This window comes from Oncorhynchus keta, chromosome 11 (assembly GCF_023373465.1).
Source record: "Oncorhynchus keta strain PuntledgeMale-10-30-2019 chromosome 11, Oket_V2, whole genome shotgun sequence".
NCBI classification, from domain to species: Eukaryota; Metazoa; Chordata; class Actinopteri; order Salmoniformes; family Salmonidae; genus Oncorhynchus; species Oncorhynchus keta.
Window position 1 is genome coordinate 34,920,911 of NC_068431.1, and position 72,089 is coordinate 34,992,999.

The following is a 72,089-nucleotide window of genomic DNA, read 5'->3' on the forward strand; positions in this document are numbered from 1 at the left end:
GGACTGTAGCCTGGGCTGCAGAGGGGAGAGGGGGGAGAGGGGAGCACCCTGTGGGGGCGTGGGGCGCCTCTCCATCTACAAGGTGGAGGAACAGCTCCCAGGACAGAGGAAATGTGAGTACACGGAACCTGGTATAGAGCACTGGCTGACTGAGCGGCTGTAATGTGCTTGACTAATCTCTGAACCCAGAAGCACTTCACATGTGTCCTGGCCAAAAGTGTCACGAGAGACCAGTGCTATACTAATGCATACACTATATGAGCCGTAGCCACTATGCAGTTTAGTCATTTCCCATCTAGGGTAAGTAAATAATAGGTCGATTTCTATGGGCAACATTTGATTTAAGCTTGGCAGTGTAAGACTAATATGTTTGCATTGATCAACATTGCAGCTCATAAAGAGAAAATACATGGAATATATTTAGTTATGTTTATATGCTGTGGCCTGATGTCTGCATACCTCTGTTCTACAGTCAGAAACGTCCGCTACAGTGGCTGCTTCAAGTTGCCCAAAAACATCACCATCGTCTTCCCTGTCTACACCCTCCAGTCAAACTCCACGTCACAGTCCTGCATCGAGACCTGCACAGATAAGGTTTGATTCTGTTCCCAGCAAGAAACCCTGAAAACCACTGAAGCATTTATTTAATCTTCACCACCAGCCCAGACCATAGTCTTCCTCACACAGACCCAGGGGTGAGGTATCATGGATCATGCGCTGTCTCTGCTCTCCTCAGATGGTAGATTAGAATGGCTCTGTGTGATGAATTTACTGGAACACCATTTGACTGTTTAAGGTTAAATGTCCCTCTAATGAGAAATAGATGTGCGCTGTAATCAGGCCTTCACACAGTCAGTAGGGTCCTCTGCTCTACTTTACTCTGCTCTGCTCTACACACAATTGGCTGGGAGGTAATATTGAATTTGATTTAGCCTATTCACTGTGTGTGTGTGTGTGTGTGTGTGTGTGTGTGTGTGTGTGTGTGTGTACACTTTTGTGCTTTGTGTGTTTTCACATTTGTGTAACTCCCAGTGTCAATAAACAAAGAGCACTGTCAGCCTCCATAGAAATTGTAACTCCATATAGTGTGGGGTGGTGGGGGCTATACTATGTTGAATAGAAAAACTAGGACAACTTGTGCAAAAAATATCTGAACTTGAGAAAAAAAAGGAATCAAAGGAAATAGGACAGGGGTGGTTCAGACATCTTATATAACCCACCCATCACGTTACCCAAGGGTGAAATCACATCCAATCCACCAGAGGGGGAATGAGTGCCCAGTCATATTCCTTGAACTGTAAATTACTGCTTGAAGTTATGCCTGTGATGTTTTTATTGATCCTGGTTCGGTATTGCAGGAGCTCCCACTGGCTGTGTTGAGGAACCCACACTGTTACTGTGCCTGGGCCTCATCTCTGTTTAGACTGAACCAACGTCTGCCACCAGACCAGCCATGTCTGGAGACCAACGGCACAGCACACACTGTTGCCTCCACATCCTGGGCGGACCCATACTACTACCAGGTCTACCAGACACCTGTGCTTGGTGAGAGTCTTGAATAACCTTCAGTTTCACTTATACTACAGTCCAAGATTTAAACCATAAAAATAATATACTGCCAAATATTCAGGCTTTATACTTTACTGTAATTTAATCTCTTAGCAACAGAATGCTTCAATACAGTAGCTCAAAGATAGATCAATGGCCTGTGTCTATGGCGATGTTCAACCCTGATGTTTCTGCCTCATTCAGACTCCAGGTGCAAAGAGAGGATGTTTCTACCTGAGAGGTCCACCTCCCTGGTGGCTCTCTCCAGCTTCCCCGGAGCTGGCAACACCTGGGTACGCCACCTGATTGAGCTCGTGACGGGCTACTACACTGGCAGCTTCTACTTTGATGGCACACTTTACAACAGAGGTGAGGCTGAACACAGCTCAGGTGTTGTGATGGATAATAATAACATATACCAGGAATGATTGATGTTTCTCTCCTGGAATATATCATTGTATCATTTTCAAGCACACGCTACCATTTTCTAAACCGTGGGCTCTCATAGAATTTCTCTAATGTATGTACTTGTACAGTACTTTCAAATATCTATGACAGTGATCTTCTTGTGTATCTGGGGTTTTCTACCAGGTTTCAAAGGGGAGAAGGACTACTGGAAGAGTGGGCGTAGCATCTGTGTGAAGACCCATGAGAGTGGGCAGAGAGAGATCCAGATGTTTGACTCTGCCATCCTGCTGATCCGGAACCCCTACCGTTCCCTCATGGCAGAGTTCAACAGGAAGTGTGCCGGACACCTTGGCTATGCCACAGACAAACAGTGGAGGAGCAAAGGTAACACAACAATCACAGCTCAGTGGTTTGGGAAATGGACTGGGGGTTATGTGCAAACTAAGGCATGCACAAACCATTAAGGCATGCAAAACACATAAACCAACACATAAACAGATTTTGGTCAACTATTGGTCAAAAGTCTGTTTCAAACAGATGTTCATAAATGTTGACAAATATTCAGCTGCCATATCGCTGCATAAACTGAATGGGAGATGTCAGCCATGTCCGTGCACAGCACACACTGATCAGATACCTCGGTTTCTTCTCTCCTCTGTTTACCTCAGAGTGGCCAGAGTTTGTTGACAGCTATGCCCCCTGGTGGGCGTCCCACGCTCTGAGCTGGCTACAATTTGGCCGTCGCCTGTTGGTGGTGCACTACGAGGACCTGCAGAGGGCGCTCTTTCCCCAACTCCGCCTCCTCACCTCCTTCCTCAACGCCACCATAACGGAGGAGAGGCTGATGTGTGCCCAGAGCAACCAGGACGGTCACTTCAAACGCTCTGGTAGGGCCCAGCGGCCCTCCTTCGACCCCTTTACAGCAGAGTTGAGGAGCACCATTGACTCCTACATCCACACAGTGGACCAGGCCCTGAGGGACAGGAACTACAGCGGCCTACCGCACGACTACATACCCAGGTGATCCTCCTCAGCTGATCCAAACTGGAGTCCAAAAGGACACGTCAACAAATAAAGGGGAGGGGGAAGGTGTCATCTCTGCCACCACTCCAAAGGTAGTAGTCCAGTCTAGTCATTAGCATGGTTGGGTGAAAGGTTTTTACATGTGTTGGAGAATTCTGTCAGCTACAGAACATTTTCAGAAGAGTGACTCAGAGGGAAAGTGACTGTATGAACACACCAATGGATAATTGTTTGACACACTTGACATGTCCAACCCACTGTGAGTGGCTGCTGAGTGTGTAGTAACATGGAGTTAAACGCCAGTGTAAACTGTCAGTGTCACTGGGATGAAAACATGGCTGAACATTACAGCTCCTGCTGAAAGGTCTCAGTGCAAGAGCCAGACTCTCTCTATTGGAAGAAAAGGGAAACATCCCCCTTTTCACTGCAGGCGTTGGGAGTATGGAGCAAGTGCCTGTCTGCAAAAACAATTCAATCAAGCATTGTAGGCTCTGAGGCTTTTAGCTTTAAATGGAATCTTTAGGTTATTTCTATTTGTTTGGGATTTTTGTCATGTTTAATATCAGTTTTACTGGTAGAGGGCAGTTAAACAGAAAATGTGCCATTCAACAATGTCAATCGGATCGTTGTAATGGACTTATGCCAATTAAATCTCCATATGTTTAGCTCTATTGTCAGCTTTTTCATTACTGCTGGTGTTCGGTCATATACAGGCAATTCTACAAATGTATTCCTGGTGGTTTGTATGTTTGTAAGTGCGTTCCATCTCTTCTGAGAGACCTAAAGTGACATGACATTGTGAACAGGCCTTTTGCATCACGTTCTGTACCATATCTTGTTCAAATTGTGGATGTGAATCTTGGTCAAATAGGTTTCTAATGTTTATCAGGGAGAGTGTAGGCTACCTCGTGAGAATAGAATACTTACACTTGAATGCACTTTCCCACATTATCATTTTAATTGCATTCCTTATTGTTCAGTCTGTGACGGCAAACAACAAGTCAACACATTGGAAAGATAATGTCCAAATTGTCTGTTTATCTTAAAAAATGCCTAACAAAAAATGTGTCATATTAATAAATCTAAAAGCTGGATCCATGCACAGACAAACGACAGCAGTGGCATAGTGGTGGAACAAAACAAACACAGATTCATTAGAAAATAAATAAGGTGTGACTCTCTCTGGTTGTCTGCCATTGAATTTCACACAAAGACAACATAACAAATAAAATCATTGGACCCTATAGTTTAAATGAGATGATTAACTATTTACATAGTGATGTGAGCCCTAAGCCACTGAGAAGAGCCACTCCCTATCAAAACCCTCAATAATACCATTAACCCATCTGTCAAAAGGCTGAGTCTGTAACTCATTGTCATTATTCATCGTCTCTTACCCTGGCACAAGGGTGACGACTATAGCGTAACTAGCTCATTGAAATATAGTCAATGCATTGCTCTCAATGTTTTTTCAAATGTATTTTTCAGAGGTGTAGTTTATTTGTTTCATCCAAAATAAACAAAAACTATTGGACTATAAAATCAAGTCAACAGTTAAGAGCACTGCCGACTAGAAAGTCAACGGTTTTGGATTAATGATACTCTAAAACTTTCAGAAAAGCATTTGAAGGAAAGTTGCTCAGGGTAAGTCTAATAAATTATGCATCTTTTGAAAAGAGCAAAGTATGAGAACCATTTCTCAGGGGGATGTTCATTAGAGGTGCAGAGTGAAGAACTGTAATGAATGATATCCAAACGGTCATTTCCTGATAAAACTCTGACGGCTCTTAATTGCTGCGTCCAGAGTGACAAGTGTGAAGTCGGCCCATCATGTTGATTGCCTTAGCTACTAGAACAGGTCTGTCATATCACTGTTCTCTCTCTCTCTCTCTCTCTCTCTCTCTCTCAATATGTTCTCTCAGCAACACTTTATAGTGTGAATACTAGGGTTCAAACGAAAGCTGAAATAGTGAAGCAGAGGCATATGGGACCCCTGTGTGGTAGCCTGCCAAATAGTTTTTTTTGTACTGACAGCGTGTCTGTGTTGAATTGACGCACCAAACAGGCGACTCCATCTGCCAAATAACATGTGACAGTAAAACCCACAGAAACAGTCAGCATGGTGACAATGCTTCCCAATCCCTTTCTCCACAGCCAGAGAGAGCATTTCCTTCTGTTTCCCACATTGAGGATAAAGAAGTTCACATTTCATGGCAAATTGATGTTGTTTTATTCTGCTTCCTGACCTCTCTCCACGGCTTTTCACAATACATGCTTTTCCATTAAAGTGTTCAGTCTCACTCAGTATTAATTCTGATATCTTTACTTACACAGCTTGCTGGAGTTGCTAGTGAATATGGTGTACTAGTTGTATCAGTATGCACACTCCATTCATCATTAGTAACTCAGTGGGTCTACAGTACAGCATTTACATTCACTTCCACAATGCCCATTATTTCAGCACCAAGGTAGAAAAATCAGAAAACTGAGCTTGGGGGAACCTACTAAGTGTCAGCCCACTCAGCAAACAAAAAACGTTAGCAGCCAGTTGGTATCAATTCTAACTCAACCGTATCCGTTCACACACAGTAACTCAGACACGGCTAATTCTCATCATGTAGTCATACAACCCTCTTTTGGCTCAACAGGCCCTTTTTCAAATCATAAACATTCTCCTGGGTGAAATGCAGAGCAGCAAAGTTACAATAGGTTGGTTACAACTGTCCTGAGGCAAATGAGACACAGACTGTTGTGTTGTCTATGGATTGCCAATATTCCAGTGGAATCCCACCTTTGTCCTTTATCGTCTATCTCCTCTCCCTCTTCCTCTCCCCAGAAAGATAAATCAGTATGTTTGCAGCACAAAGATAACCCACAAATATGGACAAAATAATAAAACTGTCTAACGTGTTCTGAATCTTTGTTGCTTCAGAACACGTAAGACAGTTTTATTATTTAGTCTATATTTGTGGGTTATCTTTGTGCTGCAAACATACTGATTTATCTTTCTGGGAAGAGGGAGAGGAGATAGACGATAAAGGACACACAGACTGAGTATCACCATCCAGATACAGTAGATTGTTGATCAACTACTTTCATGATAATAAATCTGGATGAGCAGCTTTCATTGAGAGAATACAGCACAGTGCATTCAAACAATCTTTCGCTATTCAAATGAAAACATTTGAAATTCTTACTTACTGCATAAGCAACTCATGCTGAAAGCAGGTTGACTGTATAGGACATTTGTCATCTTTGAATGGGGTGGGGGGCTGTCATTTTACAGTGCTTATCAAAAAGTGCAATCGTTGCTGCCATGGGGGCCCTGATGATGACAGGCTCAACATCTATTATGACTGTCATTAAATCACTCAAAGTTTAAATCTCAGGACAAGGTGTCCAATAACGCTTATATTACTCCCCACACATGTCATAAGAAGAGAGAGGGAGGATTGATCAATAATCACAACCTCATCACCAACATTTGGGCTCCGTTCAACTCTTTGTTCTGGACCTGACACTATGCAAAAGAACCGGTCAATACCACGGTAACAGAATGATGTTGAGATTCAGATTTTTCACTTTAAAAATGTATGTCAAACAAACACCAATGATTGCAAATTCAAACAAACCATAGAACTATGTACAAGGAAGAACTACTGTTAACAAATTCTACTGAACACTACAAAAACACGTTTACTTGAAGAGCAGTGGAGATGCAAAGTTTGGCAACAGAATGACAAACAGAATGCTGTTTTTGCCGTCATTCTGTTACCAAACTTTGCATCTGAAATGTTCTTCAGGTAAATGTGCTTTTGTAAAACGTTCAGTGGAAATTGTTAAAAGTCGTCCTTGTGCATAGAGTTGTATGGTTTGTTTAACTTTTCAATCAGCGTTTTTTGGTTTGACAGACCTTTTAAAGTGAAAAATAGGTGTCTCAGCATCATTCTGTTATGTTGCAATTGCCCAACCCAAACATATTTCACTGTTAATGAGGTATAAGTACAAGTCACACTAGTCTAAGAACATTCAAGCCAGATCTCTATGGGTAAGAAACAATTATTTTCCTGATATGAACAAAAACTGAAATCCCAATGATGACAACAGAACCAGGCAGAAGTAAGAGAATCCTTTTTTCCTCAGAGGTGAGCTTCACTGAAAGCCTCTATTCACACCTGTCACAGTTGTTATTACTCCTAGAAATGTATATTGCCACCATGCTTTTCCTTGCCTTTAGTACCTCCGCTAAATTGACTTCATCTGCTAATGGCGCATGAGTGAACGAATGTTCCCGTTTTACTGCCCACGTCTGGAAAAGATAAACCAGAGGTGAGGTTTTTCTGTGACCTATGAAAACGAGTGAGTTATGAGAGCATTCAAATCAAAGTTAGAATTACACCTGCCTTCTAATAGTCATTTTACATTAACATCACCATAGAATCAAAACAGAATTTTTATCTACTCCACCATCTCCAGCCATTAACGACAGCCAGAGTGCTTCCTGTAAGATATTCAGACTTTGTGTTCTCTCAAAGCTGTATATTAATCCTTCTGAATTATAGCCTCTCTTTATTCAAGCCCCTTTATGTAGAAAGGAAAAGTTAACAGATGAAGGCCCTGTGCTAAAATGAGCTGTGCCGAAACATGTTGCCGTTTTGATTGAATGTCTGCATTTAAACATTTTTCTTTAGAAATGTCAAGATAAAAGGCTCTTCAAACTCAAACTTGCTGCCTTCTAGTTTGCCTTTAATTTTTTAACATCCTGATGAACACCCCGAATCTACTGAATATTTTTTACAAAGTGGTTGGTAGATTTTTATATGCACAGTTATAGTTTCCTTGGAAAAGGTTACTTTTTGTCACGTTTTAACAAAGTGCATGAAAGAAAGAGTAAAGAGTTGAATCCTAACTAATAGTGACCTTGACCTTTCCAGAACACATTGGCAACCATTCTGTTTAGTCACCACATTCTGTGGCTATGAAAAGGTGTTTCATTCGATTGAACCAGCCAATCATTCCATTACATTGACAACCATGAAAAGGTCCTAGCCAGAGGGGAAAACCAGTGGCGCCGTGGACTACAGTGGAAAGCAAGAGGATATCAGACATCCTAACTGGAATAGAATGCACTGACTGTTAATTACTTCATTTAGATTCTCATCTCAATAGACAGATGGATGACAACAAAATGTATCACTTTTACAACAAAATAAAATGAGCATGGCATTTGTAAACCATAGCGATGGAAACTACAATTCCCATTCAAATCCCTTTTCCCTAATGCTTTATTGGCCATGAAAAAGTATAAGCGGCCAGAAAACATGAGAATAGGCAATCAAGCTTGACGAGTACAACTAGATAGTGGAGTGGATGACATCCATCCCAGACAGAGTAATTGTGTGTGCTGAACCCAGTAGACCTTTTTTCCCCTCTGTGTGCACTGTGAGGCATCTGAGATGTTTCATCTAAATTAACTGAGACTGGCTCTGTAGCCTACCAGGGAAAGTAACAGAACATTTTGGCTCAAACACAATGGGCCTCTGCTCTCCAGAATGGATCCTCAGTCTCTTTATTAGGGGATGTACTTGGCTGATGGAACAGGCTGTCTGACCCATCACACCTACTGTATATGGTTTACGGTGCATTTGGAAAGTATTCAGACCCCTTCACTTTTTCCACATTTTGTTACGTTACAATTTTATATTAAAATGTATTAAATGACATTTTTCATCATCGATCTTCACACAATACCTCATAACGACAAAGCAAAAACAGGTTTATATACATTTTTCTAAATTTATGAAACCAAAAAACAGAAATACCTTATTTACATAAGTTTTCAAACCCTTTGCTATTGAGCTCAGGTGCATCCTGTTTCCTTTGATCATCCTTGAGATGTTTCTATATCTTGATTGGAGTCCACCTGTGGTAAAGTCAATTGATTGGACATGATTTGGAAAGGCACACACCTGTCCAAATAAGGTCCCACAGTTGACAGTGCATGGGCTTACCACGGATCATTTAGCAATTTGACTTTTAATTTGAGGACCCCTGTAGGTATATATATATGAATGATTTACAAATTATTTGATAAAATATTGAATTTGGCCTGCTATAGCCCATAGAAATGCATTGAATACACACAAAAAATGGCAAAACAGATCTTTAAAAACAAAATGGAATAAGGCTGAAGTGTCTGTCCTATATCTAGGAGATATAAGAATGCTCAGAAATCAACAGGCGTTCTACAGCTGAACTCGGAAATTTACACACACTTAGGTTGGAATCATTAAAACTCGTTTTTCAACCACTCCACAAATGTCTTGTTAACAAACTATAGTTTTGGCAAGTCGTTAAGGACATCTACTTTATGCATGACAAGTCATTTTTCCAACAATTGTTTACACGCAGATTATGTCACTGTATCACAATTCCAGTGGGTCAGAAGTTTACATGCACTAAGTTGACTGCGCCTTTAAACAGCTTGGAAAATTCCAGAAAATTATGTCATGGCTTTAGAAGCTTCTGATAGGCTAACTGACATCATTTGAGTCTCCCCTTACGTTGGCAAGGGTAGAAATGTCACCATGGACAATTTCCTCAATTCACAGTCCTTGGGGAACACATTGCTTGCAACAAGAACAAGTCTGGCAGGCATCATGAACAAAGTGAGACAGGAGCTCCCTCCTTTTGCACAAAATAAGGCACCTGCACAGCTTTTCCACAACGGTACTGAAGAATGATAAGACAATGGGACAAAATAAAGAGAATACCAACAGGACAAAGAGAAAATCAGAGGCTATTACATTTTACAACCAAACAACCAAACAAAGTTATGTCAAAGGGTTTTAAGCAAGTGAAAGTTGTGAAAATTGTGTCAACTGTTAGGACAAGAGAACAGCTAAATGAAATCCAGCTGATGCCATTGCCTGAAGACTCAAACACAAGCTGACAATAATTGACTATTTTTTATTGCTGTCATATCACCATATTCATTATAATGTCATTCTTGCATTTCTGCTGAGTTTCACTATTTAGCAATGCCACTTGGCACTTATAATGATGGTTAGGCTTCATAGGCTGAAACACCTGCATTTTGGAGCTGCCTTACAATCATGGTCTCTTTTTTGCTTTTTTGGGTATGTGGATTTATTAACTTTTTTTTTTTAAACATTTTTTTTTTAACATTGTTTGCAAACTGATGTGACACATAATACCAAAATAACATGCAAAACAGGCATCGCATTTTATATATATATATATATATATATATATATATATATATATATATAATTATTTTTGCTAAACAGGTCCCCCACCTGCCTTGAATGATGGGTTGCCACTGAAAGGCTGGCCACCTTAAACCCAGATGATAATGGAGATCCACAAAGCCCAGTAACAGATGACCAGGCTAGATATACAAACCACACATTTCAGCCGATCAGCATCCAGGACCCAAACTTCAAATTACATCTTGTAAAAGTTGCTTGTCATTTATGGACCATAGGTTTTATGAACAGTTGATGAGCACTGTGGTCTATGGGTTGAAGAGGGTGCTGCATTGCTACCACCTGCTGGTATAATTAAGCAATAAGTCTTGAGGAGGTGTGGTTAGGGGCAGCAGGTAGCCTTGTGGTTAGAGCATTGGGCCAGTAACTGAAAGATTGTTGGATTGAATCCCCGAGATGACATGGTAAAAATCTATTGTTCTGCACCTGAACAAAGCAGTTAAACCACTGTTCCCCGGTAGGCTGTCATTCTAAATAAGAATTTGTTCTTATCTGACTTACCTAGTTAAATAAAGTCCAAATAAACATATGGCCACGCTAAGGAATGTTCTTATACAAGACGAAACGCAGGGTGCCTGGATACAGCCCTTAGCCATGGTATATTGGCCATATACCACAAACCACCAATGTTGCTATTATAAACTGGTTAACAACATAATTAGACCAGTAAATAGTATTTTTGTGTCATACCCATGGTAAATGGTCTGAAATACCACGACTTTCAGCCCATCAGCATTCAGGCCTCAAACCACCTGGTTAATGAAGTTCTACATCTATTTGTACAGCTAGGCTAAGTTGAATCTGGGTACAAGACCGTTTACCTTCTTCAGTTGCTTACCTCTGACATGACTTTGGGTCGGCCAGCTCCAGCGTTCGGTCGTTCAGTTCTTGTGATACCATTACATGCAATACTTTAAAAGGTATATCAAAGGGACTTGTGTCCCAGATCAGTCCATACAGTCCAAACGTCCATCTCTTTCTCCAACATGTGTCATCTGGAAGATCCGAACCAGAGGGTGGGCTAGCCAAAAGGAGTAGCCTTGGAAGTGTAGCTACCATCCATGAAATTGAGGGTCCTTGTACAGGTGGATTGATTACTTTCTAGAAGGGGCAAGAACTGACTGGACAAGGATAACTATTAGTATGTAACTACTTATTTTACGTCTTAAAAGGTCAAACCACATAGAACACAATTAGACAAACGTCCTGTATCAATACGGTATGAAAGTCCTGTTTACTTCCTGGATCATGTCTCACACTGTTTTTGAATGGCCTTCAATATTATAATCAAATGAATGAAAAGTCATTTATAATATGTCAAATTATATTTGTGGATTAATTTCCTTCTACCCAGTGGTGATTTAGGCATGTAAATCTTGGTGGGGCAAACTAAACATTTTTTTTTAGATGCATGCCACCAAAGCCTCTACACAACACTAAACAATACATTAATTGCACTATAACAGTGACAATCGGTGCCCACAAACTGTTAGGTCCTACATAAAGCTGTCCCAACAGCATAGCTTTCTTTTCAGCACCACGGAGTGAATCCTTACCACTGTTACACCTGGCCATCAGCGGAGCCTTGTCTGGCAGCGAAATAGTTCATTCAGCTTCATTTACTGCCTTAAAAAAAACATAGCTGACATGGCTGACTTGCGTGGTTTCTACTGACAATTGAGATGTACAAACTATGGCATAAGGGGACGACGAGCGGATTAGAGGCGAACCGTAATTTAGATTAAGACATTAATGAGCGAGCTAGAACGGATATAGTCAATATAACTATTTGTTCAGCACTTCTGAAATGTACAGTAACATATTTCAGAACATGAGCCATTCTCACAGTGTTCTGAAATATTACATTTACATAAGTATTAAGTATTTACTTGGTACTTTGTTGAAGCAACTTTGGCAGCGATTACAGCCTCAAGTCTTCTTGGTTATGACGCTACAAGCTTGGCACAACTGTATTGGGGGAGTTTCTCCCATTCTTCTCTGCAGATCCTCTCAAGCTCTGTCAGGTTGGACGGGGAGCGTTTCTGCACAGCTATTTTAGGGTCTCTCCAGAGATGTTTTATCGGGTTCAAATCCGGGCTTTGACTGAGGCAAACAAGGACATTCAGAGACTTGTCCTAAAGCCACTCCTGCGTTGTCTTGGCAGTGTGCTTATTGTTGTTGTCTTGTTGGGAGGTGAACCTTTGCCCCTGTCTGAGGTCCTGAGCGCTCTGGTGCAGGTTTCATCAAGGATCTCTCTGTACTTTGCTCCGTTCACATTTGCGTCGATCCTGACTAGTCTCCCAGTCCCTGCTGCTGAAAACATCCCCACAACATGATGCGGCCACCACCATGCTTCACTGTAGGAATGGTGCCAGGTTTTCTCCAGACGTGACTTTTGTCATTCAGGCCATCAAACCAGAGAATCTTGTTTCTCATGGTCTGAGAGTCTTTAGGTGCCTTTTGGCAAACTCCTAGTGGGCTGTCATGTGCCTTTTACTGAGGAGTGGCTTCAGTCTGGCCACTACCATAGAGGCCTAATTGGTGGAGTGCTGCAGAGATGGTTGTCCTTCTAGAAGGTTTGAGTTTATTTTATTTTTACAGGGACAGTGCACATTATTCGACGTTTCAGTAAAAGTGCCGGTTTTAGCCAGCCAGCTGATTTTCAACTGCAGTCTCTGGAGTTGAAAATAGCTACATAGGACAAGCAAGACATAGCATACAGACAGAGCAACATAGGACAAGCAAGACATAGCATACAGACAGAGCAACATAGGACAAGCAAGACATAGCATACAGACAGAGCAACATAGGACAAGCAAGACGTAGCATACAGACAGCAACATAGAACAAAAAGCAGCAAGACAAAATTCATAAAAGCAACAAAGTGTTTCCACACCTCACAAGCTACAGACACCAGACATGGAAAGCGGCAAAACACAAAGCTAGGGACCATGTTCACAAATCTGATTGACCTTTAGCCATGTCTTCAAGCATTTTGTGAAAGTGTGATATGTGGTGCAGTTATGTGTCTGATGGCAATGTGTTCCAGACATGGGAAACTCTCACAGAGGAACTCTCATCTCCACAGAGGAAGTCTAGAGCTCTGCCACAGAGACCATTGGGTTCTTGGTCACCTCCCTGACCAAGGCCCTTCTCCCCCGTTTGCTTAGTTTGTCCGGGTGGCCAGCTCTAGGAAGTCTTGGCGGTTCCAAAGATTTTATTTGACATGTAACTTTTATTTCACAAGGCAAGTCAGTTAAGAACAAATTCTTATTTACACTGATGGCCTACCTGTAAAAGAATGCTCGAGGCCACTGTGTTCTTGGGGACCGTCAATGGTGAAGAATTGTTTTGGTACCCTTCCCCAGATCTGCCCCTCGACACAATCCAGTCTCAGAGCTCTATGGACAATTCCTTAGACCTCATGCCTTGGTTTTTCCTCTGACATGCACTGTCAACTGTGGGACCTTATATAGATAGGCGTGTGCCTTTCCAAATCATGTCCAATCATTTGAATTTACCACAGGTGGACTCGAATCAAGATATAGAAACATCTCAAGGATAATCAAAGGAAACAGGAGGCACCTGAGCTCAATAGCAAAGGGTCTGAATACTTATGTAAATAAGGTATTTGATTGCGTTTTCTTTAAATTATGCTGCATTCATATCCATGTGGAAAGGTATAATTTCCAGTTGTGAAGTAGTATAAATGAGTTGGATGTATTCACATGCTTTTGAGAAATGTTGAATTGCTATTGCCAAACAAGCTTCATCAACCATAAACTAAAACTATTGCAATCAGGCTTGCAAACAAATTATAGTGTTCAATAAAAATATTAATAGATTGCTTTGTATAAATGTTTTATTGTTGCATTTAACTGCTGAAAAAAATGCTGTTATTGATGTAATTTCGATGGCAGTTAATGTCAGAGGTCACCGTGTGGGAGAATTCGGAGCCCAGGGATGATAGACGAGTTTCCCCACCAGTAATTAATTACCAGTTCGAGGGGCGTGCGATTGAATTTTTCACAAACATATGTGGTAAATACCACATTCCCACTTGGTTATGAATGCATGGTTAATCCACAAAGTAGTCGGGAATTGTACCATACAATTAAAGTGCTGGCCAATCAGATATAATTATATAATTAGTTACCAGGTAAATAACAAAATAGCAGATTCCATGGTAGAGATGTGCATAAACTATAGAGTTAGATAGAGGACTGTAGGTGGATATAAACCGTTTTAGCATCGACATTGAGGGCTTCCACCATTTTAAAGTAGTTAACTGGGTTGGGATTCCTAAGGGTCGGGAGCGATCAGTTTATTATCAGAGCATTGTCTTATTCAAATTTGGTTGCCTATGGTTAGTAAATGGCTTTAAGCTAGATCACTGCCATCTAGTGGCCACAATAAATAAACATCTATTTATTTCAGGACTCCAGCACTGCAGTTGGAGGTACATCACCAATATGACTTGACTTGAATATTATGCATTTTTAAAACACAAACTAAGAAGAAAATGTACTACTGTCACAGACTCCATAATGGCACAGGTGCAAAGACCTAAGATCCTCTATCTGTGACATAAATGTATCATGAAATAGCAAAACTCTTGTAAAAGAATTGTACAATGTCTAAACAAAATAATCCAAACTGCCCTTTCCTAACACTGTAGGCATATACTTCTCAATGAGATTAGCCTGTATAAATAAAGGTTAAATTAATTAATGCTCGTCTTATATATTTGGGGTTATATACAATTTGTAAAAAATATTTAAAAAAGATTACAAAAAGAACATTGATCAGGTAATTGTGTCCATTGTGTGGTATTCAAATGCCAATAGTTGGTCAAAACAGAGTGCAGTGTACTTAATTTGTAGAAGATGGCGCCAGAGCTCTTTTTAAGAGGGAACATTCTACATAGCGCACTGCACCAAAACACTACTGTATTGATCACTACAAATTTGGAAGATCCCAACTTTCTAATTTCCGAAGTTATTAGCCTGATATATTTTCAACAGTGAATTAACCCTCTGTCCACTAACCCATTTCCCTGCTATTTATACCCCCTTATCCATTAATGCATCTATCACCATAGGTTGTCTTTAAGGGAATTAGGCTTGGGCCTTTTGTTCAGAACATGAACCATGATGTGTCAAGGCATCACCAAAAAGCACTTCAATGCATCGTCATATATATCAATCTACATCCAGTCTCTCCAGCACAAGCGCTTGGTATAACAAAACACTGCTATAGCCTACAGTAAGCATCTGCTCTGAACCCTACAGTATGTCTCTGTCTGATATTGTGTGTACAGTACTGCTGTTGTGTCTTGTCTCCAGTAGCACAGACTGGGTGTACAGTAGAACTTGTGAGCCTGTGAAGGACGGAGACATCTGTATATCCAACTATTCTGCTCCTACAAGCTGCTGCTCACAGTGCATGGCAAGAGTACATCAAATACACTCACACATATACAAGCCTGGCTGTGGTGCGTGGCAAGCCTTGTTATGTGAGCTGAGTTGCAGTTTCTTTTCTTCTGCAAAATAACAATGAATCTAAAGGCTCTGTGTCTATGGCTTTGGTGCAAATGAGGCACATGAAGGTCTTTGTTTGATAAAGCCTATTTCTCCAATTGTGTGTGTTTATAGCTCTTTAAATAGTAATTGTCTTTAGTTGATGATCCCAGGGACCAAATATGTGGGGCGCAGTAGTCCTGGGGGTTTAAAATATAGTTTCAATATGAATTGTCAACATGAACTCCATTGAATTATGATATGCAAAGTCAAAGGTAAAATGTTCATACAACATTGCAGTTGAAGTCTATGAATAGACCAGGTGTTGGTACTGTTAACGTACTTCGAATGTGTTTGCTTGTGAGCACGCACGCACACACACACACACTTATCCCTCTGACAGTTGTTTGCTTTGGTTGAGTAAAATGTCTTTTTCAAGTGTAATTTGCCCCCCGCACCTCTCTGATTCAGAGGGGTTGGGTTAAATGCGGAAGACACATTTCAGTTGAAGGCATTCAGTTGTACAACTGGCTAGGCATCCCCCTTTCCTAACAGTGAGAAGCTTGTGTTTGGCCATATGCGGTTGATGTCTTGTTTTTTTATGTGAGATCCCTTGGGGGCAAAACTATAAGAGAACAGTCAGCAGATTCTGATAACATGTACAAGCAGGGTGTTTGTTTTACTCATCAGAAATCAAAGTGGCCTTTGTGTGGAGCAGGATTTTATTCCCCAGCCTGCTAGTTCAGGAGGGTCTTTTGAGTTCAGAACAACATTTCAGAGCTGTGGTTCAACTGATTTTCCAGCGATAGAAAAACAGACTGCAGAAGTGCTCTGTTAACTCTCTCTCACCCACCACGAGCAAAGGAATTAAAGAGTCCACCATCCTCAGTGGAGAGCCAGGGAGGAGAATTCAAATGGAAAATGTTTATCAAAGAAATTAAACAATTATTCATAAAAATGTATCAACAGCCTGAAGAACAAGAACTGTATAATGTCATTAATGTTACACGCATACTTTGTGAGGTAGATGAATTATAACAAACTGCTTCAGAACTTTTACAGTAGGATACATTTTGAGATTTCATGTTATTCATGAATGATTTGATTAATTGGTTACCTCACGATGTGACATGTTCATGACACATTGAAGTGTGTAGCCTATAAATGTAAACATAGGTTTGTCTTGTAATACATAGAAGGCCCTTGTCTTGCATGTATAGGAATACTATACCAAGGCAAATTAACTGTACAACTTTGTATAAAGAGGGCCCTAAATTGCTGAATAGCGTCTTATGAGTATCTTTGAACATCTGGACTATATGCATGTTATTAACAATTGGAAGTTTATTACTTATGCAATACAGTATAATAATTATCCATCTAAAGAACGTTTATGACCATGGCTTCACATGTTTACTGATTTTAAAATTCTTATCTTTCACCTCAGTAACAACACAATTCTCATTGAGTGTGTGATCTAAGACATTGTTAAATATGAGGAGTAATAGAGATGACGCTAGCAGCAGGCTCTGGTGGACTGGCTAAGCTCTGTGCTTTGTTCCCAGATTGCAGGGTTAACGATTTTCCGTCCTGGGTGGCGGGGGAGGAGCGTAGAGAGTGAGTGTTCCGAGCGATCCGAGTTGGAGAATTAGGATGCAGCTCCCGTCGTCAATGCCGAGGAGCTGTCTGCTGCCTTACCAGCAGCCCCTGGGCCAATGATGGATGATATATGCAGTATGGCCCCAGTGCTCCCCAAGCACAGTCTGGCTATATATATATATATATATATATATATATGAACCTAGGATATTTGTTGCTAATTCACCTCCACCAACCAATGCCTACTCAACCAATACATGAGTAGGGAATAAAAACTTTACTAGAGAAGTGGAAATCAAATTGTTACAACACTATGTGGGGTTTCTTATATATCACCTGGGTTTAACTTATCCTGTAGGCTGTAGGGATCCCTAGAAATAAAAGACAGACGTGTAATATTCATCAGTTTATTTTCACATTTTTTAAAATTTGTAATGACATTTTACACTATTTGCATTCCATCATTTGCTTTCCTTACAAATATATTCAAATATATTTTTAAAGATTCATGTTTTATGGAATAACATAATAAAATACTAATATTTGAGGAAATCATATGCACGCATCTCAAGAAACATTACATTATCACTATATAGTCATAAAAGCTCTTGCAAAAAAAACCATTAGCCTAACTGATATGTTATTGTTTTTTGGATACATGATGTGCACTTAAACATAATGGTATCTGGTCGGGAGTTTAAGCATTAATATGTGTGTGTGTATGTGTGTGGGCCTGGACAGTGTACGGAGTGTGAGGGGTCAGGCGGTGCCTCACCCCCAAAGCCCCTTGGGACATCTAGCTTCCCTTCCGCCTTTCTCTTGTCCTCCTCCCTCCCTCTCTCTGCCTGTTCTCATTACCCTTACCTGCTGTCTTGCTCTCCTCTCATTTACTTTGTAGACCTGACTCTCCTGCAGTCAGTTTAGCCCCAACCCAGTGGCCCTGTCGCCTGGGGAACAGTCACTGCATACCAATGATGAGGGGAGACGAGAAGAGAGCGCTCTGCGTCGTCTGAGGAACAGCCTCCCTTCTGCCACCCCCTCCCCTACACCTCCGCTACCTCCTCCTCTTCGGTCTGGGGAAAGCGAGAGGGAGGCAGAGAGAGAAAAAGAGAGTGAGAGGGAAATAGAGGCAGATGGAAAAAGAGAAATGAGAAAAAATAGAAAGAGGGAGAGAGACAAAAAGGGGGAGGGACATACACCAGTGTTTTAAGTGACTACAGTGGGACAGGACAGACTGAAAGGTTGTATGGTGTCTCCCTCTGCACAGTGGGAATCTAGATCTGCAGAGCAGTGCTACCAGCTTGCCCCAAACGACTCTGGCTAATTACCCAGCTCCAGGCTATCTGTCTGTCAGTTAGAGAAGCAGCCAGCACGCCTGACATTTCTACTGACTCATGGCGAGCCAATACGCCATGTGTACCAAAACAGGAAAAACTTAAATGAAAACACAGAGATTCATTTCTCCAAATGTAACAGATTTGGAGATGGCAAATGGCAGACCCCAGTGTTACAGTGACTGTGATTTGGTCTTACCTGTGTGTGAGCAGACACATAGAGAGAAGGGGTGGGGTTGGGGGTAATTAGTGAGAGCATAAAATTACAAGGGAAAAAGGATGTTAATCATGTTAACAATGATTAGAGGAGAAACATTACAGGACCATTCTGGGAATGCATATATCTGAGTCACAACGTCCAGGCATAGTAATTCACATCATAACCACTCAGTGTGAAATATGACTACACAGATTGGGTCCATGTGACCACCTATGCATTGGTTGGGCAGTGCAGTGCACTCGAGGACACACAAAGAATTTCCTCTGTCATGATCGCTTTCAGCAGTGACACAAGGGAGCCAGTATGCAGTATTTGAGTGTGTGTGTAAATGTGTTTGTGCAGGTCTGTGTGCAGTCTCTGTGACTAGGTCTACAGTCTCTGACTGGGCATGTCCTTGCCAGGTAAAAGATACATTCATTAATTGGTCCAAGTAGCTGTTGGCCAACCAACCAATGGGTTAAAAGCATTTGCCTGTGGCGACACAGCCAGGCCAGCTGTAGGTCACATTCAAGTCCCAGCCAGTTGAAACCCAACCTGCAAGACAGATCCTAATTATCCCAGGCAGTTGCGGTTCAATAACTCCAGCAAGCTGGCAGCAAGATACCACGTTTCCGTGGCAACGACTACGAATAAGTGATTTGCAGATCAGAGTGAGACGGGAGGTAACCGTGGATGTGGGGAGGAGGGAGGGAGGAATGGGGGAATGGAGAGGGGGTGGAAGAGGGAGGGAGTAGTACTCAGCTAGAACACCATCATAGGCCGTTAGAATGCACGTACACAGATAGAATGCACATGACACGCACATAGACATGCACTCACACATGCAGTACACATACAAACACACACACATACTTAGGCACACACAAAGTGCATACCAGTGGACATGCTAATGGTCATGCACTGTCCAGACATCAGTGTCTCTATACTCCATCCCCATACCTATGGTTGAAACGATGTCTCAGGTCAGGAAGAGGTAGATACTGTCCTTCCACTGTTCAACTTACTGCAGTGAAGTGTATCCCTGGGCATTGCTGCCCGGAGCATGAAAGGGAAAACTTGGTCCTGTATATTTTGGTGCCATGGTTGTATTGCAACATTTAGTTTTTTTGCCCCAGGACTAAGATTGATAATGAGTTATTTGAATAATCTGTGTAGTGCTAGGGAAAATTCCAATATGTGCACCTCTTGGAGGTCCGAGGTATGAGTATGGGAAACACTGGTGTAAAGTGCTGCACGTATATTGTCTAAATCAGGGTTTCCGAACCATCTCCTTATTTTTTGTTTTAACCCTAAACTGGCAAACCTGATTCAATTAGTCAAAGGATTAATGATTAGTTGAATAATTGAATCACGTTGTGCCAGTTAAGTGTTAAAACCAAAATGTGAAACGTCTGGGAGGCAGGAGAGGGTTGGGAAGCCCTGGTCTAAAGCACTACATTCCCCAAAATTAGATTAAAATATAAAATGACATTTGAATTTGAATGGCTTTTTCGGGGAACGAAAGTTGCCATTTGTGTGTTTTCAGGTGACTGTCTGGCCTTCTGCCGCAGTGTCTGGAAACACAGACATAGTCAGCCCCCCACGATCTCTCACACACCTGCTGCTCCCCCATCTACCTGAGATAAGAGATCTGCTGAGCTGCAACGCACAAGGCACAACAATGCCTGACAATCAATGGTAGAAAACAAAACTAAAAAATCCCTTTAAATCCATCAAATTTCTGTGTCAACTCTGTCCATTTGAAATGTGCGAGCCGGCCTTTAATCTGCCCTTATTACATTTTATCACACACAAATGGGAAGCGCTGAGCATCACACACACACACACACACGGACAAATCTGCCCTGGCATTTCAGCCACACCAGCCCACATCACCGTGACTTACACACAAAGGCAGTAATGCTACTGACACATAACATAGCTAACTATAGTACAGCATCTCAACTTTTACTGTACCAGTGACCCATGAAACATGTTCCTCCTTTTTTAACCAGCTCATGTTTAAGACAAATACAATGTTCTAAGACGAGCATCACTGGGACCAGAAGACCCGGGGACCACACTGCCTGTGCTGGGCCGAGCAACATCCTAGGTTAACACTCTATTTTAAGTGTCCATAATAAACTCATTTACAAGGTATTTCTAAGGCATTTTACAAACCATTTGCTCACCATTTATTAATCTTTACTACCACATTGCTAAATGTTAGTAAGCTAGTTATTCACACATGTATATATATTTCCAGAAACATCTTATGTTGGTTGTGTGCTTGTTCTTTTTACCAGGTGCATCAGGAATGTCCAATGGCATGCTCATATTTTTGTGAGAAATTACACTGGTCACTCAAAACATTTATAAAGTACAAAGCTAACATACGGAATGATTTTAAGATGGTCATACCATGGATCATCTAGCTATTTGATTTAGAATTTAGGACCACTTTAGCTATAAAAGTAAAAAATAAAAAACATTGTTTGATTAAATATTGAATTTGGCCTTTACTACAATAGCCCATAGAAACACACTGAATAACACGTTCATAAATTGAAAAAAAGAGTCAAAAAATAAATAATAAAATAAGGAATAAGGTTTTGAAGTGGCTGTCCTATATCTAGGATATGCCGTATATATATATATATATATATATATATATATATATATATATATATATATATATATATATTGGACACATTTAACCCCTTATTTTAGATTACACAAAACTACCTCCATATTTCAATTTGTTTGTATGGGTTTCCTTCAGACGAGTTACATGACACTTGTGGGGGTCGTACAGGAAAAGGGAGAACACCATCGTGTTCCATAGAGTGGTCATAATAGTTTGTAGGCCTAACCATTCGGATGCTACAGACATTTTCGTGAAAACACCGATTTTCGGGACGTCTCAAGGTCTGACAAATACAACTGTAGCTCGGCCACCTTCCACCGCAGATGCGGAAAGCTGCCATAAGCGAATGTGGTGGATTGAGACGCAGCCCTGATAATCCCTAGTTTAAATTAACGAGGTTTGATGGAGATTTTTTATTATCATGCTACTTAGATCGAGGTTAAGGAACTTAAGTTGAGGAACTGGCAGTCTCTCTCGCCCTCTGTTTTCTTCTATTGAATTCAAAATACAACCTTCCGTATTTTTTCAAAGAATGATGCCGGGACAAGTTTAAGTGGCTGCGAATATATTTACGTCAAGAAGTGACAGGCCTTTCAGCGAATATAATAAGCGGGAGATAGCCACTGAAGGCTGGAAAGTCCTGCCTATGCAATTTGAAAATCTCAACAAATGTATTTGTCATTTCATAAACAAACACTGCAGACTAACAGTGAAATGCTTACTTAGGGGCCTTTCCCAACAACGCAGAGCTTTTTTTGTTTGAGAATTAGTAGAAATAATAAATAAAATTAAATGTATACAGTACCAGTCAAAAGTTTTTCTTTTTTCTAACTGAGTGAAAAGAAGGAAGCCTGTACAGAATAAAAAATATTCCACAACATGCATCCTGTATGCAACAATGCACTAAAGCAATGCTGCAAAAAATGTGGCAAAGAAATGAACTTTTTGTTGTGAATACAAAGTGTTATGTTTGGGGCAAATCCAATACAACACACTACTGAGTACCCCTCTCCATTTTGTCAAGCATAGTTGTGGCTGCATCATGTTATGGATATGCTTGTAGTCATTAAGGACTGGGGAGTTTTTCAGGATAAAAAGTAAACAGAATGGTGCTAAGCACAGGCAAAATCCTAGAGGAAAATCTGGTTCGGTCTGCTTTCCACCAGACACTGGGAGGTGAATTCCCCTTTCAGCAGGACAATAACCTAAAACACAAGGCAAAATCTACATTGGAGTTGCTTGCCAAGAAGACAGTGAATGTTCCTGAGTGGCCGAGTTACAGTTTTGACATAAATCTGCTTTGAAAATATATAGCAAAACTTGAAAATGGTTGGCTAGCAATGATCAACAACCAATTTGACAAGGCTTGAAGAATTTTGAAAATAATAAAGAAATATTGTACAATCCATGTTTGCAAAGCTCTTAGAGACGTACCCAGAAAGACTCACAGCTGTAATCGCCGCCAAAGGTGGTTCTAACATGTATTGACTCAATGGTGTGAATAATTTAATTTTCAATAAATAAGGCAAACATTTCTAAAAACATGTTTTCACTTTGTCATTTTGGGGAATTGTGTGTAGTTTATTTCATAAATGTTGAATTCAGGCTGTAACACAACAAAATGTGGAATAAGTCAAGTGGTGTGAATACTTTCCCAAGGCATTGCATATATTTTTATGATTTTGTCAATTTCAACCAGCCCGCCACCATTAAACGATGGTCCGGCCCATCTGGCGGGCGTGCGGATGCACGCACACACACCTCTTTAGAATTGAATGCAATCTTTACACACCCCGGGTCCGTTGGCGAATGGACTTTAATCTAGAATCATCTGGAGCCTGGGTTAATCCACAGCTGATTGCAGTATCAATCAAGCACATTTTTTTCTGAGCCACAGAGTCTGAATGCTGTATAAAATGTCACACTGAATGCACAAATATTTTTCTCCTATTACATCCAATTCCAATCCATATAGCCAAAATGTAATATGGTTTAATTACTCTATATGGCAAAATGGCAAGAGGGGATTTTGATACATGACGTAATAATGAAATATAGAACTACTGTTGCTGATGATCAATGGGGGAAATGACAAGACAGTATGTTTATCTCTTACTATGTCTTTAACCTGAGGACCCACCTCCACAGTGGTTCAAGATATAATCTCATGATATAAAGTCAAAACCAGCTTCAGACAAGAGGCAGATCATAGTAATAGCATCTGTCCTACTGTACCTTGTCGGTCTTTGTTAGAAATGAATTCATTAGGATATCGCATTTTTTGGCATAAATTATTGAAATAAATATTAGAAAACAATTGATGATTTGTTGCCGATGTGTAATAATACAAATAAAGGTCCACAAGATTAGTCTGTTTTTTTTATTGGTAGGCACTGTTTTTCCTTGCTTATTTTCAATGTCTTTTATCTTTGTTCATTTTCTTTCTGCAGACTATACAAACAGTTTTCTATCAGAGTTCATCAACCTTTACCATATCAACACACCCTTTAGAAGAGGGAGGGAGAGTTAATGGTTTGAATTGTGAATTGCCCCTCAATTTACATGGATTTTACACTACATCTCCGAAACCTGACATGTTTGAGCTATTCATTTATTGCAATGTGTCTGTCTATTCCTCCTCTCATGTTGTAGAATCCACTCAACACAGGAAGAAGAGAACCAAAGTTATAATTCACAAAAGTAATATCCAGAATTCTCTTTTACACTATTTCGGGATTCTCTCCATATTGTATAGTATTTTCCCTCCAGACTCAGCCACGTAGGCTACTTTACTGCATTTCAATGCAAAATAAATCCATATAATTTGGACCAGTTTCTCATTGTAAAATAGTTTGTCTAGGCTATTCCGTATTGAACAGTGTTAGAGGCTAAAGCCCGAGGGTTGCTGAGATGATGTGAAAGTAATATTTATTGCTTCCTTCAGATGACGATATGGGCTGAGCAGAGCAGCCAGCCTGCTTTGTTCGTTTTAGGGGAGCTAGCAGTCTAGCACTGCATCAAATCAAATCAAATTTTATTGGTCACATACACATGGTTAGCAGATGTTATTGCGAGTGTAGCGAAATGCATTGATGCATTGACCATTTTATCAGCGGGCTTCCTGCGAGCGCGAGCTGCCTCCCTGACTGCCAGACTTTGCTGCGTGTCAGACACATCCTAATAAAACTGTCTGACTGTTTTGTGGGCACCAGCACTACACTCGCTGCGCGGTGTCTGACTGCTGGGAGCTCGCCGCACCGTGCCTGGCTGCTTGGTATTCATTGGGGCATGGCACTCACTCTTTCAGCTAGTGCTGGGGGCTCTGTGGCACAGACACAGACTGATTAGTTGGCATCGGCATTGTTCACTATGAACACCAAAAGGGGAATAGATAGGACAAAACATAATTAGTAAGAGAGAGAGAGAAAAGAGAAAGAAAGAGAGGGGGCGGGGGGAGGGGGGGCATAGGGAGAAAATCTATTGTTTTGAAACTGCATTTCTAATGTGGGTCATTGAGCAGAAATTCGTTGTTTTTTTTTACAAAAAAGCTAGCTGCCTTGAGAAAAGCAGAAAGTTTAAAAATGAGGCTGTGATGGTGAATTTCTAACAGTCAGATCATGGTGAATTTGTATGGGTTTGTAATGGTATTGTCTTGGTCAAAAGTTCAGATTGATTTTGTATAACAACAAATCATGTGTTCCCATTTGACATCCTATCTGAAATCTTCTCAGTCTCCCTGAAGTAAGATGGATTTCAGAGAAACTTGGGGCCTGGACTTTATTATATTGAAGTCGATAATTTGAGATTATATAAGGTTTTTAAGAAGCATTTACACATGTTTGAAACATGACAAATATTTAAGCACCACATATTAAACTGCCTGAACATCACCTAGTTTCCACACATCTTGTAGATCTCTATGTAAAATGTATGTAAATAAATATAACCAATTTGGAAAACCATATGGTAAACTATTTACATAGGTAAAACATGTTTCTGTGCAGAACAAATATGTACTATAATTCCATATAGTGTATAATTTACAGTGCAAATATAGTGGAGTAATTAATGAAAACAAATGTTTGCAATAGAAGAGTAATTGTTATTCCTAACTTCAGATTTGCTGGGTTGAGGTCATTAAAATATAATTGTGTCTTCAGGGGAAGTTTTTTGCATCCATTTAGATTTAAATGATAAAGCAGTTATTGGGATGCTGAAATTAAAGTATGCTTTCAGATTCCTTCATACATAATTGAAATATTAACTTTAAGATATATACATACACACACACACTTATTAAAATACGGAATTAATGCTTAAGTGCATTTAGTGCTATCACTGCTTAACTGATCAAATGAAAGTTTGGCATTTTTCTGGGAAAATGTAATATTCACAAGTATCCATGAATAAGATTAAATCAATAAAATGTAGTAAAAAGATTGAGAAATGATTGACTATTGAATGATATGAGGTGTGCCTGCTGTATTGAATGATTTGATATGAGGTGTGCCTGCTGTATTGAATGATTTGATATGAGGTGTGCCTGCTGTATTGAATGATTTGATATGAGGTGTGCCTGCTGTATTGAATGATTTGATATGAGGTGTGCCTGCTGTATTGAATGATTTGATATGAGGTGTGCCTGCTGTATTGAATGACTTGATATGAGGTGTGCCTGCTGTATTGAATGATTTGATATGAGGTGTGCCTGCTGTATTGAATGATTTGATATGAGGTGTGCCTGCTGTATCGAATTATTTGATATGAGGTGTGCCTGCTGTATTGAATGATTTGATATGAGGTGTGCCTGCTGTATTGAATGATTTGATATGAGGTGTGCCTGCTGTATCAAATTATTTGATATGAGGTGTGCCTGCTGTATTGAATGATTTGATATGAGGTGTGCCTGCTGTATTGAATGACTTGATATGAGGTGTGCCTGCTGTATGGAATGACTTGAGATGTGTGCCTGCTGTATGATGCCACCATATTTGAAGCAGGGTAGTGTAACAGTAAAATACCAAGTTTCAAACTGGCCCAAGCAACATTGGTGTGAATAAATAAAGTAGGTACTGTAGATGCAATGTGTATCTGATTTGATGCTGATAAAAAAATATTGACTTTGTCATGCCATCTAGTTGGTTTGCTAGTCGAGGATGGGGTGTGGTGTCTTGAAGAAATGTTGGATCTTACATTTACGGCAACAATTTCATATGGAAACATACATGGAAAAGCAAATCCCAAACGTGCGCTTCATGGAGGTACATGTTTGTCCATAGCAGTTTGACTGTTATTCACACAAGCAAGATGGAGAAAACCAGTTCAATGCGACATCTTGGCCGAGTACCGTGATAGAATGGATCGACCGACGGGCAGTGTGTTGAATTACATATGTTGGCCTTGATGATTCCTCGACGCTATGGATAAAACACACCTTTGTTATCAACCATTGTCTTTACATTTGCTAAGCCACACAGGTATGCATAGTATAATATCTACCTCTATTCTTTGCCATGTATGGATGATCATACATTGAACACAGGGATGTGAGTGAGGGATAACTCGATAGTAAAGTCCATCAAAAATCAACTACACGTTTTCATACCACTACCAACAATGCTCTCTTTCGGTCCCCCTTCCTCATCCCCTCTATCTCTCCCTGTCTTCCCATTCCTCCCTTTCCCCATATATCCTGATGCGTGTAACATTGATGTCAGCAGCTGTTCCGTCCCGACTCCACCTTTGGCAGGCACATTGGGTTTGCCACTGTAGTCGCTTGTGCCCTCCGCCCGCGTCCCAAGAGCCTAACCCGTGATTTTTCATCGAGAGAGCTCACAAGTTAGGGTCTCAGGGAGCAGGAGAAGTACAACAGGGTCCCGGCACTGAGGAGCCGCACACATTCAGTCAGTCAACCAGTCGGCCGGACGTGGGGGTGAGCAGCATGGCACCCCTACTCTATCTCTCACTACCACCACCCCGAGGTGCCTCCCTCTCCATCCTGACCCAAAACCACCTCCGCGTGTCTGTCTGCCCAGTGTCCGGTCCAGTCTGACCGCTTGGGTAATGTGCCGACTGGCTGTCAAACAACAGTCGTCCTCTGTGGACGAAGCAGGAGAAAAAATGTCCCCCTTTTCCCCTCCTTCACTGCAGATTAGTTATCCCTTCGTTTCAGAGAGCTGGAGTTAGAGATGAGCTGATGGCTCAGCACACAAAGATGGGCATAGACATAGACCTACCAGAATACACGCCACGCCACAAACACAGTAAACGGTAACACCACAGCAAAACAAGAACATAATGGCAGAGACAAAGATGAATGACATGAGAGAAAATGAAGAGGGCAAAAAAAGAGAGAGCTTGCTGGAGATGGTCAGACCTTAATTTCTCCTGTCGCAGCGCAGAAGCCAGAGCTAGCCATAGACAGGCAAGCCAGCATTCCCTGCTATGCTGTGCTCTGTGCTAACTAGCCTTTGTGCTGGCAGAGGAAAGCCCCCCTAGCCAGGCAGCCATCTCGCCTCTTTGTCCTCTGAGTGTCGACATACAGGCAGATCATCAGTCTACATCTCCCTCTCGGGATGGCTGGACCCAGTGCTGGCCACTGCACAGGACCCTTCCGAAACCTTGCATGCACTAACCGCTGCTTACCACCACACCACCGCCAGGGAGAAGAGCTGCCTGACAACCCCAGTCTGAGGTGTTCCACCACTGGGGTGACCAGAGACCCCCCCCCACACACACACACACACACTCTGTGGATAACCTCAGTCAGAAATGAAATAATAAGAAAATATATCTTTACACGACACCGCCACTCTTGGCTGACCCGCTTTGCGGAAGTGGCAGGTAAAAACCGATACTAATCAGGGTAAAATAAAATTGAAATAAAGTTGCTTCGTGCAGAGCTCTCACAGTGCTTCCCCCCACTCCCTCCTACAGACAGCAACGCGTACCCCCCCAAACTGCTTTCTCTAATGTTAACTGTCCCCCCCTTGCACCCACTGCCATGGCGGCGAGCTCTGCAAGGTACAGAAATAAGTTGTCACCGCCACAGTGCCAAGCGAGAGAAGCCACATTCAGTCATCTTCAGTCCTCTCATCACAGACAGAGTTCAGACACACACAGAGTAGTCACAGGCTGTGGTAACCAGAGACACACAATCATCATTTTCATGAAAGAAAGCAAACTGCCCTCTCAATTATCTTAACAACGCACCACATTGCAACCAAATGTAATTTGTACACTATACCCCCATAACTCCTCCCACTAATAATTAGATCGATAGATGCCTCACTCAGGGGAACACAGAGCAAAGCGGAAGCTTCCGGAAACGCAAGTGCTGTCTTTGTTGCCTCGCACAATCCTCCGTCTCTGTGCCGACTGCCTTTGTCATCCATCTTTGAGTGGAGGATGAGGAAGAAAAGGATAAAAAAAAAACAGCAGAAAAGCAAAGGAAAAGCAGAACGGGAGACGCTGAGACCACGGTGACTGAGCCAGACGCAGGTCAGTGAGGTGGGACGCCTCTCCTCCCCCTCCCTCACCGCTTGCATCATCAGCTCCATCTCATCACCCCCCACCTCCGCCTTAGGCTCCAGGATCTCAGCCGCATCGTGACACTGTCATCTATCCTGTTTTTTTCCACGCAGGTCCAAGACTAACACCACGGTGGCAACAGGGCCATCGGGAGAAAACGGTGATGCCAAAACATTTTGTCTCCCAAAACACTGGCCAACTCCTATTCCCATCACCCCTCCTCTTCTCCCCATCCCCAGGTCTCTACCTGTCTGCTCATCTGGCTGTCTGTGACTCCTGTCTGTGGCTGTTCACTCGCCTAGAGTGTGGTACTACACTACGGCAATGGGAGTCTGCAGCGACAGCCCTCCCTCTCTCTCACTCCCTCCATACAGCCTCTGCCGACGCACACGTTCCACCCATTCTGCTGATCAATTCCTTCTCTTTCCTAAGGAGCACGAACACACTGCAACCCGCCAGCCGCCTGGTGGGTTGGCCAAGGAGGAGGACGCCCTGTAGTGGCTCATGCTGTTACACTAGAGACACAAACATACTGACACACAACTCAGAGTACATATCCAACACAGACATGTTGACACAACTCAGTGTACATATGCAACACAGAGATGTTGACACACAACTCAGAGTACATATCCAACACAGAGATGTTGACACACAACTCAGAGTACATATCCAACACAGAGATGTTGACACACAACTCAGAGTACATATCCAACACAGACATGTTGACACACAACTCAGAGTACATATCCAACACAGACATGTTGACACACAACTCAGAGTACATATCCAACACAGAGATGTTGACACACAACTCAGAGTACATATCCAACACAGAGATGTTGACACACAACTCAGAGTACATATCCAACACAGAGATGTTGACACACAACTCAGAGTACATATCCAACACAGACATGTTGACACACAACTCAGAGTACATATCCAACACAGAGATGTTGACACACAACTCAGAGTACATATCCAACACAGAGATGTTGACACACAACTCAGAGTACATATCCAACACAGACATGTTGACACACAACTCAGAGTACATATCCAACACAGAGATGTTGACACACAACTCAGAGTACATATCCAACACAGACATGTTGACACACAACTCAGAGTACATATCCAACACAGAGATGTTGACACACAACTCAGAGTACATATCCAACACAGACATGTTGACACACAACTCAGAGTACATATCCAACACAGAGATGTTGACACACAACTCAGAGTACATATCCAACACAGACATGTTGACACACAACACAGACACAGTCGTAGACAAAACACAAACAACAAGCAAACTGACACAAATAACATACCAGAGACAGACACTGTCACAGTCTCCCTACACACAACATATAGGTACAGAAAGACAGAGTGCAAACAGAATGACACAGACACCAACACTGAACACAGACACAATCACAAACACTGACACTTTCACAATATTGTGACCGAAGCATTGAAGCGTGCACATAGACAGACGACGCAGTCCAACAGCACTGTATTTCACCAGTCAGACCAGACAAAGAATAGCATAACAGCTTAAAAGTACTAAATGACACAGAAATCACAGGGCAGGGCTGTTTGTGAGATTTTCTGCTTGGACAGGTTTCGGAGTGAAGTGGCTAAACCTAACCTGAAGTATTCTATCTAGTTTCTCTCTTTCTAGCAGCACGTCTATCTATCCCCTTAAGATTTCACACAACATCCACACTACAGCACTGCAGTTAACAAAGCAGGACCTTTAGCAAAACCATCCCATCAGTTAGACATACTGTATAGTCTCACATAGGCTGACTACTTCTTTATGTCCAGCTCCTGCTATACACAGCCTTTGAGATTCACTGTCCTCCTCATCCCAAGGTAGAATAAATACCACAGACCTTACACAGCTTACACATTATAGGATAAGATGATGAATGAAATTACCTTTATTTAAGTTGAGGTTATTTAAATACAGTCTGTCATCGCTTGGTAGAATACAATGAACACTAAAGTGTTGTTATGAGGCACAGCAAATGGAACTAAGTCATAAGACAGAGCAAAACAAAGAGAACAGACGATGGGTTCTTTTTTCTCTATCTGAGTGAGATCTGACCTTGACGGCTTGTCCTAATCTCAGAGCCCCTGACCTATCACCCTCAACACCCCAGATGGATTAGGGTCGCGACCCTGTGCGACAGAGAAGGGGGACTGCAAATTTTATCATTGATTGATTATGTGCTAGCCTTTTTAGGGGCCCTAAGCGAGATTTGGATGGGGGGCCTCCCCACCAAGAGGGCAAACATTTTTAGTGGCCCCCCTCTTGGAGAGAAATGAAAATGTAAACGTTTTTTCCTGCAATTCTACCCATTTTGCCATGGGGAAGAAAGAATATGTTGCAATTTTATAACACAAAAATACAATTCTACTTATTTTAGCTGTTTTAAAGCACATTTCCTGAAATTCTATTCATTTTGCCATGGGGTGGAGAGATTTTTTTCCAGTTTTAAAGCATCTTGCACCTAAAAATTCTACACATTTTGCTATGACTTATGCCATGTTGATGATACCTGAGTGAGAGTGACTAACAAAATCAATGTGGGCCCCCTGGAGGTCAGGGCCACTGGGCACGTGCCCTATGTGCCTTGTCGGTATTTGGCCATGATGACTAGATAACTGGCTAGACTAATTTACCAATCTAAACATTGTTAGCTGACATGGCTAATTAAGTGACTGTCAGTGAGTGACATATAACAATATAAAACTTCTGATGCACAACCAAATATTGAAATTGCACCTTGTGTATTATACTATTATAACTCTCAACAGTAAGAGTTTCAAATTGTATTGATATATTTTTGTCGGCGACCGCTTATGTAACTTATGCCTGGAGCCCTGAATTCACACTGCGAAACCCCCAAGTCTCAGCTTTGCTGCAATGCAGAGATCCTTCAGATAAATCACTCTGGCGGTCCACACACAGAAATGTGTATTTTAGCTCAAAACAACATCAAGACCTAGAACGGCAACAGTAAAAAAAAAAAATGGTATTATTACATTATCTTCCTCTTGAAATTTGACGGAGTAGGCAACAAAGAGCAACAAACAGGTAGGCTGTAGTTTTATCTGAATTGGGTTGGGGGGAATGCGCAGCATGTGGCGTCAATTAGCCTTGCTAGCTATAGTCTGCTCGCTCCCATCTCTCTCGGCCCGTGCTGCAGCTGTAACAATAAAGTGCCAGTCTGTACCTCGTGCAGCAGTGCTCAGGTTAAAAATGTAAGTAAAAAAAATTATAAACACATGTATTTCTAATATCTGAATATCCTACCAAAATTCATGATACTATTCCGAATAGTAAAATTATTTCAAACCCCCATCCCTAGTTATTGTGTATGAGAGAGGGGAGGTGGGAGCGAGGGAGAGAGGAAAGGGAGAGGAGGCGGCAGTCTGTACAACAGGACTGGTGATCAATCAGCTCCATTACAGCAGTGTCACTGCAATGTCTGGAGCTACCACCGCCCCGCCACACACACACACACACACACACACACACACACACACACACACACACACACACACACACACACACACACACACACACACACACACACACACACACACACACACACACACACACACACACAATCCCTGTGACACTCCCATCAGTGCAGAGCTACCCCCCCCAACACACGCACACGACTAGACGACACGCATTGACCCTCCTCTCCCCCCCCACTTCTCCTCCTCTATACTCCCACCCTCTCCATTTCTCTAGGCTAGACTGTGTAGCAAATCTTGGAATACCACAGTTGGTCGTGGTATTCGTGGAAACGGAACATGTGTACAATGTCATAAACATTAATGACCCTTGTCTCCAGTAAAAATCTAAAGGAAGAAGGAATGTAAGTATCAGGAAGGTAGAGTAAGTACATCTCCTCAAACCTCTATGATGCACTACTAACATAAAAGAGAACATTGTCATGACAGAAGTATTATGATTTACACCCCAGAAATACTGTAGTCTCAAAGAACACAAAAAAACTAACAGGAAGGCAGTGCACATAATGACTTGAGAACCAATATAAACTATCAAAATGCTATTACACCACGTCCACCCATTTAACGATAAGCCTGAATTCAGATAACAGTGTCTTACAAAGCTGCAGGCGAGTGTCAATCAGACAAGTATCCAAACAAAGGACGCCTAGCATACATACAGGCAGACATACAGGCATACATAAAGGCAGACATACAGGCAGACATACAGGCAGACAAGCAGGCAGACAGGCAGCACCATTAGTGGTGAGCAGGTAACTGGGGGGACAGGGATGCGTGTGTGGGGGAAGGGGGGCCCAGCCAGCCAGCGGGACATTAATGACGATCATGTCTTGTCACACTAGCTGACGGACGGACGGGGGGTTTGGTGGGGCCAGTCAGCGGACCCTGCCCTTGCCCTTCTCGATCAATACCATTGATCTGTCCCAGGGGTCAAGGGGCAAGAGCGTATCGATAGGGGAGAGTGGCTGATGCAGCAGTAGACCGAGAAGAAAGGGGGAGGGGGGGCTGACTGATTCCAGACAGATCAATGGGACACCCGTCTACCATGGATGTGTTATGGTTATTCATTTGCCACTAAACGGATCACATTAAGGGGATATCTCGCCTTGGGGAAAAATACTAGCAGCATTACAGAGACTTCACCAAATCACAAGCTGCTGCTGTATGAACGGGGGGATTTGTAGTTGGCTAGTAGCTGCCTGTCTGGCTAGTAACAACAGTGTCAGGCTACAATCCTTCATGTTTTCATTTTATCAAGGTCTCTATAGTGTTTACTGAGGGCAGGACCAGCAGAAAAATTACCTTGTTAAAAGGGCTCTCACTCAGTCAAAAGCATGAATCAACTGAATTTGCATGTACATGTATGTACACTGAACAAAAACATAAATGCAACATGTAAAGTGTTGGTCCCATGGTTCATGAGCTGAAATAAAAAATCCCAGAAATTGTCCACACCCAAAAAAAGTTTGTAGTGAGCATTTCTCCTTTGCCAAGATAATCCATCCACCTGAAATGTGTGGCATATCAAGAAGCTGATTAAACAGCATGGTCTTACCCAGGTGCACCTTGTGCTGGGGACAATAAACAGACACTCTAAAATGTGCAGTTTTGTCAAACAACACAATGCCACAGAGGTCTCAAGTTTTGAGGGAGTGTGCAATTGGCATGCTAACTGCAGCAATGTCCACAAGAGCTGTTGCCAGAGAATTTCATTTTCATTTATCTACCATAAGCCACCTCCAATTTTGTTTTAGAGAATTTGGCAGTACGTCCAACCGTCCTCACAGACACTGACCACGCGTATGGCATCGGGTGCCCCAAGGTGGCGGTGGGGTTATGGTATGGGCAGGTATAAGCTATTGTCAATGAACACAATTGGATTTTATCGATGGCAATTTGAATTCACAGAGATACCATGACGAGATCCTGAGGCCCATTGTCGTGCCATTCATCCGCCTCATCACCTCATGTTTCAGCATGATAATGCATTATCCCATATTGCAAGGATCTGTACACAATTCATGGACGCTGAAAATGTCCCAGTTCTTCCTTGGCCTGCATACTCACCAGACATGTCACCCATTGAGCATGTCTGGGATGCTCTGGATCGACAGCGTGTTCCAGTTCCTGCCAATATTCAGCAACTTCGCACAGCCATTGACAAGGAGTGGTACAACATTCCACAGGCCACAATCAACAGCCTGATCAACTCTATGTGAAAGAGATATGTCGCGCTGCCTTAGACAAATGGTGGTCACACCAGATACTGACTGGTTTTCTGATCGACGTCCCTACTTTTTTTTTAAAGGTAGCTGTGACCAACAGATGCATATCTGTATTTCTAGTCATGTGAAATTCAATTAATTTATTTCAATTGAACGATTTCCAGTGGTGGAAAAAGTACCCAATTGTCATACTTGAGTAAAAGTAAAGATACCTTAATAGAAAATTACTCACGTAAAAGTGAAAGTCACCCAGTAAAATACTACTTGAGTAAAAGTCTAAAAGTAGGGGGCCTCCCGAGTGGCGCAGCGGACTAAGGTACTGCATCACAGTGCTAGAGGCGTCACTACAGATGCAGGTTTGATCCCGGGCTGTGTCGCAGCCGGCCGCGACCAGGAGACCCATCAGGAGGCGCACAATTGGCCCGGCGTCGTCCGGATTAGGGGAGGGTTTGAACATCTGAGATGTCCTTGTCCCATCTCGCTCTAGCAACCTTGTGCCGACTGGGCGCATGCACAATGACTTCATCGCCAGCTGTACAGTGTTTCAGAGGACACATGGCTCTTGACCTTTGCCTCTCCTGAGTCCCTACGGGAGTTGCAGAGATGGGACAAGATTGTAGCTACCAATTGGGGAGAAAAATAGGTAAAAAATGAATATAATATATTTTTTTTAAGTATTTGGCTTTAAATATACTTAGGTAACAAAAGTAAATGTAATTGCTAAAATATACTTAAGCATCAATAGTAAAAGTATAAATAATTTCTAATTCCTTATATTAAGCAAACCAGACGGCACCATTTTCTAGTTAAAAAAAATTGTACTGATAGTCGGGGGCACACTGCAACACTCAGACATTTACCTTAAATTAAATTTTGAGCAAAAAGATAAACTCAGCTGCATCATTCATTGAATCAGAGAGCTCATTCATCACAAAACCCACTGATTTTGCCAATTGCTTTAATGATTTTTTCATTGGCAATATTAGCAAATTTAGGCATGACATGCCAGCAACAAACGCTGACACTACACATCCAAGTATAACTGATCAAATTATGAAAGACAAGCATTGTAATTTTGAAATCCGTAAAGTGAGTGGTGAGTGGGTGGAAGAGGTGAAACAATTTTTGTTGTCTATCGGGGTCTGACAACCGGGGTCTGACAACTTGGATGGAAAATTACTGAGGATAATAGCAGATGATATTGCCACTCCTATTTGCCACATCTTTAATTTAAGCCTATTAGAAAGTATGCCCCTCAGGCCTGGAGGGAAGCAAAATTAATTCTGCTACCCAAGAACAGTAAAACCCCATTTACTGGCTCAAATAGCCGATCAATCAGCCCTTTACCAAGCCTTAGCAAACTTTTGGTAAAAGTTGTGTTTGACCAGATACAATCCTATTTTTTACTGGAAACAAATTGACAACAGACTTTCAGCATGCTTATAGAAAGGACATTCAACAAGCACAGCACTGACACAAATGACTGATGATTGGCTGAGAGAAATTCATGAGAAAAAGATTGTGGAAGCTGTTTCGTTAGACTTCAGTGCGGCTTTTGACATTATCGATCATAATTTACTGATTGAAAAACGTATGTGTTACGGCTTTACACCCCCTACTATATTATGGATACCCCATACTATATTATGGATAAAGAGTTACCTGTCTAACATAACATAGAGGGTGTTCTTTAATGGAAGCCTCTCCAACATAATCCAGGTAGAATCAGGAATTCCCCAGGGCAGCTGTCCAGGTCCCTTACTTTTTTCAATCTTTACTAATGACATGACACTGGCTTTGAGTAAAGCCAGCTTGTCTATGTATGCGGATGACTCAACACTACACACATCAGCCACTACAGCAAGTGAAATCACTGCAATACTTAACAAAAAGCAGCAGTTAGTTTCAGAATCGGTGGCAAGGAATAAATTAGTCCTAAATATTTCAAAAACTAAATTAGTTGTATTTGGGACACATCATTCACTAAACGCTAAACCTAAACTAAATTGTGTTATAAATAATGAGGAAATTGAGCATGTTGAGCTGACTAAACTGCTTGGAGTAACCCTGGATTGTAAACTGTCATGTTGATACAAAGGTAGCTAAGATGGGGAGCAGTCTGTCTATAATAAAGCGCTACTCTGCCTTTTTAACACTATCAACAAGGCACGACCTACAGAACCTAATTTTGTAGCACCTGGACAACTATTCAGTCGTGTGGTCAGGTGCCATCGATGGACCTCAGAAAATTATGATTGGCTCAAAACAGGGCAGCATGGCTGGCTCTTAAATGTACACGGAGAGCTAACATTAAAAATATGCATGTAAATCTCTCATAGCTCAAAGTGGAGGAGAGATTGACTTCATCACTACTTGTTTTTGTAAGAAGTGTTGACATGCTGAATGCACTGAGGTGTGTTTCAACTGGTGTAAAAAAGTACCCAATTTTTCATACAAAATAAAGGTACTTTAATAGAAAATGACTCAAGTAAAAGTGAAAGTCATCCAGTAAAATACTTGAGTAAAAGTCAAAGTATTTGCTTTAAATATAATTAAGTATCAAAAGTAAATGTAATTGCTAAAATATACTTAAGTGTCAAAAGTAAAAGTATAAATCATTTCAAATTCTTGATAAGTGTATGAATTAGACCATTTCCTGTCCTGCTATGCATTCAAAATGTAACGAGTACTTTTGGGTGTCAGGGAAAATGTATGGAGTAAAAAGTACATTATTGTCTTTAGGAATGTAGTGAAGTAAAAGTTGTCAAAAATATAGTACAGATACCCCAAAAAATGACATAAGTAGTACTTTCAAGTATTTTTTACTTAGGTACTTTACACCACTATTTAAACTACTAACACACAGCTCGGACACCCATGCATACCCCACAAGACAAGCCAACAAAGGACAGACTATGGGAGGCGCACTGTATTACATAGCGCCATGGCTACAGTACATGGAACTCTATTCCACATTAGGTAACTGATGCAAGCAGTAGAATCAGATTTTAAAACCAGATAAAAATACACCTTATGGAACAGCGGGGACTGTGAAGAGACACACACACAGGCACAGACACACATAAACATGATAAGACACACAGTCTACACACACTTGCACATGGATTTCCTATTGTAGATATGTGATAGTAGAGTAGTGGCTTGTGGGAACAGGTGTTAGGTGTTATGGGGTTTGTCATGTCATATTTTAAATTGTATAATTGCTTTAATGTTGCTGGACCCCAGGGGCAGCAGCTAATAAGGATCCTTAATAAATACAAAGGAAGCATTTGTGTTTAGTGAGTCTGCCAGATCAGAGGCAGTAGGGATGACCAGGGATGTTCTCTTGATAAGTGCGTGAATTGGACCATTTTCCTGTCCTGCTAAGCATTCCAAAAGTAATGAGTACTTTTGGGTGTCAGGGAAAATGTATGGAGTAAAAAGTACATTATTTTATTTAGGAATGTAGTGAAGTAAAAGTACAAGTTGTCAAAAATATAAATAGTAAAGTAGAGTACAGATACTCAAAAAACGACTTATGTAGTACTTTAAAGTATTTTTACTTAAGTACAACTGCTGATTTCCTTATTTGAACTGTAACTCAGTAAAGTCTTTGAAATTGCTGCATGCTGCGTTTACATTTTTATTCAGTGTATGTGTATGGGGATTATGTCCAACAATAACTAACTGAAAATACTCTCAATATACTTATTACAATAGGGTTTTTTTTTGTGCACACGTAGAGGCTATAAAAACACTTCAAAAAATGTAAAATAGTCAACTATTCTACAACTATGACATCAAGAGGTCAACAATGCTTTTGCTAATGCAGCTGGTCCTGGAGAGATTGTGATATTCATCTATTTCCTTCCTGTGTACAGAAGAAAAACAATTATGTAAAATTGTATGTAATGATAAATTGCATTTCATAATCAGACAAATACATGCCTAATCCCCCATATAATTTGGTTTGAAAACATTCCATTGTTACAATTTAACCTGCCATGACACAATTTCACCTGGCATGACATTTATGTAAATAAATGCTACCTAGCATGACCTGGAATGCAGGATATATCCTGAAATAAAACTTCAGTAAAATAATTTAAATGACCTATTTTAGTGCTCTCTGTCAGTGTGCTTTTCTGTTCAGCAGGCCTTGATTGGTTTGTGTAGTGAAAATAGAACCTCTCCTCCCCCACCGTCTCACCTCCCCACCGTCTCACCTCCCCCAGTCTCTCCTCCCCCACCGTCTCACCTCCCCACCGTCTCACCTCCCCCACCGTCTCTCCTCCCCCACCGTCTCACCTCCCCCACCGTCTCACCTCCCCTCTCCTATATAATCCCATCATTTATTTGTCCAACCATCCCATAAATGGAAGCACAGCTGGAACCAATGACTCCTATCCCTGCCTGGCCACTGGGCCAGTTGGAGCAGGGAGTGCTGAGGCAGCAGGTCCCCTTCGCCTCAGCCTCGCTTGGTAGCTACATCTGGATGACCATTCAGTTCAGAGGTGAGGAAAGAGGGGGAAAATAGAGCTCTTAAAATAAACTCTGTGCTCCGGCACAACGCAGCTTGGCTCCTCTAGTCTGTTGAATAAATATGGAGGGCTGAGAAGGAACAGGATGAACCCAACCAAGGCTATTTGCATACCTGGCTGTAAATGGCAAAACATATATTTGTATAATACATACTACAACATAATTTAATTTGTTTCTTAAAAACTCGAGAGATGTATCATCAAAAAAGTGATCTGGAAATTTACACTGGAATTAAGAGTATATATTTCTTATTGGTACTCCTCCAGAAATTCAGACATGGTGAATTGAATGTTCTTTACATCATTCAGAACCTTAACCAATATCCTTTCACTCAGTCTGACCCCAGAGCCCCAGAGGGCCAGACAGACTGAGTGACTGAGGTGTACCACTATAGTTTTGACAGAGCAGAGCAGTCACCACAGAGATCCCACCCCACGCCAGCAGGAAAGTCAGCTAAGAGGCACCATACAGAAAAAATGCCATACCTTCTGGGGTTTCCAGGGTTTTAGCAGGATCAGGCTAAACATATATGTTTTGCCAACCTGTTGGCATTGTGGCTGGTTGTTGAGCCTACATGGAGAGCAGAGGAGACTGGTGTGAAGAGTTATAGAAGGAAGGGCTCATTGGAATGGGTGGAATTAAATCAATGGAACGGAGTTAAATGTGGTTTCCATACGTTTGATTCCATTCCATTAATTCCATTTCAGCCATTACAATGAGCCTGTCTTCCTATAGGCCTCTCACACTCTGCCATTGAACACCCATTAATAAAACTATGAGTTCATTTGGCCCCTAATTAACAGGTGCTAAGTCCCTTTCACTGGGCGGCCGTGTTGATAAGAGACTCCACCAGCTGAGACAGGCTGTGCTCTCTGAGGTAATGCTGCAGAGTTGTGGTGGTGGGTGGAGCAGGGCACTCCTAGCAACTGGCAATGTCTGTCAAGCTATGGCCCTATGGGTTTAGTATTGTGTTTGAAAGGGTTCTGGTCTTTTCCAAGACATCTTGGTCAAAACATCTATGTCTCGTTGTAGTGATATCAGGTATTGGAATATAGCCGTGAATAGCAACCAAAAGTATGAACAAAGCTGCCATTGCAGGTTTGAGAACTAAGGTTGAATTGGAGGGACAATCTGACGCCCATATCCACTCTAGACTGAAGAGACTGCTTTCCAACCACTGACAGTGTAAAGTGAAATAGACAATAGTATCATAACAGTGGTGTATTTACTCAAGACCTATATGAGAGGTTTACATTACAGTATCAGCCATCAACAACGTCAGAAAAAACTGACATGGTGCTCTGACGAAGAGAGGAATTACAGCAACACCCTCTCGCTTTCAGTAATATTTCAAATTCAGTTTGAATTTGTAATAATCTGTAGACTGATAAAACTGATCCACATATGCATTTTGTTCTCCTTTGTGTTGATCCAACTCTTACAAGCTGTGCCCCACTGCCAGAGAGAAAGAGAGACAGAGCCCCTGATTTTAGTAGACAAATCGACTGGGTCTGTGGTAAATAAAGACTTCAGCCCAAGCTGGGCTGGAGCAGGTTTAAACCCCAGACCAGACCAGACATCACTACTGCACCCCGTCGCATAAGTGCCCATAGATCATAACTAAGGCTTGGTGCATGGAAACAAACTGTTCCAATGCTGGACAGTTTTAACATTACAGCAGTCTGTATGTCTGCTGAAGCCATTTGGGGAACGGCCTTGCTTCCAGCAGGTACAGTAGGTAGGTAGGTGAGATAATCAAGCCACTAAACCCCTTAAGAAAGGCACTAAACCTGGCTGAACCTGGGAACTACAGTGCCTTGCGAAAGTATTCGGCCTCCTTGAACTTTGCAACCTTTTGCCACATTTCAGGCTTCAAACAAAGATATAAAACTGTATTTTTTGGTGAAGAATCAACAACAAGTGGGACACAATCATGAAGTGGAACGACATTTATTGGATATTTAAAACTTTTTTAACAAATCAAAAACTGAAAAATTGGGCGTGCAAAATTATTCAGCCCCTTTACTTTCAGTGCAGCAAACTCTCTCCAGAAGTTCAGTGAGGATCTCTGAATGATCCAATGTTGACCTAAATGACTAATGATGATAAATACAATCCACCTGTGTGTAATCAAGTCTCCGTATAAATGCACCTGCACTGTGATAGTCTCAGAGGTCTGTTAAAAGCGCAGAGAGCATCATGAAGAACAAGGAACACACCAGGCAGGTCCGAGATACTGTTGTGAAGAAGTTTAAAGCCGGATTTGGATACAAAAAGATTTCCCAAGCTTTAAACATCCCAAGGAGCACTGTGCAAGTGATAATATTGAAATGGAAGGAGTATCAGACCACTGCAAATCTACCAAGACCTGGCCGTCCCTCTAAACTTTCAGCTCATACAAGGAGAAGACTGATCAGAGATGCAGCCAAGAGGCCCATGATCACTCTGGATGAACTGCAGAGATCTACAGCTGAGGTGGGAGACTCTGTCCATAGGACAACAATCAGTCGTATATTGCACAAATCTGGCCTTTATGGAAGAGTGGCAAGAAAGCCATTTCTTAAAGATATCCATAAAAAGTGTTGTTTAAAGTTTGCCACAAGCCACCTGGGAGACACACCAAACATGTGGAAGAAGGTGCTCTGGTCAGATGAAACCAAAATTGAACTTTTTGGCAACAATGCAAAACGTTATGTTTGGCGTAAAAGCAACACAGCTCATCACCCTGAACACATCATCCCCACTTTCAAACATGGTGGTGGCAGCATCATGGTTTGGGCCTGCTTTTCTTCAGCAGGGACAGGGAAGATGGTTAAAATTGATGGGAAGATGGATGGAGCCAAATACAGGACCATTCTGGAAGAAAACCTGATGGAGTCTGCAAAAGACCTGAGACTGTGACGGAGATTTGTCTTCCAACAAGACAATGATCCAAAACATAAAGCAAAATCTACAATGGAATGGTTCAAAAATAAACATATCCAGGTGTTAGAATGGCCAAGTCAAAGTCCAGACCTGAATCCAATCGAGAATCTGTGGAAAGAACTGAAAACTGCTGTTCACAAATGCTCTCCATCCAACCTCACTGAGCTGGAGCTGTTTTGCAAGGAGGAATGGGAAAAAATGTCAGTGTCTCGATGTGCAAAACTGATAGAGACATACCCCAAGCGACTTACAACTGTAATCACAGCAAAAGGTGGCGCTACAAAGTATTAACTTAAGGGGGCTGAATAATTTTGCACGCCCAATTTTTCAGTTTTTGATTTGTTAAAAAAGTTTGAAATATCCAATAAATGTCGTTCCACATCATGATTGTGTCCCACTTGTTGTTGATTCTTCACAAAAAAATACAGTTTTATATCTTTATGTTTGAAGCCTGAAATGTGGCAAAAGGTCGCAAAGTTCAAGGGGGCCGAATACTTTCGCAAGGCACTGTATATGCCACAGCACAAATGGATACATAGTAAAAGCTGAAGGTGATGTCTGATGTTTTCTGAAACAAAAGAATCAGCTAAACAGAGAATCTCAGATTTATGATGATTATTACATTTCATACTTGATGTTTGTTTACATCCAACCATCTGGGCATCATAAAATGTGGCTGTGATTCAGTGCTCAACTCACAGGAGAATGGTTGTCAAGGCCCTTGCCTGCACCAGAGAGAATGTTGCCTGCCCTGCACTGGAGAGAATGTTGCCTGCCCTGCACTGGAGAGAGTGTTGCCTGCCCTGCACTGGAGAGAGTGTTGTCTGGCCTGCACTGGAGAGAGTGTTGTCTGGCCTGCACTGGAGAGAGTGTTGCCTGGCCTGCACTGGAGAGAGTGTTGCCTGGCCTGCACTGGAGAGAGTGTTGCCTGGCCTGCACTGGAGAGAGTGTGGCCTGGCCTGCACTGGAGAGAGTGTGGCCTGGCCTGCACTGGAGAGAGTGTTGCCTGGCCTGCACTGGAGAGAGTGTTGCCTGGCCTGCACTGGAGAGTGTTGCCTGGCCTGCACTGGAGAGAGTGTTGCCTGGCCTGCACTGGAGAGAGTGTTGCCTGGCCTGCACTGGAGAGAGTGTTGCCTGAGCTGACTAATGGAGGCTACGAAAACACAGAAATGGCTCAGGGAGCAATGTGAAACCAGGGGAAACTGGTATTGTGTGAAATAAGTTCGACCACACAATTGTCTTGGTAAGAAAATTGAACAGCAATAGCAGAATGGCTTGACAGAATTAGGCTATGAAAGACATATTGCAGATTCACTTGCTGTGAGATCCAGCACCTGCAGTAAATGGTGAATGGGTGTTCTAACAAAATAATAATAAAATTAGATCTATTCACGATAGCAAAACATATCATGGATTTTTTTAAAGTATAAAAAATGTGCATTCACTGTATGCCTTCTGCAGATAAATCAGTTATACATGTAATATACTATATACTCATGGATAGTGAAAGAACAAGGGGAAAAGCCTCTGTTTGTCGTGTTCTTTTTTGTGGTTGGAGTGATACTATACAGTGGATGTCTAACATTACAGATCCCCTGTGTGATTGATCCAGTTTGGTCATTCCTCCCTCCTTACCAGAGTGGATGACAACCATCTAAAAATACACCACTTATAACCTAATACTAATTGAAAGTTTTGTGCCTCTAAAGGCAGACTGACCTTGGGTCTACTGGCAGGAAAGGTCCATTAGGAGCCTGTGTAGAGAAAGGAAAGGCTATAAGAGCAGGGACACACACATACACTACATATACAAAAGTATGTGGACACCACTTCTAATTAGTGGATTCGGCGATTTCAGCCACACCCGTTGGTGTATAAAAAAGAGCACACAGTCTTACAAACATTGGCAGTAGAATTACCTTACTGAAGAGCTCAGTGACTTTCAATATGGAACCGTCATAGGATGCCACCTTTCCAACAAGTCAGTTTGTTAAATTTCTGCCCTGCTAGAGCTGCCCCGGTCAACTGTAAGTGCTGTTATTGTGAAATGGAAACGTCTAGGAGCAACAACGGCTCAGCCGCAAAGTGGTAGGCCACACAAGCTCACAGAAAGGGACTTTTGAGTGATGTCCTTATCTGTCCTCGGTTGCAACACTCACTACCGAGTTCCAAACTGCCTCTGGAAGCAACGTCAGCACAAGAACCGTTCGTCGGTAGCTTCATGAAATGGGTTTCCATGGTCAAGCATCCACACACAAGCCCAAGATCACCATGCGCAATGCCAAGCGTTGGCTGGAGTGGTGTAAAGCTTGCTGCCATTACATTCTCTGGAGTGATGAATCATGCTCCTCATCTTAACATTACAGCATACAATGACATTCTAGACAATTTGCTGCTTCCAACTTTGTGGTAACAGTTAGGGGGAAGGCCCTTTCCTGTTTCAGCATGACAATGCCCCAGTGCACAAAGCAAGGTCAATACAGAAATGGCTTGTTGAGATCGGTATGGAAGAACGTGACTGGCCTGCACAAAGCCCTGACCTTAACTCCATGGAACACCTTTGGGATGAATTGGAACACCAACTGCGAGCCAGGCTTAATCGTCCAACATCAGTGCCCAACCTCACAAATGCTCTTGTGGCTAAATGGAAGCAAGTCCCCGCAGCCATGTTTCATCATCTAGTGGAAAGCCTTCCCCAGACGAGTGAAGGCTGTTACCGCAGCAAATGGGGGACCAACTCCATATTAACGCCCATGATTTTGGAAAGAAATGTTCGACGAGCAGGTGTCCACATACTTTTGGTCATGTAGTGTAGAATTGTCTACTGTTTGCCAGCCGAGAGTAATTAGCACCTCTGAACAGTGTCGTCAGTCAATCTTTTTTTGTGTTTTCACAGCAAAGACCTTGTAGTCGTCAGCCACAAACCCTGTTAAAATACTCCAAACCAGAAGGTGGCAGTAGTGTTGTTTGGCAATTACAAAATGTACCAAGGTACAACTATGGTACTTTCCCTTATACCATGGTATAGTTTGAATCATGGAAATGTACCATGGTTTTAACTTTGAAGTATGATGGTACACCTAAAAAATACCATGGTATTACCTAAAAAATTATCATATGGTACCATCTCTATTAATTGTGCATTACCATAGTACAATGGCAGTACAATGCATTAAATAAATAAACTCCACCAAGGTCAAAAGAGGTTGGTTGGTATTATATTGATGAATTGACATACCAGTATGGGCAAGTTTCTGATAAATTCAGAAGCGATTTGAAGGCCAGCATCCCGGAGTCGCCTCTTCACTGTTGACGTTGAGACTGGTGTTTTCGGGTACTATTTAATGAAGCTGCCAGTTGAGGACTTGTGAGGTGTCTGTTTCTCAAACTAGACACTAATGTACTTGTCCTCTTGCTCAGTTGTGCACCGGGGCCTCCCACTCCTGTTTCTATTCTGGTTTAGAGCCAGTTTGCTCTGTTCTGTGAAAGGAGTAGTACACAGCTTTGAACGAGATCTAAGGTTTCTTGGCAATTTCTCTCGTGGAATAGCTCACATTTCTCAGAACAAGAATAGACTGACGAGTTTCAGAAGAAAGTGCTTTGTTTCTGGCTATTTTGAATCTGTAATCGAACCCACAAATGCTGATGCTCCATCCAGATACTCAACTCGTCTAAAGAAGGCCAGGTTTAGTGCTTCGTCAAACAGAACAATAGTTTTCCGCTGTGCTAACATAATTGCAAAAGGGTTTTCTAATGATCAGTTAGCCTTTTAAAATGCTAAACTTGGATTAGCTAACACAACGTGCCATTGGAACACAGGAGGGATGGTTGCTGATAATGGGCCTCCGTACGCCTCAAGCTACAATAGTCATTTATAACATAAAAAAATGTCTACACTGTATTTCTGATCATGATGTTATTTTAATGGACAAAATATGTGATTTTCTTTAAAAAACAAGGACATTTCTAAGTGACATTTCTTTTGAACGGTAGTGTATATGGTAGCCTAATCTTTGTCATGTAATAATTTACAGTATTTATAGTCAATGGGTGTTGTGCCTGTTTCGGACCACAGAGGGAGCCGCTCGCCAGTCACGGCTTCATGCGCTCTCACTCTCCAGTGGGTCTCGCGCTAGCCTGCCCAGTCAGTGTCAGGAAAATGAGAGCAAACTGAAAACTGAAGAGAAAAGCACCAGATAAACAAAATATTTTAAACGTTATCATCAAGTTAAACTGAGTGTAATAATATAACTGTTGTTATATTTTTTATGGGGTTTTCATAGTTTCATTTATAAAAGTCTGTTGGCATAGAAGCTAACGTCGGCTATAGCTAGCTCCAGTCAAGCTAGCCTGTTGTAGTCATAGCGACAGGATCAACAAACGTTCTTACAGAGTGTAAACAAATGCACACTTAAATTAAAATAGTGCACAGACCCAAAAACATTGACGGTGAGATTTTGACATCATGGCCCTCAAAAATAGTTGGCTAATGTAAACCAAGCCAAGCTATGCTTTGAAAGACATGATGAGGGTCATCTTTTTGCTTGATGTCATGAGTGTACTCCAAGGAAAGCTAGAAGGTTGTACCGTTAACTCCCAGGGTGTCATTCTAAACCATACAACCTACTACCTCAACCCGGATGCACACATTTTCAGTAGGCCTTCTTCTTGTCTTGTCCACTATTTGCAAGCCAAGAACACTAGAATCTTCTGATTTGTACTGTATGTTGCTTCCATTACCATCAAAAGGTTGGAATAAGTTATCAAATCAAACAACACTGAAACATTATGGTTCAGGCTTTGTTATAATAATCAGAATGTTCTATTCTGCCTCACAAACAATGTATTGGAGCTCCTAAACACCACAGGACAGGAAATATCTATTACTACATTTTACAAATGAAGGGCATCAAAGTTCCCATTTAAAAAAATATGTTGTTCACACCACAATGACAGAGACCCACAGAGAGGAGCTTGTGAAGTCAGATTCGCCACAAGATCGGATCTACGGGTTTGTGCCAAGTGGTTAGTTGGAAAGTATCAAAATAAACATGTCAAATTAAACTGAACAATATGTTACACTATGCCACAATCCTGGGGCTCAACTCTGTTAATATGTCACTTTATGTAAGTGGAGAAGTCAATTGTACCATGCATGCAACAGGCTGTCAAATCAAAAATAATGTCAGTCCTAGGTTGATGTCCACAAATGCATCCATAATGTCATCCTTACACTATCCTAATCAACAATACAGTGAGGACAATAAACCACACAATAAAACCCTGTTCCATCTATCTCACAGAGTGGATCAATTCTGCTACATGTGTTGAATCGTATAAGGATCTGACGTGTTTTGAGCTGAGCAACGGGATGTTGGCTACAAAATAGGAATTGAAAAAGAACAGCACAATAGAAAGAGCCAGACGAAAACTGCAGGGCAGAATCTCCCACATATGATCTGAAAATATACCGTACCTGTCAAACTAAGTCAGATCAAACCAAGTACAGCTACAAAACCTAAATAACTACAGATGTATTGCTTGAATGTACAGGTGAGACTGCAAAGGCAAAGAATGTCTCCATAGCTTGTTGTCTGGCCTATAGACATGGCACCAAGAGGGCAAGCTGATGAGAGGAATACAACACAATGTCTGTGCCAAATCCGAGGTCCACAATTCAAGAAACAGCCATTGGCTTTTGGTAATTCAGGATACAAACAATGGCACAATGTACTGTAGAGGGTAACTTATTTCTGAAGGTAACTTACCTTGTTGATCGTGTGCCTTTCAGGGTAAGGAGTCACCCATGGTCATTTCTCACTCTGAAAACACAAAGAAAGTAACAACATTAATTGGCTTGTTCAAAACCAGCAGTTCCACACCCTACTGCACACTTTCATGGTTCCTAAATCAATAGCAATAGTACAATATAAACAAATTATTATCTTTAAACACACAATATTTCAGACTGAAAATAAATGTGTTGGTGAATAATAAAGCAACGAAAGAAAAAGACGAAGAGAGAACGGCTTCACAAAACCCCTGACAGTACCGGCAATTGTATTGCAATAGTATTCTGTCCATTCTAAAGCAGATTCCATTTACAGTTGCAGCTGCTCATAAGCATCACATGCTTCAGCAGTTCCCTCTAGATAGGAAATGTGCATGGAAGTCCATTTTTCAGTGAGAATAAAAATGTTGTGGAGAAGATCTCTCCCCGTCTATTCTCTTCCCACAGAGACACATGCAGGGGCAGTCCTCTTCTACTCCTGGCCAGCATGCAGCACTGAGGCTGTGGCGAGAGGAGAGGATAGGTTAGCCCAACTTATCACAGACAGCAACAGCAATTTAGAAAATCGTGGCAAGGAGCTGTATAAATCTGCCCGGGTGAACAGGATGCCATGGCAAATGGGATGCTAGTGTAATGGAGCATGCCACGGTCAGCTAGCATTAACGGTGCCAACTACATCGTTCCCCAACACATCAGAATATTCCTGGCTGTGGTTGCATGGCCGCAGTGCGACAAAGCCAGGTATGGAATGGAACAGTGCAAATGTGCCAGTACCAGTGCCACTTACCCAGATCTCTACTAACCATTTGACATTCATCATCTCTACTTGATTTGGATTGTTCAGACCTCTCTTTTGTACCCAGCCGGAGACAGACAGATAGGAATCAGGATTTATCAGGAATCAAAAAGCTATGAGACATGGGTGCCATGCAAAAAAAATTGATTTAAAAATACTAGAGTTGAGTGGTGTTATTGTGCCCAGCTCCATTGGCAAGTCGGGTTCATTTCAGCTCCACACCGTCCGCCATTTTCTCAGCAAACACAAGAATGAAAGAAAGCCCCAAAAAGAAAGAATAAAAACCCTTTGCTGGCATTGCATTCCAAGTTTCCCCCTTCACTCCCTCTCTCGTTCTCTCCCTCCTGGCACCATAACAAAACCTTGGCCGAGGAGGTCACATGATTTCCTACCAGAAAGCCACAGCATTCCCATAAAGCATTCTACTGACATTGTTAAGACATCTTTTGTCTAAATCAAAACCTTAGCCAGCCCAGCCTGCCCGAATATTTGGCACATTCAAGGGGGCAGGGAGTGCAGAGGGAAGGGGTGGCGTTAGGAGTCATGGCAACCCCTACCTGGCAGGCTGCCCATCATCTCAAGGTGGAGAGTAGCCGCGGCTAATGTGCTGTTGAAAAGGAATGCCTGGAGCCTTCCAAAGTCAATTTGATGTTCATGGTGGGAGCTTTCAATTCGCTTCATATACCAGTTCCCTTTTTAATAGAATAAATGAAAAGGGCTCTACAGATTACATCTTCTGCCCATTGAGCACGCGTAAACACACACTGCTTGGAATATACAGTATCTACCAGCATTCACATTCATCTATAATACTTAGTCATCTCTGCTGGTCTGTGTAACTGGGCATTGGTCGTTCATACAGCTCTTCTCCTCATCCTCTAGGTTGTAAAATGACATTTCTAGTCCCAGCTATCATGACAAACAGCAAGCCTGCTGCTGTGGATGGGAACATACAGGAAAGGTACAGATAAAGTCAAACTATCCTATGTTGCTGGATCTCTCCTGGAAACGTACCATGAATCAAAAACAGTGTGCAATGTTTCTCCTCTCTTCTGCTCTCTCACAAATTCACAGTGAGGCCCTGGTACAGTAGGAAAACACACACACACACACTTTGGCCACGAGACCCTCTTACGCACAGTAGACGTACACACAACCACAGGAGTCACGCGGTCCAAGGCAATAACTCACACATATAACATGGCCCTCTGGCTCACATAGAGCCAGCAATACACCATGGAGGAGCTCTAATTTATGCCCAAAAGCCTCTTTTACATGTTTCCCCCACATAATATAGCCTTCAATCAAAAGTGCTGAGAATCTGCCATGCTTCCTTACCTATGGTAAGGATTAAAAAACACATACGCGGAGAGCCTGAGACTGTCTGGGATTGACTGACTGTCTGTGGTGGGAGGAATAGATGGAGGAAGGGGAGAGGTTACCAAGCCAAATTATTTATTATCTTTTAGGAGGTAAATTTATATTGACTTCATATCTCCCAGCCTGTCTAGTAACATGTAGTAACATGGTAACAATGATAAAAGTTAATGTCAAATAGGGACAACACAAATGGATGAAAAGTACAACACAACACATAATGCTGTCATCATTGTCAGTGCTGCCGTTAAAGCTCAGTATGACACCGACAAGTCAAGCATACAACTTCAACCAATGTATTACAAACGTTAATTACATTTGGTTTAGTCTCTATCATTTCTAATGACTCGAGTCAGTTAATGGGTAAGTCAGTGTTGTCGCTGGGGCCGGGCCAGACTTTAATAATAACCTCAGTATTAATAAGAAGCTCAAACAAAGGGCCATGCAGGGCCCAGCCAGGGCCTCATCTGCTCCCAGCGCCATTAACCACACAGTCTCTGGTCCAAAACATCCCCCTCACCCACCTCACCCCTACTAAGGGGTCATCTCATATCCTGAGAGGCAGAAGGCCAGGGTCAAAGTTCAAATGAGACCAGGGAGGAAAAAATAGTTTCCCCTGGGATGGAATATACCATCATAGACCAGACAGGGGTGAAAAATCTGACACTCACACAGTAATTTGAAATAGTTGAGAATCAGGGAGGGGAAAATGGGTGAAACGTAGGGGATAGGAAACCATTAGACTTGGACATTTAATGCATTTATCTAATTGTAATTCATCTGATCTGAACCACAAAAACAATATCCCAAGACGGTTTAAAGATGACTATGTTGATAGAACCTAATGCATGATGTGAGTGAGATAGTCATTACAAAATGCCTCTCTGGTGAAAAACGGATTTACCCATAACATGAGCATACTTATCAGCAGTTTTCACAAATGTCTGAGGCATGCCATTTGCTGTGAGTGAATTTTTTAAAATATATATATATATAAATATTTTTACACGGTTTGTTAATCTTCACGACAAGCCTGCGCTACAGGCAGCCTAAACTTTGGGGGAAGATAATATCAGCCGTTTTATTCTCCAAAGGCTCACACAGGACAGTGTTATTTATGTCTCAAACCAAGAGTCCACCCTTATCACCACTCATTTGATGTTGTCTCCAGCCATGACAGGAAATATACAGCCCACAGGTTAATCCAGATGAAGGTTCACACTGTCCTGTCCTCTGACTGGGTCAGGTTAATGAGACGACTGTACCACATCTGCATCTGCTGTAGAGATCCACGTTTGTTTACGTGTGGTTAACATAGGCTACAGATCAGGCAACAGGGCTGTTTTGTGCTCCCTTGCCTTTGAAGCAAGGGAGGTTGCAAGTTAAAAAACCAAGCAATCAAACCAGTTTAAGCACTGAAAAACAAATCTTCAGCCTTTCTCTTCAGCCTTTTCAGAGAGTGAGCTTTTCAGGAAGAGTGAGAGAGAGCGAGAGGGACAGAGAAAGGGGATTGCGGTTGCTTCCCCTGCAGAGGCCTTTCCTTGCCTTGTCCTGGCTGGCCCCTCTTCTTAAATGGTACCAGAGGTTTGACAGGCAGCCAGCCAAGACGATGACTTTGCCTGACCCGCCTGTCAGTCGATTCTGCTGCCTAGCGCCAGACTAAACACTAACACTTTTGGCAAACCTCATTGGCTGCAGCTGCCCTCTCTGGGGCCAATCAGCAGGGAGGGGAAGGATAAAGTATGCAGACCAGGGTTCTAAGCGGTGTGGATAAGAAGAGAGTTGAGCAGAGAACAGAGAACAGACACACCAAAAACCCAACCAACCAAATCAGGTACTGCCTCAAAACAAGGAAATATCACACCACAGGAACAACATTGAATCTGGACAAGTCTTTTTCAAATGAAAAACTGATAATTCAGGGCAGGCTGTCAAACAATAAATTGGTACGGAGCCACAGGGTCTCTCTCCAGTGGTAAATGACCATGGATAGTCCCTCTAAAATGACAATGAACTGAAACAAAGTCTTTGGAGAAGTGTCCGTCTCTAATTAAGATACAGTAGTAGCTTTGAGTTAAAGTCATTACACAGATGTAAAGACAGTGGATGCTTTTGCAAAGCTAGCAAATGTTGAAGTCAGCCAAACAATAACAAAATGAAAGGGCATCAATCTCTGAATAGCATTGAATTGATTACCTGGTCTGGGCTGGGTGAGTCTTCAGATAAGACGGCTATCAGACCTTGTGCTTTTATACCGGCGTCGCTAAAAAGGATCAATACCTAATGAATTCCAAACGGCAGGAGTTTGGAAAACATAAACATATCTTACACATGAATGAATGTATGAAGTCATCTCTATGGATCGATGGATATGGCATTACACAAAGCTGGATAAATGCATTGTCTTAATTGACCCGAGCCATTTCAAATGAATTCAAAAGACAATTAAAATGGATTGGATTTCTATGGCACCTTTCATGCCGGGATCTCCGAGAGCTTTACATTGTGTGGCTGGCTCCCCTCATGACCTGGCATTGTGTTTTAATTACCAAGGCTTTATATCACAGCTCAGGCATTACAACATTAGAACAAGGACACAGGAAAAATGCTAATCTTTACACACAGCCATTGGCTTAACATTTAAAAACTGATAGGCCTGATTTAATTATGATTGGATGAAGATAAAACTCCAGTATTGCCACCGTATGCAATGTAATTACAAAGTACCAGACTGACAGGCCAAAGTCTGCCCGGTAACATAGAGGGGTTAGATCTCTTCAATATGGGAGATGCTGCTGCAGGATGACGTGATGAAAGATTTACCAAGATGGCTACAGCTTATTTTCCTTTCACCATGTCTCTGTTCTGGGCACGCAATGTGGCACGGCCCTTCCAAATGAAACAATGGAAATCATTTATGAAATTGTAAAAATCTGAGTTATAAAATGTCTTATAACAACAAGATTTCATAATTAAAATCCTATTTTATAAGGTCCTATAGGGGTAGCGTTAAACACATCAGTTATGTCAACCCATTGACTCCTTTCTGCAGTCCAGAGACACAAGCTGGAAATGTTCAAACATATCAAACACCCTTCACTTCTTTATCTCAACATGAGAGAGAGAGAGAGAGAGAGAGAGAGAGAGAGAGAGAGGCCTCCCCAGACAGACAGACAATGAACAGGCTGTAATCTACCATATTAAGGATAACTTTTCATTTGGCAGCAGAGTAGGCTCTTTCCATAATGATACCTTCTCTCAGCATGTCCTTACCAAACGCTTTCCCCAAAGACAATCCCCTTCCGAACCTCTCATTATCAAAGCAATTGACTGACAATGGAAAAATGAGCACTGGAAATTACGCAAATTAGTGTAAGCCCTTGATTTTTATTTCCTGTCTAAGTCTGTAATTAGGCTCTTTGCAAAGCAATCAGACACAATTAGGAAGAACCAGTCAATAAGGTAAAACCCATAAACCGAGGAGAGATTCATTAATATTGTATCGCTTTTAAATTACTATTGGTGTTATTAGATGCCTTTTCCACAATCCTCTTGAATGTAGAGCCCATTGTGTAGGTTGGGCCTATGTCTTTACAGCTGCTAGTCAGTTCCTAGGCTAATGCTTCTCCCAAAACAAGCAGAGTAAATCAGCCAGCCAGGTGACTTGCAGGTTAATCAGCTGTATTGCAAACTATCCTAAATGGCAAATTGGGCAGTCATTTTGCACCCAATATAACTAAATTTAAAATGATTTAGACACACATAAATAAAAAAATAAAAAATTCACCGTCTACTGTTAAACATTGACCAAACTATGTACACTTTACATTGCAAGCTGCTTGAAATTATAGTCCTACAAACCCCACAATTAATGTAGGCTACAGATTTCCTTGTTCTATTAGCACACATTTTTCTGAAATCATTCTGTGCTATCTGAAAATACCACAGACACATTAATGTTGGATGTGAAATTTCAGACAAAATTACGATCCTAAATTTAAATGCTCCCTTAACTGAAACCTCTATATGAAATATGCATGACATCTCACAACTAATTAATGTTTGATGGTCTATGTCATATTTCTAAATTCTTACAAAACACAATTTGGTATCTAGACATTTGTAAGATATTGCTAAACTTTTCCCGAACAATTCTCACTGTATGAATATTCACATTGTTTCTGCACTGTGAAAAATAAACCTAATCATTCATTACAATAAAATGTTTTATGGTTTTGTTATCACAGTAAAAAAAAAACGGACACAAACGATGCACTGACTATTTCAGGTAATGTTTCTGGAATATAGTGTGGTAAACCATAGTACTCAGGAATATAGTGTCATAAACCATAGTGCTCAGGAATATAGTGTCATAAACCTTATGTGCTCAGGAATATAGTGTCATAAACCATAGTGTTCAGGAATATGGTGTCGTAAACCATAGTGTTCAGGAATATAGTGACGTGAACCATAATGCTCACGAATATAGTGTCATAAACCATAGTGCTCAGGAATATAGTGTCATAAACCATAGTACTCAGGAATATAGTGTCATAAACCATAGTGTTCAGGAATATAGTGTCGTAAACCATAGTGTTCAGGAATATAGTGACGTGAACCATAATGCTCAGGAATATAGTGACGTAAACCATAATGCTCAGGAATAGGGATGCACGATATATCGGTGAACATATATCGGAATCAGACAATATTAGCTAAAAATGCTAACATCGGTATCGGTGTCGAGTTTAACGCCGATGCGCAAAACCGATGTCAAAGCTGACGTGCATACCTATATAACGTAGTGACGCCACGTAAAATTTTGCCCTATATATGTAATACAGCATTCCTAAAGTGTGGATCGAGCAGTCAACAGGTCGAGCAGTCGTTTGAAAGAGAAACAACATTTCAGCGAGACAACTCACAGGCGAAATACATTAAAGCCAAGTTAATGTTATTCATTGCCCCTGACAATCAACCGTACTCTGTCGTGGGTGATGTTGGATTTCGCCGACTGGTCGAGCACCGGTACACACTACCAAGTGCGCTATTTTTCAGATGTTGCCCAACCAGAGTTACACAGTCAAGGCGTCACTGCTATTAGCTTTACAACATACATGCTATGGAACGTTTACGTTGTTGCGTGTCAAATAAAATACAGTAGCACTGTCAAAGCTGTACAAAAAGGTCTGCAAGCAAGCAAACACCGGCGAAGAATGTGTTCACAATACCGCATTGGTAATAAAGCATCATTTGTTCGACCGCAACTTCTGGGGAAGCTAGCTTTAGCTTGGTACCTAGCTAGCACCAATACAACCAGCCTGAAAACAATGACCAGTAGAAACTGCTGTCATTTTCATTATTATTAGCAATGATTTAGGAATCCTTGTGAGTAAGTATTAGCTAGGTAGCCACTTTCTGTTCGCCTATTGAAATTGAACTTTAGTTCATGAAAATAAATAGCTAGCCAGCTACTTAACCCTGTTGCCGAAAGCTAACGTTATAAGCAGCCAGCTAGCTTCATCTGGCTAGTGAGGCTCGACCGCACTGTGTTGTGTGTTGTGAAGCTAGCCACAATAATGATTAGGCACAATAGTGGAATTTTCGGGTTGCCTTCAAAATAAAACTATGTCACTGACAGTGATGCAAATGAATAGAAATTAGTAGTAGAATTATGCCATATGTCTATTTTGAAGGCTAACCGCAAAGTCCACTGTTGTGGCTAATCCTTATTGTGGCTAGCTTCACATAGATGGGTCCGACCACCATTAACCAAATAAGAACCGTCTTATAAATTAGGGTTATTTTAGATGATGACACCTAGCTATATAGTTAGCTAGCTAACTATAGCTACTGAAACAGATTGTCGTTTTGCTATGGTTTTGGGGAAGAACATTGTTTGCATCCAAGAGCTAGCTAGCTTTTATTTAATGACCAGCACTGTAGGTGCGCGAGACAACTTTACTAGCATCATAGCATGCATATCAATGAATCATTGTGACATATGAAATACGAGTGATAGTGTAATCAATGTGTAATAACTACGTACAAAATGTATGAATGTGTTAAATTATTATGTGACATGCAGTCATATTCAGGTCCTGATTGGTCAACAAGCCTATTTGACGTGTTAAATAGTATATTTTTTGACAAGCCCCAAACAGAGTTCCATAGGAAAGACCCAAACGGCGTTCCATAGAAATCCTGGTTGGGGATGAAACAACTTAACAGATGAACAACGAAACAGCACAGCAAGTAAGTAAAGAAATAGAAATAGGTAAAGAAATAGGTTTTGATTACATTTACATTCGTAAATGCCAACAGAATAACTTTTTGGTCAGTGTGGTGTGTGTGTGTGTAACCTTTATTTAACTAGGGCAAGTCAGTTAAGAACAAATTCTTATTTACAATGAAGGCCTACCCCGGCCAAACCCGGATGACGCTGGGCCAATTGTGCGCCGCCCTATGGGACTCCCGATCACGGCCGGATGTGATACAGCCTGGATTCGAACCAGGGACTGTAGTGACGCCTCTTGCACTGAGATGCAGTGCCTGAGACCACTGCGTCCATGTGTGTGTGTTAACTATTTAACTGTACTAGAATGCTTAAAAGGCCGCTAAAATGTTTAATATTGGTATTGTTTTTTATTTGATTTATTTTTTGCCCCCTTTTTCTCCGCAATTTTGTGGTATCCAATTAGTAGTAGTTACTGTCTTGTCTCAACTCTCTTGGGAGGAGGGAAGGTCGAGAGCCATGCGTCCTCCGAAACAACCCAACAAAGCCGCACTGCTTCTTGAAACAACGCACATCCAACTCTGAAGCTAGCCGCACCAATGTGTCAGAGGAAACACCGTACACTTAGCAACCTGGTCAGCGTGCACTGCGCCCGGCCCACCACAGGAGTCGCTAGTGCGCGATGAGACAAGGATATCCCTGCCGGCCAAACCCTCCTTAACCCAGACGACGCTGGGCCAATTGTGCGTCGCTCCATGAGCCTCCCGGTCGCAGTCAGCTGCGGCAGAGCCGGGGCTCGAACCCAGAATCTCTGGTGACACTGCATTGCCTTAGACCACTGCGCCACCCGTGAAACCGGTATCGTTTTTTTTGGCAATGAAAATATTGGATATCGGTATCGGCCAAAAATGTCATATCATATAGTGTCATAAACCATAGCGCTCAGGAATAGTGTGGCAAACCATAATGTTGAAGAATATCTTTTTATAAAACAGATCTCGAAATATCTATTGGAAATGTTTGTGTAAAATGAAAATGAGAGCAATTTAAGTATTTCTATGAAAGGTTGTCGCATCAACCAGCAAAAAGTATATCCTGCGTATGTATTTGGACAGTGATGCAATTAAAAAAAATAAGTTTGGCTCTATATTCTAGCATTTTAGATTTGAGATCAAATGTTTCATATGAGGTGACAGTAATGAGTGTCACCTTTTATTTGAGGGTATTTTCATATAGATCTGTTTTAGTGTTTGGAAATGAAAGCATAAGTATTTGGACAAGGAGAACAAGTATTTGATACACTGCCGATTTTGCAAGTTTTCCTACTTACAAAGCATGTAGAGGTCTGTAATTTTTTATCATAGGTACACTTCAACTGTGAGAGACGGAATCCAAAACAAAAATCCAGAAAATCACATTGTATGATTTAAGTAATTAATTTGCATTTTATTGCATGACATAAGTATTTGATACATCAGAAAAGCAGAACTTAATATTTGGTACAGAAACCTTTGTTTGCAATTACAGAGATCATACGTGTCCTGCAGTTCTTGACCAGGTTTGCACACACTGCAGCAGGGATTTTGGCCCACTGTTTCGGATTATGTTTTGTCCAATAGGAAAGAAATGGTGAATAATATATTGTGTCACTTGTGTCAGTAAGAATATAATATGTTTGTGAACACTTCTACATGAATGTGAACGCTACAATAATTATGGATAATCATGAATGAATCGTGAATGACGATGAGGGAGAAAGTTAGAGGGACAAAGATCCTACCCTCTGAAAAAAGGTGCTAATCGTCCAAATTATAGGTAATTGTGAGAGATTAGCATGCTTTGTCATAGCCTCTAACTTTCTCACTCATCATTACTCACAATATATTCATTAAAAATCATCGGGATTATGGTTGCACATTTTGGGGAATATTCAGAGGTGGAAACTTTCAGTGGGAATATATGGGATGTAATAATAATACCATTTAAATGTAGATGTTTTTTGCATTGTATATATTTACCATATCATATGGAGACAGAAACATAAACATTTTACCTTATCATAAGTAGACATAATTGCAAATGATTAAATCCTTCCAATAGAAATTTACTAAACAATTTAGTTTACGAATTGAACTTTAATTAAATTAGTTGACTCTTCACATGGGATGATTTCACTGAACAACAAAAGAAAGGGAATATTGAATGATCCCAATGAACCATTGCATCTCCCAAAAACATTTGTAAAATGACAATCTAGAAAATAAAGCCTTGGTTGTCTTCCTCTGAGGCTTCTGTGTCTTCTCCCTGGACCTCCTCAATGTCCACCTCTTGAACATCAGACTCTGAGGCCTCATCTTCACTGTCACTTTTCAACCTTGTTAAGGATGGCTCGTTGTCAGGCTCAAAAAGCTTCAAATTTTTTGTAGCTAATTATTCCTTGCCCATGAACATTCGACCACCCATCAGAAATTATTGTAGTACAGTCTACTGTCTCTATGATTTGCTTGACATTCACTTGAACTCTGCATCAAATGAGTAGATAAAGCATTTCTGGTTGGAAGGATGTATGCTGAGCAAAGAACATTCAGAAATCTCTTCCACTACACATTGCCTGTGAGCATCAGAGGTGAACCAGTTGCATACACAGCTCAAGCAAGACATTCATCAGCATTTCTCTGACTACGTTCCTCCAGTGAGCCAAAACAACTTCTGATTCCAGGAGGACCATGAACTGTTGCTGATTCATCATGTTCACCACGAATAGAAGAAGAGGACTTTTGTCAGAGGTTGCTTGTTGTGAGCACTGAAGGAACTTTATGCTTACAGTATTTGCAAATGTACACAGCTTTTCTTTCTACATTAGCTGCAGTGAAAACTGTCTCCACACATCAGATAGTGCCCGTGGCATTTTCCTGTAAAGATTAGAAATAAAAGAGTAAAAAAACAACAAATGCAATTCCATGTACAGATAAATAGTTAATCAGTTAGATAAACAACTCCTTTGTAAGATAAATGTTTTAAAATGAAACATGTATGGAAACAGGTGAATTAACACTCAGTTAGCAGGCTCAAGCAAGCTAAAAATCCACATGGTAGCAAAAACTAACTAGCAGAAATTGTTAACAAGTTAGAAATGATTAAACACACTTTGCTGCAGGCTACTATTTACTGGTTAACAAAAATTATGTATGTCATATAAAATATATTCACCCCACCCAGTATTGTAATCTAAACTTACCAGCAAGCATGTAGTCCTTGGCAGAGGCAGTGTAGTAGTGTGGGCTCAATAGCATCTCATTAGGGTGCAAGATCTTGAGAATCAGCTGTACATGATGGAAGAGTGCACTGCACATGTGATGGAAGAATGCACTGTGCATGCAGAGGATTGCAATTCCATTGAATTTGGGATAGTTTAACCAAAATATGCCACAAGACTTGTCTTTTTTATATCCAACAAAAAAGGTTCACTGTTATAAGCTAATTGTTTTGATGAATTTAAGCAAAATTCACAAAATCTTCCCATGGAAACTTTTCGGGAAAAAAAGTGTACGACCCTTTGCAACCCTAATCAGGATTGATTTAGAAGTGTTCAGAAACATCTTAGATACTCACTTAGAAATAAAATTAATCCAGTCATCATTCACCATTCAATTCTTATCGGGCAAAGCAAATCCCAAAACAAATACATCCAATGAGTTTGTAGAGTCACAAGCTTGATGTAGTCATTGCGTACTTGGCTATCCAAACTCAATGCTCCGGCCAAACGCCACACCTACGAACGTTTCTTCTATGCAATGAGTCTGGATTTGAGCCCCTCCCCGACAATTTCTAGAACGCAAGCACATTCTAACAGTTCTGATTGGTACCAGAAACCGATGGGTTGGGCAAGAACACACGTGGGTAAAGTGCCGTTTTGAAAATGTGTCATTGGCTTTGATACTCTGATTGGTAAGAGACGATCCAATCGCTGACGGATTTGTTTTGTACAACACCCCTCATTTTGATGTCACCACAAACAACTTCAACAATGACCGTCTCAGACTGAAGTATGTAGCGAACATAGGCAAGGAATATGTGACCAAATACTAAACTTTTGACTAGATTGTGAAATGGGGGGACTAGATCTATAAAGTGCTTTAATTTCGAAATGGTAAAACAGATACGTTTGAAAATACCCTCAATTAAAAGGCGACATGCAGTGTGACCATTTTACTCGCATATGTGCCTAAATATTTATTTTCATTTATTTATTTATTTGGAATATTACCCCCTTTTCTCCCCAATTCTCCCCTTCTTAACACAGGGCGCATCCAACCCGGAAGCCAGCCGCACCAATGTGTTGGAGGAAACACCGTGCACCTGGCGACCTGGTTAGCGTGCACTGCACCTGGCTCGCCACAGGAGTTTGTGTGCGCCTACATTTTTCAACTTAAGTGCACACATACTCCTTGTAGAAAAAAGGCCAGCGTGATCTCAAATCCAAAATGCTAGAGCCACAAGATTTTATCATCACTGCCTAAATACACACGTAGGGGAGAGTAACTTCATTCTACATAACTTGTGGCAGGGTAAAGAAGCCCTAGGTTAACATGCAGCTGAGGAGACCCATGCCGAGCATTGGCCCAAAGTTCACATTCATCCTATTGGAATTTAAACATTTGCTTTAAATTATCATCATCTCTCTGGCCTGGTTTTAGCCAAGGAATGTGACTGACATCCATGCATGGCCTGGAGCTAGTGGTATAGCAGGGGAACAGTCAGAAAGAAGTGTTCATGCTTAAAACATAACATGTGGCTCCTCACCAAGAAAGCCATGTAGCCTACAGAGGGAGGAAGGGAGAGAGGAAGCAGAGCAGCACGTGTGTCATTCAGTCAGTCAGTCTAGTCAGCCCAGGCCATGGATGATGATTCCAGGCAGAGCAAAGAGGATGGGAACAGAGCAGAGGATTATACTGCAGCCCTGGTGCTTCCACTGAGGCCTCCCCTGCTGTGCTCCATGTTCCCAGCTCCCTTTGCCTGGCGTTAACCCATTATAGCCCACGGAAGAGCTCATTGAGTCTGGTGTCACACACCGCAGGGGCCATTTGGCATGGAACAATGATCTTAAAAGGGGTTACATAGCATTGCCACTGATTCCTCTATCTCTTCCAACCCTCCTTTTTTCTGTTTCCTGGGAGATTTGTATATTCACTTGTTTTTCTTATGTGCTGTTTAAATCGTCGTAAATACCTCACACAAAACAACAAACACAGCCCTAAAGAAATAACTGTCCTCCTGTTTAAGAATAAGTACTCAATCAACACCCACACTGTCACTGATAAGAACACAGTGGGATTTTTTTTCTTTAATGAGTCTGACGCAAAGGATATACTGTTTCTCCCGGACCAGGCCCAAATCCCAGTCATTCACATGAAGAAAATGGGTCTCAGATCCGAGTGCCTTGTGAGAATTCGTCGGCGAGTGGGTAATGTGCCTCTACCATCTGTCCTATTGGCCAACGTGCAATCACTGGAGAAGAAACTGGATGAGCTCCGTTCGAGACTATCCTACCAATGGGACATAAAAAACTGTAATATCTTATGTTTCACCGAGTCGTGGCTCAACGAGGCTGGGTTACCCGTGCATCGGCAGGACAGAACAGCTACGTCCAGTAAGACGAGAGGTGGTGGTATGTGTCTATTGGTCAAAACAGCTGGTGCGCAACGTCTAATATTAAGGAAGTCTCAAGATATTGCTCATCTGAGGTAGAGTACCTCATGTAATGCTGTAGACCACACTATCTCACCAAGAGTTTTCATCCATTTTTTCCGGAGCCATCTAATTACCACCACAAACTGATGCTGGCTCTAAGACAGCACACAACGAGCTGTATACGGATATATGCAAACAAGGGAATGCTCATTCAGAAGCGCTCCTAATGGCCGCATGATTCCTAATCACAAGCAAAAACTAAAGTAGGAAGTACCAGTGACTCAATCAATACAGAAGCGGTCAGATGACGCAGATGCTACGCTACAGGACTGTTTTGATAGCACAGACTGGAATATGTTCCGGGATTCATCCAATGGCATTGAGGAGTATACCACCTCAGTCATCAGCTTCATCAATAAGTGCATCGACAACATCATCCCCACAGTGACTATACGTACATATCCCAACCAGAAGCCATGAATTACAGAAAACATCCACTCCTAGCTAAAGGCTAGATTTGCCGCTGTCAATAAGCAGGACACTAATCCGGATGCTTATAAGAACTCCCGCTATGCCCTCAGACGAAGCATCAAACAGGCAAAGCGTCAATACAGGACTTAGATGAAATCCATCTACACCGGTTCTGACATTTGTTGGATGTGGCAGGGCTTGCAAACTATTACCGACTACAAAGGGAAACCCAACCGCGAGCTGCCCAGTGATGCAAGGTAAGCAACACTGAAACATGCATGACAGTACCAGCTGTTCCAGATGAATGTGTGATAACGCTCTCCATAGCCGATGTGAGCAAGACCTTTAAACAGGTCAACATTCACAAGGCCGCGGGGCCAGACGGATTACCAGGACATGTACTCAGAGCATGCGTGGACCAACTGGCAAGTGTCTTCTCTCACATTTTTAACCTCACCCTGACCGAGTCTGTAATACCTACATGTTTCAAGCAGACCATGATAGTCCCCCTGCCCAAGAAAGCGAAGGTAACCTCCCTAAATTATTACCGCCCCTTAGCACTCACGTCGGTAGCCATGAAGTGCTTTGAAAGGCGGGTCATGGCTCACATCAACACATCATCATCCCTGAAACCCTAGGCCCACTCCAATTCGCATACCGCCCCAACCGATCCACAGATGATGCAATCTCAATCACACTCCACACAGTGTGGTGCCAGGATAACAACCTCTCCCTCAACGTGAGCGAGACCAAGGAGCTGATCGTGGACTACAAGGAAAGGAGGGCCGAACATGCCCCATTCACATCGACAGGGCTGTAGTGGAGCGGGTCGAGAGTTAAGTTCCTTGGTGTCCACATCATCAACAAACTATCATGGTCCAGACACACCAAGACAGTTGTGAAGAGAGCACGACAATGCCTTTTCCCCCTCAGGAGACTGAAAAGATTTGGCATGTGTCCCCAGATCCTCAAAAGGTTCTACGTCTGCACCACTACCCGACTACAAAGGGTAGTGTGTATGGCCAAGTACATCACAGGGACCAAGCTTCCTGACATCCAGGACCTATACACAAGGCGGTGTCAGAGAAAGGTCCCAAAAAATGGTCAAAGACTCCAGTCACCCAAGTCATAGACTGTTCTCTCTGCTACCGCACGGCAAGTGGTACCGGAGCGCCATGTCTAGGTCCCAAAGGCTCCTTAACAGCTCTACCGCCAAGCCATAAAACTGCTGAATAATTTAAAAAATGGCCACCCAGACTATTTACATTGAAATCTCCCCTCCCTTTGATTTTACACTGCTGTGACTCGCTGTTTATTATCTATGCATAGACACTTTACCCCTACCTACATGTACAAATTACCTCGACGAACCTGTATCCCCGCACATTGACTTGGTACCGGTACCCCCATGGCAAATTGCCATGCCTCATTATTGTTATTTTGTGTTACTTTTTATTGAATGTTTTCATTTTAGTTTATTTAGTAAATATTTTCTTAACTCTATATTCTTAAAACTGCATTGTTACTTAACCTCTTGAACCTATAGGGGTGCTGTGTCATTATTGGATAAAAAGACGTGCCCGTTTTAAGCACAATATTTTGTCACGAAAAGATGCTCGACTATGCATGGAATTGACAGCCTTGGAAAGACACAACTCTGACGTCTCCAAAACGGCAAAGATATTATCTGTGCGTGCCCCAGAACTAATGCAACAGGCGAAACCAAGATGATGTTTTATACAGGAAATGCCCCGGATTCTGAAGGCGCTGTGTTCCAATGTCTCCTTATATGGCTGTGAATGCGCCAGGAATGAGCCTGCGCTTTCTGTATATTCCCTGAGGTGTCTGCAGCATTGTGACGTGTTTTTAGGCATATCATTGGAAGATTGACCATAAGAGACTACATTTACCTGGTGTCCCGCCCGGTGTCCTGTGTGCGTAATCAGTAAGTCCATGCGCGTTCCATTTCTTCAGAATTGAAAGTAAACTGCCACGATGGATTTTATCGTCGATAGATATGTGAAAAGCACCTTGAGGATTGATTCTAAACACCGTTTGCCATGTTTCTGTCGATATTATGGAGTTAATTTGGAAAAAAGTTAGCGTTTTAATGACTTATAATTTTTTTTCCTTACCCAAACGCAATGAAACAAAACGGAGCGATTAGTCGACACAAATAATATTTTTTGTAAAAATGGAACATTTGCTATCTAACACAGTCTCCTCATTGAAAACATCTGAAGTTCTTCAAAGGTAAATTATTTTATTTGAATGCTTTTATGGTTTTTGTGGAAAATGTTGCATGCTGAATGCTAATGCTAAATGGTACGTTAGCCATCAATACTGTTACACAAATGCTTGTTTTGCAATGGTTGAGAAGCATATTTTGAAAATCTGAGATGACAGTGTTGTTAACAAAAGGCTAAACTTGAGAGCAAATAGATTAATTTCATTTCATTTGCGATTTTCATGAATAGTTAACGTTGTGTTGTGCTAATGAGCTTGCTGATAGATTTACACAATCCTGGATACAGGGTTTTTTCCCTAGCTAAACGTGACGCAGAAAACGGAGCGATTTGTCCTAAACAAATAATCTTTCAGGAAAAACTGAACATTCGCTATCTGAGAGTCTCCTCATTGAAAACATCTGAAGTTCTTCAAAGGTAAATTATTTTATTTGAATGCTTTTATGGTTTTTGTAGAAAATGTTGCATGCTGAATGCTAACGCTAAATGCTACGCTAAATGCTACGTTAGCCATCAATACTGTTACACAAATGCTTGTTTTGCAATGGTTGAGAAGCATATTTTGAAAATATGAGATGACAGTGTTGTTAACAAAAGGCTAAGCTTGAGAGCAAATAGATTAATTTCATTTGCGATTTTCATGAATAGTTAACGTTGCGTTATGGTAATGAGCTTGAGGCTGTAGTCACGATACCGGATCCGGGATGGCTCGACGCAAGAAGTTAAGTGCTTGTAGGTAAGTTTTGAAATTTGATATGATTTGATTTAGTGATCTCACAGTTGTTGATGATTACCATGTTTGTTTTAGTATATGAGTTGGAGCATTGCAAACTGTGCTCTGGGTACACAAGGATAAAACAGAATTACGGCAAGTACTGCCCTTTGGACTTGTGTGTGAGTGAATGAGTGCATAATCTGTATGTGTGTGCTCTGCAGGAATGTGTGAACACTGCAGAAGTACTCTCCAAGACATGGTGTGTGTGTGTGTGTATGCAAAATGTTGGACACTACAGGAAATATTGAATTAATCTACTGTCAAGGTGTATGTGTGTCGAAGCCAGAGAGATGTTCCTGGTGTTGTGGGTATACAGTGACTGGTAGAAAGTGTAATTACTGCAGTAATGCCCTCCATGATTAATGAAACCAGTACATTGGGCCAATGGCAAATTACCATGTTAAAAATAGCGGCTGAGGTGAATAGGGCAGCTTAGCCAGAGCAAAAAATGTCTCCCAGTGTCTATTTATATACAGTGTACAGAGCACAAAATGTCACCCAGTGTGTATTTATATACAATGTACAGAGCACAAACGGGTAAAATGGCAACTAACCCAATTAGTGCCCCCTCCTCAACTATGTATGTGCTGTAATGTACGGAAATGTGTGGTGCTATGTGAGTGTGTATATGTTCTGTTTATGTCTGACATATGTATGCAAGTTAAATGATTGTTATGATATTACAGGATAATATATATACACATTCATTTCAAATGTGTTTGGTGTGAGTATCTTCTATGGGTCAGTCTGGACAAATTTGAGAGTAAAGAAACATGATTTAGGCTAATTGTAGGAAGAACATTAGAAAAATGTATAATAATTGTATTGTTCAACAATTTATTAAATGAAGTGTGAAATTATCTCAAGTTGCCACGACTTCTACCGAAGGTAACTCCTCTCTCCCTGTTCGGGCGGCGCTCGGCGTCGCCGGTCTACTAGTCGCTACCGATCCCTTTTTCTTTTTCTGGTTGTTTTGTCTGTGTTCCTTTTCACACCTGGTTTTCAATTGCTTTGATTTCTGTGGGTATATAGGGCACCTGTTACCTGCCGTAATTCGTGCAGGATTAGATTTGTGTGTATTGCGCTCGATTGTAGTTGATGTTTGTTGTTTTTTCGCTATTACGCACGTGTATGTAAAGTGTCGGTACTCTGTTTGTTCCTCCGTGTGTTTGCACGAGTTTCTGATTATTCGAGAGCGTAGTTTTGTATTGGTGGACTATATTATTAAACACGCTTCTCAGACATCCCTGCTCTCCTGCGCCTGACTCCTACACCTCTCACCAAGACGCATGTTATCACACAAGTGAAATATGCATGTTTTGTTTTTTGCCCTAGCACTCAACATTTAATAATGAGTTGGTTATTTGAATCAGCTGTGTAGTGCAAGTGAAAAAAAAGTGCAGGGGGGCAGGACTAAGTTCGGGAAACCCTGCTCTCCTCTAATGCAAAGAATACAGGAGAAAATGTCTGTGTAGACCTAAATGTGTTTGACGGGTCATATTAGAAAATAATAGGATAGCTCTGACAATTCCTTTGATTTGAACACTTTTTTTGGCATTTCGGGTAACCCATGCAACAGTTTAAAATGGATGGAGTACCCTTATAGAGAACAGTATGAGATAAGTTATTACACTGTGGACGTCATAACAGAACTTTACAGTGGTCCTGCAATTATGTTGACATTATGCTATTTTTTACTTTTTTATGCTTTAAGCTATTAAAAATGCTGCAATTGCAGAATATACACAGAAACACTAACCCTAATTGACCTGCTTTTCTCAGTTCTCACATCTGTGCAGAGAAAAGCAGCTTTGATGGTAGAGTCCAGAGTGGGACTACATAATATCCCCGTGACTACTACACTGCTCCAGCAGAATTCTTCAAAGATCTTTTGAAACATTCCTGAAATAAGTCAAGTTCAAATTGCAAGTCAAACACCATTTTCATTATCGCACTGCAGTATGCATGATCACGTTTAATCTCTACAATAGTACCCCCACTCACACACCAACCGCCTTTTCAGTTGGAGTGCACTTGACACAACCCAATGACACTCTTTAACCACTATTGAATCAAATGCCCTTTCTTTTAAAAGCAAGGAACTACAAATAGCAATCAGAGAGTCCTCTGCCTATCCAAGGCCCTCAGTCTAAACTGAACATTTGGATATGAAGCCTGTGCAAAGACCAGGGCCCAAGCCAGACAAGAGTATTCTACATGTAAATATTAACAGCCTGTTAACTGTCCAAACTATACTGAAAATAAAATAAAACCCAACATGTAGTGTTGGTCCCATGATTCATAAGCTGAAATAAGATCCCAGACATTTTCCATACACACAAAGGGCTTATGTCGTTTCCAATTTTGTGCACAAATTTGATTACATCCCTGTTAGTGAGCATTACTCATTTGCCAAGATAATCCATCCACCTGACAGGTGTGGCATATCAGGAAGCTGATTAAACAGGATGATCATTACACAGGTGCACCTTTTGCTGGGGACAATAAAAGGCCACTCTAAAATGTTTTAGCTAATGGAATGCGTACCGAAATGCCAACCAATTTTCCCACAATAAGTTTACTTGAGTCCATCCGCCAGGTGGAAACCAAGAAGAAAATACCTTGGAATGACGTCACAGAAATAGCAGATGTACAGTGCATTTGGAAAGTATTCAGACCCCTTGACGTTTTCCACATTTTGTTACATTACAGTCTTATTCTAAAAAGGATTAAATGAAAAATCTCAGCAATCTACACACAATACCCTATAATGACAAAGCGAAAACATGTTTTTAGATTTTTTTGCAAAAAGAAATGTTAAAAACAGAAATACCTTATTTACATATGTATTCAGATCCTTTGCTATGAGACTCAAAATTGAGCTCAGGTGCATCCTGTTTCCAATGACCATCCTTGAGATGTTTCTACAACTTGATTGGAGTCCACCTGTGGTAAAATAAATTGATTGGGCATGATTTGGAAAGGCACACATCTGTCTATTTAAGGTCCCACAGTTCACAGTGCACGTCAGAAGCAAAAACCAAGCCATGAGGTCGAAAGAATTGTCCGTAGACCCCCCACATAGAATTGTGTCGAAGCACAATTCTGAGGAAAGGCACCAAAACATTTCTGCAGTAATGAAGGTCCACAAGAACACAGTGGCCTCTATCATTCTACAATGGAAAATGTTTGGAACCACCAAGACTCTTCCTAGAGCTACAGCCGCCCAGCCAAACTGAGCAACCGGGGGAGAAGGGCCTTGGTCAGGGAGGTGACCAAGAACCCGATGGTCACTCTGACAGAGCTCCAGAATTCCTCTGTTGAGATGTGAGAACCTTCCAGACGGACAGCCATCTCTGCAGCACTCCACCAATCAAGCCTTTATGGTAGAGTGTCCAGACTAGAGGTCGACCGATTAATTGTAATGGCCGATTAATTAGGGCCGATTTTCAAGTTTTCATAACAATCGGAAATCTGTATTTTTGGGCGCCGATTTGCCAATTTCTTTTATTTTTAATGCCTTTATTTAACTAGGCAAGTCAGTTAAGAACACATTCTTATTTTCAATGACGGCCTAGGAACGGTGGGTTAACTGCCTTGTTCAGGGGCAGAACGACAGATTTTCAACTTGTCAGCTCGGGGGATCCAATCTTGACTGACTGCCTGTTACGCGAATGCAGTAAGCCAAGGTAAGTTGCTAGCTAGCATTAAACTTATCTTATAAAAAACAATCAATCATAATCACTAGTTAACTACACATGGTTGATGATATTACTAGATATTATCTAGCGTGTCCTGCATTGCATATAATCTGACTGAGCATACAAGTATCTGACTGAGCGTTGGTAGGCAGAAGCAGGCGCGTAAACATTCATTCAAACAGCACTGTCATGCGTTTTGCCAGCAGCTCTTCGTTGTGCATCAAGCATTGCGCTGTTTATGTCTTCAAGCCTATCAACTCCCGAGATGAGGCTGGTGTAACCGAAGTGAAATGGCTACCTAGTTAGCGCGCGCTAATAGCGTTTCAAACGTCATTCGCTCTGAGCCTTCTAGTAGTTGTTCCCCTTGCTCTGCATGTGTAAAGCTGCTTCTATGGTGGCTGTTGTTGTTGTGTTGCTGGTTCGAGCCCAGGGAGGAGCGAGGAGAGGGACGGAAGCTATACTGTTACACTGGCAATACTAAAGTGCCTATAAGAACATCTAATAGTCAAAGGTTAATGAAATACAAATGGTATAGAGGGAAATAGTACTATAATTGCTATAATAACTACAACCTAAAACTTCTTACCTGGGAATATTGAAGACTCATGTTAAAAGGAACCACCAGCTTTCATATGTTCTCATGTTTTGAGCAAGGAACTGAAATGTTAGCTTTCTTACATAGCACATATTGCACTTTTACTTTCTTCTAGAAACACTTTGTTTTTGCATTTTTTAAACCAAATTGAACATGTTTCATTATTTACTTGAGGCTAAATATATTTTATTGATGTATTATATTAAGTTAAAATAAGTGTTCATTCAGTATTGTTGTAATTGTCATTATTACAAATACATTTTTTTTAAATCGGCCGATTAATCGGTATCTGCTTTTTTTGATCCTCCAATAATTGGTATCGGTATTGAAAAATCATAATCGGTCGAGCTCTCGTCCAGACAGAAGCCCTCAGTAAAAGACACATGACAGCCCACTTGGAGTTTGCCAAAAGGCACCTAAAGGACTCTCAGACAATGAGAAACAAGATTCAACGGTCTGATGAAACCAAGATTGGCCTGAATGCCAAGCATCACGTCTGGAGGAAACCTGGCACCATCCCTATGGTGAAGCATCATGCTGCGGGGATGTTTTTCAGCAGCAGGAACTGGGAGACAAGCGGCTCACTTCTCTCTTAATAAAAATACATCTAAGAACACACGTGGTGGGAAAACAAACAAAAGAAAACTCTTGTAAAATATACTAAAACATATACTATAGTATGTATAAGCTGGAAGTAGAAGCATAAGTGAAGTTGTCCATTAGTTTACTCCAATTGAGGGGAGGTAGGGTTAGGGGAAAACAATAAAGGAAAAATAAATAAATAATATACACACACACACACACACATGGCCACTCCAATAACTTGACTTTGTTGTCCTTAACTTTGTAAGTATGCTTGGGATCATTGTCCATTTGGAAGACCCATTTACGACCAAGCTTTAACTGATGTCTTGAGATGTTGCTTCAATATATCCACGTAATGTTCCTCCTGATGATGCCATCTATTTTGTGAAGTGCACCAGTCCCTCCTGCAGCAAAGCCACCCCTGTGCTTCACAGTTGGGATGGTGTTCTTTGGCTTGCAAGCCTCCCCCTTTTTCCCCCAAACATAACGATGATCATTATGGCCAAACAGTTCTATTTTTGTTGCATCAAACCAGAGGACATTTATCCAAAAAGTACGCTCGTTGTCCCCATGTGCAGTTGCAAACCGTAGTCTGGCTTTTTATGGCGGTTTGGAGCAGTGGCTTCTTTTTTATTTTACCTTTATTTAACCAGGTAGGCAAGTTGAGAACAAGTTCTCATTTACAACTGCGACCTGGCCAAGATAAAGCATAGCAGTGTGAACAGACAACACAGAGTTACACATGGAGTAAACAATTAACAAGTCAATAACACAGTAGGAAAAAAAAGAAAAAAAGAGAGTCTATATACATTGTGTGCAAAAGGCATGAGGAGGTAGGCGAATAATTACAATTTTGCAGATTAACACTGGAGTGATAAATTCTCAGATGGTCATGTACAGGTAGAGATACTGGTGTGCAAAAGAGCAGAAAAGTAAATAAATAAACAGTATGGGGATGAGGTAGGTAAATTGGGTGGGCTATTTACCGATGGACTATGGACAGCTGCAGCGATCGGTTAGCTGCTCAGATAGCAGATGTTTGAAGTTGGTGAGGGAGATAAAAGTCTCCAACTTCAGTGATTTTTTTGCAATTCCTTGATGAGCAGCCTTTGAGGTTGTCGATATAGGACTCATTTTACTGTGGATATTGATACTTTTGTACCTGTTTCTTCCAGCATCTTCACATGGTCCTTTGCTGTTGTTCTGGGATGGAATTTGCTCTTTTCGCACCAAAGTGCATTCATCTCTAGGAGACAGAACGTGCCTCCTTCCTCAGCGGTATGACGGCTGCGTGGTCCCATGATGTTTATACTTGTGTACTATTGTTTGTACAGATGAATGTGGTACCTTCAGGCATTTGGAAATTGCTCCCAAGGCTGAACCATACTTATATATAATAATAATATATGCCATTTAGCTGACGCTTTTATCCAAAGCGACTTACAGTCATGTGTGCATACATTCTACGTATGGG

The 72,089-nt window shown here is 41.5% G+C and overlaps 1 protein-coding gene and 1 long non-coding RNA gene across 5 annotated transcripts in view; one reads left to right on the forward strand and one right to left on the reverse strand.

The window, feature by feature from the left end:
• The window catches only part of LOC118390109 (WSC domain-containing protein 1-like), a 9,996-nt gene extending 4,717 nt beyond the window's left edge, over positions 1 to 5,279 (forward strand). The window contains exons 4-9 of the mRNA XM_035780340.2: positions 1 to 113; positions 473 to 594; positions 1,359 to 1,545; positions 1,753 to 1,917; positions 2,140 to 2,340; positions 2,625 to 5,279. The exon at positions 1 to 113 is cut by the window's left edge and continues 81 nt beyond it. Coding sequence (XP_035636233.1) covers positions 1 to 113; positions 473 to 594; positions 1,359 to 1,545; positions 1,753 to 1,917; positions 2,140 to 2,340; positions 2,625 to 2,980 — 1,144 coding nt within the window. The 3' untranslated portion in view covers positions 2,981 to 5,279. The remainder of the gene's footprint in view (positions 114 to 472; positions 595 to 1,358; positions 1,546 to 1,752; positions 1,918 to 2,139; positions 2,341 to 2,624) is intronic.
• Positions 5,280 to 17,562: 12,283 nt separating this feature from the next.
• On the reverse strand, positions 17,563 to 49,395 carry LOC118390110 (uncharacterized). 4 transcript variants are annotated; one of them, XR_004826912.2, is made up of 5 exons: positions 48,947 to 49,395; positions 48,121 to 48,174; positions 44,072 to 44,106; positions 18,251 to 18,459; positions 17,563 to 17,757 (listed from the first exon to the last, which is right to left on the reverse strand). It is a non-coding gene; the product is annotated as an uncharacterized LOC118390110 (long non-coding RNA). The 4 variants fall into 4 exon arrangements; XR_004826909.2 differs by having other exon boundaries at positions 48,931 to 49,395; XR_008060504.1 differs by lacking the exon at positions 44,072 to 44,106 and having other exon boundaries at positions 48,947 to 49,392.
• Between the last annotated feature and the right edge of the window lie 22,694 nt (positions 49,396 to 72,089).